The sequence below is a fragment of the Lycium ferocissimum genome, chromosome 5, assembly GCF_029784015.1.
Source record: "Lycium ferocissimum isolate CSIRO_LF1 chromosome 5, AGI_CSIRO_Lferr_CH_V1, whole genome shotgun sequence".
Classification (NCBI taxonomy): domain Eukaryota; kingdom Viridiplantae; phylum Streptophyta; class Magnoliopsida; order Solanales; family Solanaceae; genus Lycium; species Lycium ferocissimum.
Window position 1 is genome coordinate 61939925 of NC_081346.1, and position 72089 is coordinate 62012013.

At 37.4% G+C, this 72089-nt stretch overlaps 4 protein-coding genes and 1 long non-coding RNA gene across 7 annotated transcripts; 2 read left to right on the forward strand and 3 right to left on the reverse strand.

Annotated features, from left to right (window-relative positions):
• Window positions 1-24241: 24241 nt before the first annotated feature.
• On the reverse strand, window positions 24242-24705 carry LOC132057894 (uncharacterized). Its single transcript, XM_059450483.1, has 2 exons — window positions 24445-24705; window positions 24242-24379 (listed from the first exon to the last, which is right to left on the reverse strand). Exons 1-2 carry the CDS (start codon window positions 24703-24705, stop codon window positions 24242-24244), a joined length of 399 nt encoding a protein of 132 aa, XP_059306466.1.
• Window positions 24706-30670: 5965 nt separating this feature from the next.
• Window positions 30671-36842, forward strand: LOC132057008 (protein NRT1/ PTR FAMILY 8.1-like). 2 transcript variants are annotated; one of them, XM_059449439.1, is made up of 7 exons: window positions 30671-30855; window positions 32506-32573; window positions 32716-32867; window positions 32965-33182; window positions 34109-34659; window positions 35487-35812; window positions 36155-36842. In XM_059449439.1, exons 3-7 carry the CDS (start codon window positions 32747-32749, stop codon window positions 36661-36663), a joined length of 1725 nt encoding a protein of 574 aa, XP_059305422.1. In that variant the 5' UTR covers window positions 30671-30855; window positions 32506-32573; window positions 32716-32746; the 3' UTR covers window positions 36664-36842. The 2 variants fall into 2 exon arrangements, with proteins under 2 accessions (XP_059305422.1, XP_059305421.1); XM_059449438.1 differs by lacking the exon at window positions 32506-32573 and having other exon boundaries at window positions 30672-30855.
• A 4303-nt stretch (window positions 36843-41145) lies between these two features.
• Window positions 41146-42633, reverse strand: LOC132057011 (uncharacterized). Its single transcript, XR_009415053.1, has 2 exons — window positions 42494-42633; window positions 41146-41952 (listed from the first exon to the last, which is right to left on the reverse strand). It is a non-coding gene; the product is annotated as an uncharacterized LOC132057011 (long non-coding RNA).
• On the forward strand, window positions 41600-42782 carry LOC132057010 (uncharacterized). The gene is made up of 2 exons (XM_059449443.1): window positions 41600-41938; window positions 42236-42782. The coding sequence occupies exons 1-2, from the start codon at window positions 41600-41602 to the stop codon at window positions 42680-42682; spliced, it is 786 nt and encodes a 261-aa protein (XP_059305426.1). The 3' UTR covers window positions 42683-42782.
• Window positions 42783-44055: 1273 nt separating this feature from the next.
• LOC132057009 (pentatricopeptide repeat-containing protein At3g09060) lies at window positions 44056-46625 on the reverse strand. Of its 2 annotated transcripts, none has more exons than XM_059449440.1 (2): window positions 44227-46625; window positions 44056-44126 (listed from the first exon to the last, which is right to left on the reverse strand). In XM_059449440.1, the coding sequence occupies exon 1, from the start codon at window positions 46426-46428 to the stop codon at window positions 44374-44376; it is 2055 nt and encodes a 684-aa protein (XP_059305423.1). In that variant the 5' UTR covers window positions 46429-46625; the 3' UTR covers window positions 44056-44126; window positions 44227-44373. The 2 variants fall into 2 exon arrangements, with proteins under 2 accessions (XP_059305423.1, XP_059305425.1); XM_059449442.1 differs by having other exon boundaries at window positions 44056-44132.
• Between the last annotated feature and the right edge of the window lie 25464 nt (window positions 46626-72089).

Here is a 72089-nt window from a genome sequence, read left to right on the forward strand (position 1 = left end):
CCGCAAAGTAGCAAATCACCTCGAACATGAACATCCGCGGGTGGGTGACTAGAAGAAGCACCAACAGGATCAGGGTAATTCTCACGCAGAGAATTATGCACTACAATCTGGATCCCCTCATCCCCATGGAGGTGCAACTTTCTAGTCACCTCCGTTGGGTCCTCATCAGATGGGTCCACATCGTCCCATTTTCTCTTTCCTTTCTGTACCATGGACTCGTCTTCATCGTCCTTATCTAATAAATTTTCAACCTAGATCAGCTTGTCCAAGTCAATCTGTGTCGTTGGAATGGGATCTTCCAACACAACCTACTCTCGCGCCTTAAGTGCCTCAACTTTAGCTTTCAACTTAGTAAGCTCCTCCCGAAGTGATCCTAAATCACCTCCGGGAGCTCCTCTCTCTACAGTAGCCAATGACACCTCAAACCCAACAAGCCTAGTATGGAGAACTGAATGAGATTTCTTAGTTTTAGCCATTATCGATTGGGTGGCAACTTTGATCTGTTTTGCCACATATGACCTGAATTGCTCTATAATAATACTAACCTGCTTCTCGGCCTTTCTTGCTATGATGGATATGTCCCAGAAGTTGTCTCTGGTCAATGTGAAGAGATCAGCCCCTCGCTGTGCTGTCGGTGGGAGTACAATTGAAGAAGTGGCACCCGCTGAAGAAGCAGGTATGGCTGTATCGGTGATGCAATATCAGCAGTATCTGTAGCAAAAGTGAACACCGAAGCAGTGTCAGCTACCACCGGGGTAGTAATGGAAGGTGCCTCAGTGGTGGCATCCCCCGTGGCCCCAAGACTCGACTCAAACTGAGTCTTGTCATCATCAGCAGGTAGCTCTAGATCTTTGGCAAAGATCATTCTTTCTCTTTCTCGAGTCACTAATACGAATGGCCTTAACAGAGTGATCTCAGTCGGGAATGCCTGTCACAAGGGCTTTCCGACACAACTCCATAATAAGGCATAGAAATAATAGAGAGATGGACGGCTATGGTGCTCTCAGCCTAATCTCCTCACTAATCAGACGCCCCAAATTCATAGGATACCGGGACATCATTACTGTGATTGTCACAGCCTAGGCACTAGTAAGGGTGTTGTCATTTTGCATAGGTAGCACCCTGTATCTGACCAAATTCCACAAAAACTTGGCTTCAAAGGTGAGAGAACTCTTGTCAATCTTTTGATTCGGACTGGTCGTCCAAGCTGGAGTACCCCGTGCTATTACAGCAGCCACCCACTGTAGCATAGACCTGTCACCCTTCCTTTCTCTTTTGTCCATAAAGTCAGCCTCATTGATCGGATCCGCATAGTCATCACCAAAATAGACTCTGTTGAAGGCCTTGCTGGAAATGTCGACCTTGACGTTGCGGACCGTAATATTCTCAAGTAGTGGTACTTATGCATGGCACACTTAGTCGTTTCATCAAAAGTAACACAACCCTATAATTGGCATAGAACTCTTGCACAAGTACCGAACAATAGTCTCTAGGAAGATTACCAAATGCTGCGAGCCAATACAACTGGAGTGCCTCAACAAAGGTGAGGGTAGGCAGATAGGCCCTCGAACATCAATCGCCGCTCTTCCCAGATATTCCTTCGCGGCTTGCCCCCTCTCTTTGTCGGAGCTATTCGCGCTTCATACAGTTTTTTGGCTCCCTTAGACCCGAAACGCAAAGCCTCCTCATAAAGTCGTTTACTCTTTATTTCTAATTTTCGGACCTCTTCTTCATCACCTCGAACTGACAAACTAGGAGGAGGAGTCAAGGCTCGGAGAGCCACTCGCCTATTCAGCCATCTCAAACTCTGCATCCTCCAAAGCAGATGATGAAGATTCCCTCTATTCAGACTAGAAGGAATCAGAAGCTGATGGTGTCATGGTCGGGGGATCAGATGTTGTAGCCCCCCTGTTCTTCTTTTGCAGCATAACCTCCTCCTCCTCTTCAGACTAGGAGGGGGATTCATGCAATTTGTGTGTTACGTCAGCCCTATCTCGACCTCGGCCTCTTCTAGCTGGTTTGGGTCCACTACCTCTCCTTACGATGTGTTTTGCAGGCATATCTGTAAGAGAGGCATTGTTAGTACCAGGCCATAAAGAAACAATACAAAAGAAAGACAAAATATTTTTGTACATTTTTTTAGGTGGTCGTAAAAGAAATATACAGGTCGTATAAAACTATACGGTCCATGTAAGCTTGTCGTAATATTTCCATCTCAGACATACGTTCAGAGATATGGTCCATATTTAAGAATATATGTCTAAGAGAAAAATATCAATTTTTTATCTCAGAAATACGGTCTGTATTTAAGCATATATTTCTGGGAAAGAAACTGATCTTCTTGGCCAATTACAATACGGCCCAGGATACGGTCCATATAGTATTAGACATTCCATATCTTAGGTCATTTTTTCCTTATCGACCCCTGATTTTTTTATGTACAGTTTTGCTTTGGTTCAAAATCAAACACCACACACACATAATTTGTCATGGTTTCATTTCTTATGGGGGTTGGATTATTCAGACTTCGCCCATTTCATACAATTTAGGATCACTGGTATTTAATCGAACAATTAGCGGGCATAACAATTTCGAAATCTAAAGTCGAATTTGTCAATCGAAATGCCCTCAGACCCATTGGGGTTTCAATATACTCATCCCCAAGAGTCTTAAACCACATCAATTTGCTTATCCGCCACTAAAAAAAAATCATCAACCATGACTTTGACATTATTAAACCCTAGGTGTCAACATTACCCATCATCCCCACTAATTAAATCATACCATAATGTGCAAATAAAAGGGATTAGAGCATCAACATCCTGTGTGGCGATGAATTGTGGACAACACTTGATGAAAACTAAGAGAAAAGCAAAGAAAAATCCTAAGCTAGAGCAGAGGGTAGTCGGGTTTGGTAGAGATGGTTAGTATGGATTTAGGTGATGAATTGTGAGTGTATTATGGGAATTTAAAGGGAAGAATATGGTAGTAAAAGGTGGGTGATCATGGGTTAGAGCAGAGAATATGAGTGTTAATGTTTTACAAAATGGGGGAGGTGTAAGGCGTGATTGCCTTTTTGTTTAAAACCTTCTACTCTTTTTTTCGGCATAAGATACGGGCCGTATTTTGAAGTACGGTCCGCATTTTTACTCAGTTTTGCGTGTGACTTACTGCTTTATGTTATGCCTAAATACGGACCGTATGATCGGCTGTATTTATAAAAAAAGCCCATACTTTTGGTCGTATTTATGCATATCATAAAACAGTGTCCACTTATTTTTTTTTCTTACCTTTTACGCCTACAGAATACGGTTCGTATTATAGAATGCGGTACATCCTGACTGTATTTAAGCATATCACCAAAACAGTGAGTAACTTTTTTGTGCAACAGTATTACGGTCCAAAAGTACGGTCCGTATAAATAAATGCGGCCCGTTTTTCTACCTCTCACACTCAAGTTTTCCTACATTATCATCCTACACCAAATCAAACGTCAAACCACAAAAAGCTACTAAAACTACAAAATAACCAAATACAAGAATTAAAAACCTCGGGTTGCCTCCCAAGCATCGCTTAATTTAACGTCGCGGCACAACGGTGTTACCGTTTTACTCCAGGTCAAGAGTGTATCCATGCTTCAGCCTGTGTCTGTCAACGACCCTATCTCCATCAATGCACCAATAGTAGTGCTTCACCCTCTAGCCATTCACTTGAAATGTTCGAGTCCAATCCATGGTCTTCAATTCCATTTAGCCATTGGACGAAACACTTACCAATTCGAAGGGTCCGGACCATCTGGATTTCAATTTGCCCTGAAAGAGCTTCAGCCTTGAGTTATACAGCAGGACAGAATCACCCTTCTGAAAGTACCACTTGAGGATCTTGACATGATGATAGTATTTCATCTTCTCCTTGTAGAAGGCTGCACTTTCATAGGCATGATACCAGAATTCATCCATTTCATTCATCTGAAACAACCTCAGCTTGGTTGCTTCTTCCTATTCTATGTTCAACTTCTTCAAAGGCCCACAAGTCCTTGTGTTCAAGTTCGACTGGAAGATGGAATGCCTTGGCAAAAACCATCCTATAAGGAGAAGTCCCAATGGGCATTTTAAATGCCGTTCTAGACGCCCAAAGAGCATCATCAAGTTTTCGAGCCCAGTCAATTCTGTTTACATTGACCGTATTGTCCAAGATGCTCTTTATCTCCCGATTGGAGACTTCCACCTGGCCACTAGTTTGAGGGTGATATGGTGGCTACCTGATGATCAACACCATACTTTTCAAATAGTACTGCAAATGCCTTGTTATAGAAGTGTGTACCGCCATCACTAATAAGAGCCCGTGGGGTGCAGAATCGGGTGAAGATATTCTTCTTGAGAAATTGGATGACACTCTTCCCCTCATTATTGGGTAAAGCCACTACTTCTACCCACTTTGAAACATAATCAACAGCCACCAGAATGTATTTCATGCCACCGGAACTCACAAAGGGCCCCATGAAGTCAATACCCCAAACATCAAAGAGTTTAACTTCCATTACGAAATTCATAGGAATCTCATGCCTCTTAGCAATCGCCCCTTGACGTTGGCTTTGATCATAGGATTTCACCATTAAGTTCGCATCATGATAAAGCGTTGGCCAGTAATACCCACACTCAATCACTTTAGTTGCAGTCCGATTTCCACAAGGGAGTCATGGCAGTCCTTCAGAATAGCCATCACTTCCAACTCTGGGACACCGCGCCGAATGATATTGTCAGCGCATGTCCGAAACAAGTATGGCTCATCCCAATAGTACTGACAAGAGTCCCTCAAGAACTTCTTCTTCTGATATGTCTTGATTTCATCTGGAATAAGACCCGTCACTAAAAAGTTGGCGATATTTGCATACCATGGTGCCATCTCTGATGACACCGCTAGCACTCTCTCATCTAGAAATGCATCATCTATATCAAGCTCTTCTGACTGTCTCATAGCTTTTTCATGCCGTGAGAGATGATGCACGTAACTTGATTTTCAGGCCCTTTGCGATCTTTCACCTCGAAGTCAAATTCTTGTAGCAAGAGGACCCATCTAATCAATCATGGTTTTGCATATTTCTTCGCCATCGGATACCTAAATACTGCATGATCAGTGTATACAACCACCTTGGACCCTAACAGATAGGCCCTGAATTACTCTAACGCAAAGACTATAGCAAGCAGCTCCTACTAAGTAACAGTATAATTCATCTGCACCGCATTGAGCATTTTCCTGGCATAGTAAATTAGGTGCATGATCTTATTATGCCTTTGACTAAGGACAACACCAATAGCAAAATCGCTCGTAGCACATATCAACTTGAATGGCAGTGACCAATCTGGTTAAACAATAATAGGAGCAGAAGTAAGACGCTCCTTCAACTCATCAAACGCCTTGTGGCATTTCTCATCAAAGGCAAACTTAGCCTCTTTTTCAAACGCCTTGTGGCATTTCTCATCAAAGTCAAACTTAGCCTCATCAAACGGCATATGGCATATCATCAAAGGCCTTGTGGCATTTCTCATCAAAGTCAAACTTAGCCTCTTTTTCAAGAAGCTTGCACATAGGGCTAGCAATCTTGGAGAACTCCTTAATAAAGTGTCGATGGAAACCGGCATGCCCCAAGAAACTTCTAACTCCTTTCACAGAGATAGGTGGAGGAAGCTTAGCAATGACATCAATTTTATCTTGATCAACCTCAATCCCTTTCTCAGAGATTTTGTGACCGAGGACGGTCTCTTTTTTACTGTAAAATGGAATCTCTCCCAATTAAGCACAGATTAGTCTCCTCACATCTCTTCATCACTTGACCCAAGTGGTCAAGACATTTATCAAACGAATCACCCACAACTAAAGAATCATCCATAAAGACCTCCAAGAAGTCCTCAACCATATCTGAGAAAATAGACATCATACACTGCTGGAACGTAGCCGGTGCATTACAAAGACCAAACGGCATCCGGCTGAAAGAAAGCATCCCATAAGGACAACTGAAAGCAGTCTTCTCTTGGTCTTCAAGAGTAATATTAATTTGGTTATTGCCAGAATACCCATCTAGGAAGCAATAGTATGACCTTCCCGCCAGTCGATCAAGCATCTGATCAATAAAAGGCATGGGAAAATGGTCTTTGCACGTTGCAGAATTCAGCTTCCTATAATCCATAAATACACGCCACCGGGTAACAGTTTTAGTTGGAATTGACTCGTTCTTAATATTAGGTACCACTGTGATACCTCCCTTCTTCGGAACACATTGAACCGGGCACCCATTTACTATCTGCAATAGGATAAACATCGAACCGGGCTTACCCATTTACTAGCTGCAATAGGATAAACAACTTTAGCATCTAACCACTTAATAATCTCTTTCTTGACCACCTCTTGCATGAGTGGATTCAATCTCCTCTGATGTTCAACACTCTATGTGCTATCCTCCTCGAGCTGAATTTTGTGCTCACAAATACCAGAAGGAATACCCCAAATGTCAGTAATGGTCCACCCAATCGCATGTCTATACTCTCTCAAAATCTCCAACAACTTTTTCATCTACTCATCATTCAACAATGCAGACACAATCAATGGCAAAGTATTATCATGACCCAGAAATTCATACCTAGATGTGAAGGAAGCTGCTTAAGCTCAAGCTTAGGCGGCTCTACAATAGATGGCTTTGCTGGAGGAGTCTTTCGGTTCTCAAGATCAAGATCCAGCTTCTTTGGTTAGTAAGAGTATAAAATCAACCCCACAAGATAATTAACGATCTCCATGTAACCTTTCATATCATCAGCATTGAAGTTCACCAATAAGGTTTCTAGAGCCTCACCCAAACATTCTTCTTCCATTTTAAATTCAACAGCCTCATCTATCAAATCAATAACTGAAATGCTTTCGTAAGCACTTGGTAGCTTCATTCCCTTGCTAGCCTGGAAAGTCACCTCTTCATCATTGACACAGAACTTGATCTCATTATTCTCTGAATCCATAAGAGCCCTTCCCGCGGAGAGAACAGGTCCCCCCAAAAGTAATAGGAATATCTCGATCAACAGCACAATCAAGAATTACAAAATCTGCCGGCAGAAGGAATTCGCCAACCCGAACAAGCACATTATCAACAACCCCAACTGGCTTTTTTATAGATCCATCAGCCATATGTAGTATCATGGTAGTAGGTCTAGGCATTCCCAACCCGACTCCTTATAAATAGCAAGCGGAATGAGGTTAATGCTAGCCCATTATCACATAAAACATGAGCAAAATCATGGTGACCAATAGTTTATGGAACAGTAAAGGCCCCTGGATCCTCTTTCTTCCGAACACTGGTTGTAGAAATGATAGAACTAACACGATGAGTCAGATTCACAGTGTCATGCTAGATCGGTCTCTTCTTTGTCAACAGCTCCTTCAAATATTTTGCAAAACCCGACATCTCTTGGAAGGCATCAAGAAAAAGAATGTTCATTGATAGCTGCTTCAACTGATCATAGAACCTCTGACACTTAGCATTCTCAGTCTTCTTCACTACCCTCTGTAGAAAGGGAGGTATAGATTTAAATAGTTAGGTCAAAGGGCGAAGAGCCCCTTTAACTGTTGCTTTGCTAATGTCACTACTACCTTTATGCTTTTTAGAATTTTCCTGAATATCAGCAACCTACTTAGCAATAGAAACCTCTGTCTGGACCTCATCAACAATTGTTAGCACATCAGATTGTGCCTCTTCTTCTTTAGCAACTAGCTTGAGATTAGTCATCTTCTTCTCTTCACTTTGAAGTAGTTTCCTACTTTGATCGCTAATAAAAGCACACCTCACATAAGAATTACCTCCACCACACTTCGGATTTATAATAGTGTCGCTAGGAAGTCCTCCCTTTTGTGGAGGGTGTTGTTCTTTGGAAATATCTCGCTCTGCGACTCGAGATTCTGAATGGAAGCAATTTCAGATACCACAGTTTCAGTCAGCCCCTTCAATGTTCTATCTGCTTTGTCTTGGTTGGCTAGCATCTTCTCAAGCATTCTGTCTAACTTAGAACTCCCTTACTCATTCGACTGACCTTTTAGGGGAATATCGGGATTGTAACTCCTATTTCTAAAGTTATTGTTATTGTTGTAGTTCCCTTGGTTCAAGCCACCATAGTTGTTGTAATTACCTTGTCCCTGTTGAGTTCTCCATTGATTCTGAACATAGTTAGCATCTGCAGACTGCATAGGAGTCCTCTCTTGATATAGACCCTCTTGAACTTAGTACATGCCCTTGGGCATTCCCGGAACTTCTTTAACAACATTAACTTTCTTCGCTTCCTTTTCTTCAAGTCTCTTGGTCAGCAAAGAAATATTGGTTGCTATCTAAGCTAGAGTCTACTGAGTCTCTTGATTCTCCTTCTCAATGCTATGGATCATTAGAGCTCCATAGGCTACACTGTCTGTACCACCCAAATGCCATGCTTGATTGTGACTAGTAAGCTTATCAAGAAACTGAGTGATTCGGGCATATGTCTTGTCCATAAAGCACCCACCAGCTGCATTATTCGCCATTGCTTGTGTCAATGGATCTAGCCCTCTATAGACCTTCTCCATCAATATATGTTCTGGAAAACCCATGATTTGGAGACTTCTGCAAATATTTCTTGAATCTCTTGTAAACTTCAAATAGTTATTCCCTCGGAAGCTGTTGAAATCATATATCTTGTCACGAATTTCAGCTTTCTTGCTTGGCGAAAATCACTTCTTGAGAAAAACAAAGAATCAGCTCTCCCCACGTATGAATAGTGTTATGGGGCAGCTTCTCAAACTAAACTCTTGCTTCACCGGTTAAAGTGTATTTGAAAACTCTTCGCCGAATAGCATTATATGGGACACATTCTGCATATGTTAAGCACACACACCTACGAAATTCTTCAAATGTTGGTGAGGGTCATCATCAGTAGAGTTCCAAAAATATCCCTCAAATTTGAGCAGTTGGTAGATAGTGGAGTCAATCTTGCAGTTTGCAGCATTCACCCTAGGTGGAACAATAGCAATTGCATATTCCACCTCATCTAGCATATCCACAAAGACATTCTCAACCTCCGCATCTACTGGTGGGTCTTGCGCTTGGAAATTCCTATCACCACTTGCTCCACGTCCTCCTCTGTTGTTCATGATCACCTGGTTCACAGTAAACAACAAACAAGGTGTGATGGAATAGAAAAAGACTTTAAGTAAAGCACAAACTCTTTAGTAATTTCAAAACCGTATTCTCCCGAAATTTGAAACGCTCAAATTAAACCTATTAAATGACGTAAAGCGGACGATGTCAAATATAGTAATGCAACTAGGTTGGGATCGAATCCCACAGGGAATATGGTGTGAAAAGATTACTAAAGTAGTGGAGTACTTTCTTGCGGTTTAGTTTCGTATTCCGTTGAGTTGTAAAAGATTGTTTTTATTAACTAATTGCTTTGATTGTAATGAATATGATTAAAGAAACCAAGGTTGTGTCCCCGCTTTAGATAAAGTGTATGCTATGGGTATTGATCTTGATATACTTCTAATGGATCATTGTAAGAATGCACTTAACCTCTAACTGAATACCTAATATTTCCCAGTAGTTAAGGTCTATCTCTCATTATGATTTCCCAAATATAAAAGAGCTGGTATAAAGAACGGTTAATACGTATCAAGTAAATTCCTCTTATTCCTAAAAGAATCTATTAAACGAGGGTTAATGCCCCGAGTTCTTGTTACTTGTTCTTACCAAACCCTAGCTTATTTTCCCAAATAAATTAAGGTTTATGGCTTAAGTTAATGTTTGCAACCATCAACTAACAATGAATAATGAAGAATAAGTAAACCCTAACAATCCATTATGCATATATCAATCTCAATTCTCAATCACATAACACCCATCTTTGGGTGCACAACCTTAGTAGAGAAATTAGCTACTCATAATGAAGAAAGAATAACAAAATAATAAAGAATTCATATTGCTTACTATTGATTAAAATAAGATGAAAGTAAAAGTCTTGATCTCCAAAAGCTCCAAAAATAATGAAGTATTTAATGCTCTAGGTCAAAAGACAAGTCTAACAACTAATAATGAAATAAAACCCTACAAGGCACAATTTGTAAGGTCCCAAAAAACGTGAAATTACACTTGGAAAATTTGCCCCTGATGGCATCAAATATGGTATGTATAATAAGATATGGACCGTATCAAAATTATACTATCACTTGGTCTCTTTTCTTTACTTCAAATCACGAACACAGGATACGACCCGCATATAAATATACGGTCCGTAAAACTTGGCCGTATGTTAGCACCTCAAACTTGACATTCTGCCTCAACTTCATCCTCTAAATTCGAGCTGGAATACGGCCCGTATAACAAAACACGGTCCTTATTTCTTGTCCATAACTTAGCATCTCCAACTTCAATATTTTGTTGCCATTATCCTTAATCACCACCAGGAATACGGTCCGTATAAATTTATACGGTCTGTAATTCCTCACCATTTTGTGCGAGTTATGCAACTTCACTAGTTTTGTCCTTTAACTCATCGATTACCTGAAACACAATAAAAACACATCAAAACAACACAAACTTGCTTAAAAACAAGTAAAACTCATAGTTAAAAAGCATCATATGTGCCATAATTTCACGGCACATCACTTGCGTTGGGGCTCTCGATAACCGAGGGAGCCCCAAGAATTTGGCTCAAATGCCTTTGGAACTCCTTGGCATTCTTCTCGGCTTTCTTGGAAGTTTAATCTCTTGTCCTAGTGATTTCTCTCATAAAACTCTTGACTTCGGCTTGCAAGGAATCGTCGGGAATGGACTCACTGTCGGAGGCATCATAGTTCCTTCTTACGGTTTGACCGCTACCGACGGCGGCAGTGTTTCCACCAGTAGGAGTTGTGGGGACTCCGCTAGGAGCCGTGACTCTGACCTGTGGACCGGACGTGAGGGACGCAATGGTTTGTCTTATCTGATCCATCTCTTCCCTCAGCGAGTAATATCGCTCCCTTAGGATCTGCATTGATTCTCCATCAGTCCCGTCGGTAGGAATGTCGTCTTTGGTGGTGCGGCGGTCCTGCTCCTTTCCTGTTGCATCCCTGTTTTGATCTTGAGGGTGCAAACCATCCAATGGTACTTGGTGGGGCACGCCGTCCGGACCTAATGGAACATTGCCTGAATTGTTTCCAGTATTCGTGTTGTCGTTTGCTCCTATCATACCTGATACTTAGGAAAACACGAAACTCAAGAAAAGTTAGCAAGACAAACAATGGTCACAATGACAACCACAACTATCCTGGCCCCACGGTGGGCGCCAAACTATTTACCCAAAAATCAGTTCAATTGAATTTGTGTTCGTGGTTAAGGACACGTGCATAAAAGTGACCAGGAAATTAGTACAGTATGCAAATAGATTAGATTAAAATGAAATAAAGCAAAGCAAGATTAAGAATAGCCTGAGCCTCGATTGAACCCGGTATTAGTTCCTCCGACCAAGCTAATGATTAATAACTTAGTAAAATAGAAAAGAACTTTAAAATAGAGCAACTGTATATGGGAGTTACGTATTCCTCTTGAATTTCGTGTCCTTACAATGGGAATGATAATCCATATTTATACTAAAACCTAGGGGCACATATTTCATGTATTATGCCCCTGCCTATAATGAGCATTAATTGTGTAATAATATTAAGCGATAAAGAGGACCATTATGCCTAATAACACCAGAAGATAACATTCAACCCAATCCGTAATGGCCGCCCGTTGAGATCTCCTCCGTAGCTATTCCAACAGCCTTCCGGACCAAGCGGTACTTCTGGTGACACTAAGTGCTGACTCATCCTTGACTTATCCACTTAGCCACGTGGCTTAACAGTACCGGTCCAGCTAGGTTGTACAAATTTAGCCCAATACAATATGTCTTTTTTATCAGTACCGTTAATTCTAGAATGAGTTTTCTACTAAATGGAAAGTAATCTCTTGTGTATCTGCAGGAAATTCTTGGTCGGAAGATTGTTCAACTAGAATAGATTAACAATCCCCTAACTATTATCATTGCGAGTTTTACACCTAAAATGTTGGGTGTTTCTGTTACACCTCAGGACTATAACCCTTTTAGATTAAAAATTCGTAGTTAAATATGTGGCAAAATATTTGAGATAACTTGCTGAGAGACACGTGGGAGATGAAAAAAGTCTGAAATGAGTCCACCTGGCACATGGAGTTCATGGTAGTTCATGTGGTTCTGTAAACAACCAATAGTTTGGGTATGAAACTGGCAAAATAAAGATAGTTTAGGGAGTTCTTAACCTATTCACGCAAATTATTTTCCACGTGTATTGGCACTTGAAACTTTTTGTAGGAGCTTTTACGATGTGATGTTCACATAGCATATATCATATTCCTTCATAGTAGTTAAGGAGGTTATGTGAACACTCAATAGTTTAGGCATGAAACTCAAAAATCGTTGATTATTTAGGAAATTTTTAACCTATTCACTCTTTATGTTTTGGATGTGCCTTTGCACTGGTAACTGTCATTGTCAGCTAAAGAAGTAAAAGAATTGGATACTTTTGTTGATAAGAACTGCAATGATCCTTATTTGGTTGTTCTGATGGGGATTGATTTATTCCTCTGATCTGATCTCCCCACATTGACATAATTGGGAGAATCCTACGCATCATTCGCCTTTGCACCCAAAGGCAAGTAGCATATTAATGAGGAAATTAAGATGCATGATGGCTAACAATGTAGAGTGGATTTTGTTAGCGCTAATTCTGCTGAAAATGAGAAGCATCATTTTTAGCTAAATATATTGGTAGCCCTTTAAATTTACCAGGTAAATTGCATTTAGATACTCGAACTACAACTTCTTCCAATTGAGTAGCTAAACACATAATAAAGCCTTCCTATTAATACTTGTGGCTCATATTTTTGAACAATCTTCTAAGTGTGTTCTCAAGCGTCAATTAGGTAGTTAAGTTAACCACATAAAATATTTCATCTCCGTTAACTATACACATCAGCCTCAATTGAAACATACTTGAGGTTTTACGACTTATTGAGGCTTATGTGTATAATTAATAGAGGCAACATACTTTAAGTGGTTAACTTATCTATGTAATCAACACTTGAAAACGTGCGCAAAAGTTTTTTCAAACTTTGTACCAAAAATATTTAATAGGAATACTTTATCATGTGCTTAGTTGCTCAACTAGAATGAGTTGTAATTCGAGGGGTGTCTAAATGAAATTTATAAACAAATTTAAGCATTGTCGATCTATTAAGCCATTATTTTTCAAATAACTAGTACCCATTGTTGTAAGGAATATCAATGATTTAGTCTATTTCCACTAACTTAAAATTTGGATTTGGATATATATATCTACAAGTAAAATAAATGATAAATGTTCACACTCTTTCTTTCTGCCAATTGTAATTTAGTTAAGTACCATAAAAGACTAATGTTCACACTCTATATTTTTGCCAAATATAGTTAATTACAATAAATAAACAACAACAACATACTCAGTGAATCCCACAATGTGGGGTCTGGAGTTAAGTACAATAAATAAAGATATATAATTGTATAAATGCTCACACTACATTTCAACCAATTACGAGTCAAACACAAAGATTGTGAAGATAGACCAGAATTAAGTACACTATAATATAACGTGCTCTTCACTTCAAAGCTTCCCCTTGGGTAATTGTAAGACAGAGTGTTGAATACAAACTTCTCATAGCCAGTGGTGGAGCGACAACTAGTGAAGGGATCAACTGAATTCTCTCCATTGAAAAGTTGTACTGCATGCACGAATAAGGTAAAACTATTGTTTTCTTTATATAGAAGTTTTTGGATCCGCTTGACATAAGAATTTCTTTTAATTGTAGTTGTAAAGATAGTTCAAAAATTGCTTTAGCGAGTAGAATTGAAGTTTTTGAATCTTTTTATGTAATACTTTGGCTCAGCCACTACAATCATACTCTAATCGAGCAATGAATGTGAAAACCTCGCCGCAACCAACAAAAAGTATTTGGAGTATTTGCTAGGAGATGGATATAGAATTGGTTGAAGATCATAATCAGAGGCGAAACTAGGATTTTGAACTTAAGGGTTTTAGATTCTAGAAAAAAGAATTATTAGATTTTTGCCAAATTATTTATACTTATTAAGTAGATTTTTAACATAAAAACAATTTAAATTTGCGCCAAGGGATAAATTATGCCGAACCCCTAGACGGAAGGTTAGCTTCGCCCCTGATCATAATAGTTATCCCTCCTAAGATAGTAATGAACCTGTCTATCTTCTGGCAAAACCTCAAATAGGTTCTGCTGAGGTTTTTACCTTCATTGGACATTTGGAGTTCTTCTATGAGCAAGCACCTGATGCTATAACAAGTTTATGTTTGCTTATGAGTGGTAAAATTAGTCATGTGGGTCATTCCGGGCACATACTATTTAAAATTGAACATATTTGGATTAAATATGTAGCTCAAATTAATTCACAAAGAAAACAAACTTTTCTTTGTTTTATACGAAAAATAAAGCCATAAAAAATTATTAAGAGTTGTGGTGGGATGGGTATAGTTCCTCCATCCAAGTATGCAAAATATTGAAGAGAGTGCTTCCATCACAAATCATGATTAGTGCAGGCCTCAATATGAATATCACATCATGCGTAGGAAACAAAATAAGCCATAATCAAAAAAAAAAAAAAATTGTGCTAATTTTATTTGGTAATTAAACAAATTATAAGAAAACAATAAAATAAATTAAACTTGATTAGAGTTGGGCGGTTAGGTTATGATTCATTATTTAGCTCATGTTGACCCAGCTCGTCTCAACCGAAGTAACATTTGGATTAAGTTTGACTCAAGCGAGTGAGTGAAAAAGCGGCTAGAATGAACGATCAACAAGAGTAGGACCGAGTTAACCCGCCCATGTATTTATTTAACCTTATTTTAACCATTCAAATTTAGTCTGACCCGTCAATTTAATGCGGTTAGCTTGTTTTGCTCTTTCACTTTCAACAATTGAAGTTAGGAACTATTTGAGTACACTTTTGGTCAATATATAGTTATATGCTTTTTTTAAAAAAAAATTGTCCCAAAAACTTGCCTTTTTATATTTAAAAATAATTTTATTTTTTATTTTTTATTTTACGGTTAAGAGATGATTTATAGTCATACAAATATAAATGACTTATTTTAAACCACAAGTTTCAAAAGTTCTGTTTTTTTAATCTTCATACTCAAACAAATATAATATCATATAAAATGGGAAAGAAGGAGTATTACTTTTGACTCAAAAATGAAAATTAAATTTACAGGTAAAAATATATTACTACATCAAATTAGCAATTTCAGACTTTAGTTAAAATTCATCTTATCCTTCTCTCTCCTTCTTGTGATGGGAGGTGAGTGGGCGATTTCCATTGAGCTTACATTGTCTATCCTTAATGATTTTGATCGATTTAGTTAAAAAAAATTAAAAACAGCAATTGTTGGTTTTGGTTGAGCTTGAAAAAGCTTGTTGAAGAAGATGAGGTGGGCCAATTGATTTTTTAAGATTTACATTGAATCTTACCATGAAAAATTATTTAAACTGTTATTAGAAATCTATTTATTAAATTTGGAGTCATTTGAAGTTGATTTAGATCAATTTTAAGCAAAAATGTATTGGTAAAAATTTTACGCAACAAGTTACGGCGGCCGGTCAGGATTTTGTAGTCACTTTGAGCGAGTTTGGATTTATGGTCATAATTCTGACAATCTATCAGAATTTGTGGTCAAATTCTGATAATCCCTCAGAATTGTGACAAGATAAGTTTTGCCATCAATTTGAAATTTGCCAAGATATGTAGCCAAATATTTTACCATTCATCAAGGATTTAGCCAGAAATTCTAGCGGTTAGTTCACAAGACAAGTTTTATCCATCAATTTTGATGGAATACAGGCATAAACAACGGAAGCAAATAGCCAGGATCGAACTTGCATGTAATATAGACAACACATAATCAAAGATATTGATCAAACATAAAATTGATACTTATCTCTTGAAGCGTGAGCGCGACCAAGAATCGAATCTTCAACCACGAACACACACCATCCACGAGATCGTCATCCTTCAGTTCCACAGTCTTCAGCTGTGTAACCCGAATAATACCAGAATTTGTGAAATTTGTGTGGGCGAATTTCTATGGAAAAGTTGAAGAAACTTCTAAAAAACCCTTAGCCTCCTTATGGAATAAGACCCCTATTTTATAACTATAGGTTTTAGGGTTTTCCCATTTTTTCAAAACCTGTTGGGTCTTTATTTTCCACCAAGAAATAATATTCCATTTAATTCTTTATTTTTTGGACACAGCAGGGACCACAGAATTTAATTAACGAGGCTTCCTATTATGGAATTAATTCGAAATAACTGAATTAATCCTACCATAATAAATTACGAATTATTCCACTAAAAAATCGTAACTGCACTCCTCAGTTCAATTTCGAAATCATACATTAAAACTTATTTAACTCCCCATGTTAAGATTAATTACAGATACCAATCAATTAAATTAAATTACTGACAATTTAATTCATTGACTAATTGAATCCTTTATATTTCCGCTTAACTTATATCATGTGACGGATACAAAATCCACCTGCAGGATTTTCACACGAGACTTATAAGCATTCATAAAGGGGTATCATCAATCTCAAAGTCGAGACATGGATTCTATCAACTAATTATTATTTCACAAATGTAATTTGTCATTATCCAATTTACCAGGAATACATAGACCCGCAATTGAGTCGTACCTTTTAATAAATCAAAATAATGAACAAATCACATTGATCATAATAATTATATCGAGATTAAGAGTGTAAGTACATTTAATGAACTAGAGAATTTATTTTACATGTTCAGTACAAAAATATTTATCTCTACTTGGTCCGTTCAATACATACAAAATGTACTAGCACAAAAAGATGGAACTATACCATTCCCATAATGAAGATACATTATATTAATCTTGGGCTACAATCATACCGATGGCTTTGTCCAATTTCCATCTGAGATTGTGAACATAAATTTTATACTTATAAGAACCGACGATTTAATCTTCCGTGTATAAGCTAAACTCTATACACTAAATCATCTACTATATAAGTAAAGGACACACATACTAGTACATGATCTATTTAACTTTTTAATAAACAATGAATAAATAATTGTTCTATAATAAATACTATATCCAAACACATGGTTAATAGTATATATCCCAACAATCTCCCTCTTAGACTTTTAACCACGACAATTGTTAGAATATATCATATCTAAACTCATGGTTAATGGTATATACCCCAACAATCTCCCACTTAGACTTTTAACCATGCATCGACAACTTTCATATGTATTCTTTTTGCATGACTACCAAAAGTCTTAGTAGTACTTCGTCGTAACTGACCGGTTCTGTACTAAGATCTTCAGGGATCCTATCATGAAACTCTCCCAAAAAAATATATCTCTTTTCAGGATCCTATCATGAGACTCTCCCAAGAGTATACATCGAATCGATCTTGATTATGTTCTCCCACTACGACTAAGTACTATTACTATTATAGTCACACTATCATATTCCTGAGTCTTAATATTATCTTCATAGCCTTTCGGTATTGAAATATTAACGACTTCATATAGTGTTATTTGCTCAACATCACTCCCACTACTTATAGGTAGTGAATTTCCTTACGCCTATTAACGTTTCTCCCACTACTTAAATGTAATGGAACGTCAACCCTAACTTGTTGATTAAATGTTCTTGAACTTCTGAATTTTAGATGGCTCATTTGTTATTTCTTTGCTCAGTTCCTATAAAACAAGTTTACATCTAGGAACTTGGTTTATTAAATAGTCCTTTTCTAAAAATCTAGCAATTGTATTAACAATTACTTTATTTTCTTTTAGGACAATAAATAAACCTCCTTTTGTTCCCTTTGGATATCTAATAAACATGCGTACATCCGTTCTTGATTCCCACTTATCTGTTTTCCCTTTGAACACATGTGCTAGACAACCTCATATCCAAACATGTTGCAGATTTGGCTTACATCCAATCCACTGTTCTATGGGTATCAAAGGTGCAAACTTAGAGGAAATTAAATTTAGAATGTAATTCGCAGTTTCTAAGACATATTCCAAAATGAAAAAGCAAATATAAATAAGTCAATCATTAATCTTACCACCTTCAAAAGAGTCATATTTCTTTTCTCTTCCACACCTATCTATTGTAGAATACTTGGTGTAGACAATTGAAAATGCAATCCTCTATCTAATAAGTAACTAATGAACTCTACAAAGAGGTACTCGCCACTACGATCAAATCGTAGTGACTTAATGTATTTTCCCTGAAGCTTTTCATTTTCGCCTTAAATACCTTGAAATTTTCAAAGCATTCGGACCTACAGAGCATCAAATAAATATATTCATACCATGAGTAATCTTCTATGAATGTCACAGAATACTCAAAATCACCTCTTGCCTTGAAGTTCATTATACCACACAAATCAGAATGGATTGGCTTAACTTATCATTAACTTTATTTCCTTTTAAGAGAAAAGGTCTCTTAGTCATTTTGCCTTCTAAGTAGGACTCACAAGTTGGTAGTGCCTCCACTTTCAATGAACATTAAAAGTTCATCCTTTGACCAACTTCCAGATTAAAATGACCCGACGATGTTGTTATCATCCAGATTAAAATGAACTAGATACAAGTGCCAACAGATAAGCTCATTCGATTCCCGAAAGAAAAAAAATCTCTTATGGGACAGATTAACATTATTCAGTTCAGGGGAAATTACATAAACACCCCCCCCCCCCTAACGTATACTCGGATTAATTATGACGCACCCAACCTTTGCGGGCGACCTATTACCCCCCTGGCCTTATATTTTCTGTATTTTTGTACCATTTTTCGGCTGACGTGGCACAATCAAACTTTGATGCCCAGTTGCACAGTAGAGAGTGTGACTCTCCGCCACATTGGCGCCACATCAGTGCCACGTCACTGCCACGACTTCTTCTTCTTCTTCTTCTTCTTCTTCAGTTCAAGAAATCAATCAACCCATTTTCCTCCATTAACACACACACATTTAATTTCATCATCAATCATAAAAAGCTTATTTTCAAGAAATCAACCAACCCATATTCTTCCTCCATTAACACACACACATTCAATCCATTTTCTTCCTCCATTAACACACACACATTCAATTTCATCATCAATCATAAATATCTTTTCAAGAAATCAACCAACCCATTTTTTTTCCTTTCAATTAAAGCTTGATAATTTATCACTAATAGGATTAGCGATGAACTTTTTATATTTAACGACATACAAATTCTGTTATAAATTCCTTTTTCTTGTAGTGTTGTTCCATAACTGCCATACTTTTCCAGTCCATATTGATTGTATTATTGCACACCTTAAGAAAATACATTAATAGTCTCAATCACAAGAATATTTCTCTTAAATTTCATTTATTTGAGCAGTAAGGGAGATTTGAAAGAAATAAAATAACTTCTTCTCTTTCCAAATTGTTAATTATTTTATACTAAATTCAATTTAGCAAAAGAACTGCTCAATATTTAGGATAGGTTTCGCAATAAGACTTACACATCCATGGATTGAAATAAAAAATAAAAAATAAATACTCAGTTGAGAATTGTAATCCATATTATTAATATGTTATTATTAAAAGTTCTAAATGTGATTGCCACAGACAAAAACTAAACTTGTTCGATCTTCAACTCAAGTGCAATATTCAACCACCACGGGTCGTGATATTTAATTAGAGGTCCCGAATTCGAATTCTAAAAAGAAATTTAAAAAATCGCTTTTTTCTTCTACTCTTTTACTCTTGGGTTACAGAAAGAAAAAAAATGGAGAAAACAAAGGAACCATGCTGTATGGACCATCTATAATGCAAAATGTTACAATTGCCATGAGGCGCAAGATCGAAATTTAACTTTCAATTCTCTTATTCCTTCCACTACTTTATAATTGGGTCCAGAAACAAAACAAACCAAAAGAAATTGCACGAACTGCCCTTCAAATGGACTGGTTGCCCTTCAATGTGTGTGTGTTAATGGAGGAAAAAAATGGGTTGAATGTGTGTGTGTTAATGTAGGGAAAAAAAATGGGTTGGTTGATTTCTTGAAAAGATATTTATGACTGATGATGAAATTGAATGTGTGTGTGTTAATGGAGGAAGAAAATGGGTTGAATGTGTGTGTGTTAATGGAGGAAGAATGTGGGTTGATTGATTTCTTGAAAATAAACTTTTATGATTGATGATGAAATTGAATGTGTGTGTGTGTTAATGGAGGAAAATGGGTTGATTGATTTCTTGAAATGAAGAAGAAGACGTGGCACTGACGTGGCGCCGTGGCGGAGAGTGTGCAACACTCTCCACTGTGCAACTGGGCATCAAAGTTTGATTGTGCCACGTCATCCGAAAAAGGGTACAAAAATATAGAAAAAATAAGGCCAGGGGGTAATAGGTCGCCCGCAAAGGTTGGGTGCGTCATAATTAATCCGAGTATACGTTGGGGGGGGGGGGGGGGGGGGGGGGGGGTTATGTATTTTCCTTCAAGCCCGAGAGATATTAATTTAAAGTGTCCACACATCAATGGACCACAAGAGATAAAATGTTTATCAAACTCAATAACACAAGAGTTACAGGAAAAATAAACTAACTATCCATCTCTTGTTTGGTTAGAAACTGAAAATAAATCCTTTCTAACAGGAGTTACATATAATACATTCTTTAATTAACGTCTTATCTCTATCAAAAGAAATTCTTGACTAGTAATAAGTGGGCTGGATAAAGTCTATTGAGAATTTGAGATATAATCATTAAATAGATCATTAGTTATGTAGTAAGAATAGTAAAATTCAAAACACACATCACACATACAACCATGCATACTGAATAGCTAGATTCGATAGGGAAACTTAACTATTCATGCAAACTATATGAGTCATGCCAGATAATTCACCCCATAAATTAAACAGGACCAACTCAGATGGAGAGTAAACTGCTAATTTAAGTTAGGTAAATATCACTTTTAATAAACCCTAGTTCCATTGAACCAACGTGTAACTCAGTTAGAGAGTCAAGACAAGCTATCAATTAACTAGGGACTGAAGTACGGTAATTTACCATAGTGAATCTATCCGATGGGGAAGAACACCTACGTCAACATATAAACTCATTATATCACTGTTATATACGATGGAGACCATAGAAAATGAACCCTACCACCACTATTTGAAGAAATGAAATTTTTATTTAATAAAAAATTTCTAGTAAACAGGAAAACGACCAAAAAAACCCATCTAAACGACCCCGAATGGCCAAAAAGGGCCAAGTTCATGAGCAAAACTCGTGAGTATTTCTCAGTGGGTCGTTTCTGATGAACCTACCAAATTTCGAATCAATTGGAGTTCGTCAAAAATCAGAATTCCGAAATCATAACCAATTTGGAAAGAGATTTTTTTTTTTTTCCGGCCAAAACAGAATTAAAAAAACATATACATTTGTTCGGTAGTTCTCATCACATATCATCATTAGCCTACTAATATACATGAATCAAGAACAACGAATAAAATTTTAAAATATGTTTACATAATCTCAGTGTTGCTTTCTAAAAATTATCATGTTTATGTAATCATTGAATGTAACATTCAAAACACACCACATAGATATCCATGCATCTTGAACAACAAATTCAATATAAAAGAACAATTCATGCAACATATATATGTGATGCCAGATATTCACTCTATAAATTTAAAACCAGAGCTAACTCAAACGAAGAGTATGCTGCTAATTTAAGCTAAGTGAATACCATTATTATTATCTCTAGTTTCATTGACCCAACATGTAACTCAGATGAAAAGTTAATGCAAGTTATCAAAAACTAGTGAATATACCTAGTGACAACCCATAATAAATCTATCCGATGGGGAGGAAGACCTAAAGTCAACACATAAATTTATTATTTCACTAGTATTTAGTCATGAAAACCATAAGGAAGATTCTCTATCACCATTAAATCATAGCCAAGTAATTTTTCCTAAAAAATTAATTTTTCAGAAAGAAAAAAAATTGCCCAAAACACCATCTAAACAATCCCAAATCACCAAAAAATGACATGATTCACCGCAAAGCAGTGACTATTGCTTAGTGGGTTATTTGCGATAAACAGAATTCAGATAAATTAGAGTCCGTAGAATTACATATCTCTAAATCTATGACCAAATTCAAAAAATAACTTATTCAGTCGATTCAAGAAGGAAAAATATGATCTATATCCTTAATTATCACATATGAATTCATGTTAAACATCATGTGTAATCATGTTCCAGATTTAACATTAATAAAAACACATAAAGAGTAGTTTTTCATACTCGTTTTAATCCAAAAGAACAACATAAAACCCATCTAAACAGCCTCAAAGATGATTTCTTACTGGACGTTTCCAATGAACACACCAAATTTCAGGTCAATAAGAGTTCATGAAATTCTTGATCCCCACAACTAACCAAATTCGTCAAAATAACTGTTTTAGGCATAACTAAGGATTAAATAATCTGATTTAGGTTTCTATTCTCCTTTTATAATTATCCCATAAGCTCAAGGCATACATTGTGTCCCTTCTTCTGGGCAAGACACACAACACCTAATTACAACAAATTGTCCTCACAATTAATACACCTGAGAATCAAGATATTACGTTTCTGCCTTTCGGGTGAAAACCTCGATATCTCTTCTCATGAATTAATTAAGTGCTACTAGTAACAAAAGATAAATTTTGTATCGATAGATAAAACACCACAACTAGTATACACTTTTTTTTTTGGTAAATAAAGGAATTTTATTCAAACCAAATTGGGCATTACACAGCCAAACAGGGCCGACCTCCTGTTTCTCAAAATTAAAAGCAAGACTCTACTTATACAAAGGAGCCTAACTACATACTAAGCATATCTAAGCATATCGAACCACCAAAAAATAGAACAAATATGTCAAACTACATACTAAGCATATCTGACCTCAGAACTAACCCATAAATTTGACCAAAACCCATGAACCAGCCTCCCAGTAGCATCTAGCAGTAGAATAGGCACTGTCAAGGATTATTGAGAACCAGCAGCTCTTGTTGCCATTTCCTGTTGTGCTGCCCTTTGATGTGTATGTGGATGGCTATCTCTCTGCAGATTCTATCAGCGTGAAAGTAGCCATTTTGGAACCTCAAAAGGTTCCTTTCCCTCCAGATAGTAGCCACCAACATAGCGAAAATAACACTGATTATCGCACCTTTCCCGGTCCTTCGTTTTGCCCATGTACACACCCAATTCACCTCCTCTTGCCAAGTGCCAATTGTCCTCTGAATACCTACCCAGTGGAGCATTCTTATCCACAAACCTCTAGTGATGGTGCGGTTGAAGAGTAGGTGGTCCATAGTTTCCTCGGTGAGTCACAAAACACACACATGAAGGTGGAACTTGTATGCCAAACTTAAGCGACCTATCCACTGTCGCAAGTCTTCCCATGATAGCTAGCCACAATGTGAATTTGTGTCTAGGATGAACTGAAGGATTTAGGGACAAACTTTTCCAAGGGACTCGAGGATAGCATGGTAGCAAAGCAAGATACATTTGCTTGATGGAAAATTTTTTAGCATGAACCATTGACTGAAATCTTGTAATCAGGTCCCCTTGTAGTGTAGGTGCTTGTAGAATATACCTTCTAGCTTCCAATATTTTCCGTACAACCCATGTTGCATTGTTGGGAATGGTGCAGTTCTCAACTGTAGAGTTCTTCATATAATAGCTATTTACCCATTTAATCCATAGACAATCTTTCTTTTCAGCAATAGCCCATAATTGTTTCAACACTGGCCATTTCTTCCGGTGACCAAGTGCAATACATTCAAACCCCCTGCCGCCTTTGGTTGACAAACTTTTTCCCATGATACAAGGGCTCGTTTGGACAAGACAGCAGCACCAGTCCAGAGGAATGTTCTACAGACCCCATCTATCAACTTCATAATCCTCTTGGGAAGAATAAACACCTGAGCCCAGTAAGTTTGGACTCCAAATAAAACAGCTTTTATTAATTGAAGCCTCCCAAAGATAGGACAAGAGCTTAGCGGACATCAAAGACTTTACTTATCCGTAATTTTCTCCACAAGGGGCATACATTGAGCCACCGTTAGCTTCTTGGATGATAAAGGGACTCCTAAGTACTTGAATGGTAGAGCTCCTTCACAGTATCCAAGATGACTCAATATCTCCTGCTTTAACTGATCATTTACCCCAGACATGTATATTGAGCTTTTTTTAGTGTTGGCCTTGAGCCTAGACACACAGTGAGAATCTTAAGAAGGCTTCTTTGAAGAAGTTTAATTGAGTTCAACTCAGCTTTGCAAAACATTAACAGATCATCCGCGAAACAAATATGCATAACTTTAAGCTTTTTACATCTAGGATGGAATTGAAACTGCTTGTTTCCGGCTAGCACATTTAACTCTCTCTGAAGGTATTCCATAGCAATAACAAAAAGGTAAGGGGACATAGGATCCCCTTGCCTTATTCCCCTTTTCCCGGAAAGGTTTTGTAAGACCCCCATTGATGACAAGAGAGTATGAGACTGTGGATATGCATTCCATGATCCATTCTATAAACATATGTGGGAACCCCAAGTCGGCCAAAGATCCTTCTCAAAGAAACACCATTCTATAGAGTCATAGGCCTTCCTGAGGTCAACTTTCATTACACATCTTGCAGATAATCCTTTCCTAGAATACCATTTTAAAACTTCATGACTAAACAAAATGTTATCAATGATACTCCTACCCTCTATGAAAGCTGATTGGGCTGGGCTCACAATTGAATTGATTACACCTTTCATTCTATTAGTCAATATCTTGGTAATGATCTTGTACACTGTTGAGCAGCAAGCAATTGGTCTGTAATCCTTTACTTGGGTAGGGGCATTTATCTTTGGAACCAAAGTTACTGCAGTGCAACTAAAAGTTTTTAAGAGCTTACCAGAGAGGAAAAACTCCTTCACTGCCTGCACCACATCATGTTTGACCAGTCCCAATTCTGAGTAAAGAACTCCACTGGATAACCATCAACACACAGGGCTTTATCACTAGGCATGTCCTTCACAAGATTGAAGATTTCCAACTCTCGTGACAGTGTGCACTTTACACATAAACATGGCCCTCTTTTGATAATCTCTCTGAGTTTGGACATGGCAACTCCTCAGCCGTTGACCCCATAAGGTTGGAGAAAAAGGATATAAACTCAGCTTCAACAAGCTTTGGATCCGTGAGCTTATTCCCTGCAGTGTCATAGATGGAAGTTATAGAGTTCCTACTAGACCTAATCTTCCACTGAGCATGGAAGTATTTTGTATTAGCATCACCACAATTTATCCAGGTGGCTCTTGACTTTTGTCTAAGTACCTTCTCCTTAACATAACTCCACTTCTGTATGTCCCCTAAGAGCTTCTTCTCTTCATCTATCAAAACTTGCTGCCCTGGTAAGTTTGCCAATTGAGATTGTATCACATCTAAACTTTGCCTAGACTGTTGCAATTTCTGGCTATAAGAAGCCATATGAGTGTTCAGGTCCCTTAATGCAATTTTCAAATCCTTCAGCTTATGCCATAGCTGAAACAATCTAGTGCCATTGTACTGCCTTGACCATACAGACTCCAAATGTGCTCGAAATGGGTGTTCTAACACTATTTTAAAGAGTTTGAATGGTTTGGGGTGGATATTAACATGGGGTTTAAACTCAATGTATATGGGAGAATGATCTGAAGCCCCAGGATTGAGAAAATCTGCTTCCACATGCCCATATGATTGCAGCCATAGCAAGTTCCCCAATGCCCAATCAATTTTAGAGTACACCCTGTCCCCTTGTTGCTGTTTGTTACAAAAGGTGAAATGCCACCCTTTTGCCCTTAAGGTTGTTAACTGCAAGGCATCCACACAATCTCTGAAGTCTTTTGTCTCAGCATCAGTCACAGGGGAGCCCATCCTATCCTCTGTAGATAGCAAAGTGTTGAAATCACCAGACAGTAGCCAAGCTCCATTAATGTTATTTCCTAGTCGAGTTAAGTCACTCCATAAGCTTAGTCTCTCTTGAGCCGAATTCTTTGCATACACAATAGTTACAAAGGCAGAGAAAGCATCTGCCATATTGTCCACTTTGCAATGGATGAATTGTTCTTGGACCTGCAGCACCTGGACCTGTAGGTAAGGTTTCCAAAAGAGCCAGATCCTACCATTTGGGGCCATTGGATAATTGCACACAGTACTCCATCCACTACTAACTTTGCTCAGTATGTTCTGAGCTTTATTCTCTCGTACCCTTGTTTCTAAACAACCAAACAGTTCAATCTTATTCTTTTGCAAAAAGAGCTTGCCTCCTTTTGCTTCAGGGGTTGGTTGAGCCCCCTGATATTCCATGTTGATATAATCATGGAGGGTTCCTAACAGGTGCAGTTGCACCAGTCTGGCCAGTATCAGGGGCTTGTAGACCATCAAATCTATTTGCAATATTAATAGGAGTAGCAGCAAGCACATTTGAAGTCCCACCTGTAGCATCGACCACACTTATACTGGCCTGAGCTGTAGAATCATTAGCTCTTGGTGCAGCATTATGCACAACAGCAGCTTCATTTTCTTGGTTCTCCTTTGTCTGCCAGCCTTGTCTCCATTTCCTCCTTCTCCTTCTATTCCTTCTTCTCTTCTTAGGAATGTCCTCAAAAATCTCCTTCTCCTGGTCTTCCCCTCCATCAACCCAACAGTCATCTTTTAGGTGCCCAAATCTCAAACAAGTAGTGCAAAATTTTGGCTTCCCGTCATATTCTATTGGCTGATGAAAACTGCCAGTAGGAGTCTCCATTTCAAGGGAATCAAGCAATGGTTGTGAGACATCCACTTCAACAAGGACACGAGCATATGATATTCTCTCCATGTCTGCCGTAAATTTATCAGTGTACAATGGTCGACCCACAAAGACTAGCAACCTTGCTCAGAGCCTCACTAGACCAATATCCAACAGGCAACCCCGGAAAAATCACCCACAATGGAATCGAGGTCAAGACATCCGGGTTAAATTCATAGTTAATTGCCCAGTGTTGAAGAATAAGTGGCTTATTATGGAAGGTGTAAGGACCTCCCATCAGGACACTGTCACAATCCTCGGCACTTTCGAATCTATAGATGAAATACCCAGCATCATGTGCAAGGATTTGTGGTTTTGCGACAAATTTCCACGAGTGAGCCACATAATTATCCATCGATTTCATATACGGTATATCTCCCATTACAAATCCAATCAAAGCATTTTTCCAATATACCTCCTGAGATTTGACATCCTCTTCCACTATATTAACATAAACTTTTCCTTGCTTAGTGGTCGGAGGAACATAAGAGAGAGATTTACCTTTTTGGGCTAGTCGATTTTCACGAAAATCCGGTTTCTCCATTGGGGTGACTTGCGTTGAGGTACCAAAGATCGAAAAGTGCAGTCGCCTAGCCGCCGGAGTAGCATCAGAGTCTCCGTAGTCCTTTAAATGGATGGATTGTTGTGAATCCGAATCCGACCCATCGTGCTCAATTTCCTCGGGAATAGATTGAAATTGAGGGGGCAAATAACTACCAAAAGTAAGAGATGGTAAAGCCCTTCGTGTTCCATCAGCAGGGGTAACTAATTTTAGAGGAGATGGCAGGCTTTTTCCGGTGGCTTGCCGGTGGTTTGACATGTTTTTTCCTATTCGAGGTGCACAATAGCAGCCTTGCTAAAATGCGCCGAGAGCAAAGCACACGTCATTCCTCCGAGCCATCCACAACTAGTATACACTTATTCAAGAATAATTTTCACAATACATTGAGAATGTTTCAATGACTCAAATAAATAAACCATTTAAATGGTTCCTATTTATTAATCAAAAAAATCTCAATCCATGTATTGATATAATCTCACATGTATAAAACTTTAAGAATTTTCAATGATTTCATATAATTAGACCATTTCAATAAAAACTATTTATTAATCATAAAATTCTTAATTTATATAATATTATATACATGAACGGGAAAATAAGAAAAAAAAAATTGCTCGTCTAATTATAACCTGTTAAGACCATGGTCCAACTCTTAATCAAACAAAATTCAGTAAGACAAGGTCCATCAAATATTTCCAGTGATGATGCTAACCCAAAATAATACTCACTATCAACCAAAAGGAAATATGAAACACAAGGCTTAAGGATACCTTTTATTGAATACCAGTGAGCAAAATTCACTTGATCCACCTGTCAACCTACATATTCCCTCCTTGTTTTTATTTTGTTTCATCCCTTTCCTTTTAAAAAAAATTTAGGCTGGACCAATCATAGTCAAGCCATATCAAAAAGAATTACTAGGAAAGACGGCAGTGGGTTTTCCCAAGGACCTAGGTGTTAATCCACGCCTAAACCACGCCGCCGCCGACCTTAGTCTTCTTTTCGAACCCTTGATCCAATTTTACAGAATCATGAAGCATTAAAAATGGCTGTCACTCGTGACTTAAAACCCGATGCCAACAAAAACATCTTTTACAGAATTCCCTTGTCAAACATCAAATTCGCCCAAAACAGCTACGGCGAAATAGCTTCGAGGGCAAATTGATTCGTTTCACACCATGTGAATCACGACTCATACATATAATCGAACATATATATATTATTTAGATTATCTATTTGGATGTAAGCAAGCTCTTGATGCCAATTGATGGAATATAGGCATAAACAGTAAGCGAAAAATAGCGATCGAATCCGTATTTAATATAAACAACACATAATCAAAAAGATATTGATCAAACATAAAATTGATACTTATCTCTCCGGAAGCGTGGACACCGATAATCGAATCTTCAACCACGAACACACACCATCCACGAGATCGTCATCCTTCGCCCATAACAATACAGTAACCCGAATAATACTATAATTTGTGAAATTCGTAATGGGCGAATTTCTATGAAAAAATTGAAGAAATTTCTAAAACCATAAAATGCTCCTTGGAATAAGACCCCTATTTTATAACTATAAGTTTTAGGATTTTCCCCTTTTTTCAAAACCTGTTGGGTCTTTATTTTCCACCAAGAAATAATATTCCATTTAATTCTTTATTATCGAGCACAGCAGGGACTACGGAATTCAATTAACGAGGCTTCCTATTATGGAATTAATCCGAAATATCTGAACTAATCCTACCATAATAAATTACGAATTATTCCACTAAAAAATCGTAACTGCACTCCTCAGTTCAATTTCGAAATCATACATTAAAACTTATTTAACTCCTCATGTTAAGATTGATTACAGATACCAATCAATTAAATTAAATTACTGACAATTTAATTCATTGACTAATTGAATCCTTTATATTTCTATTAACTTATATCATATGATGTAGCGGATACAAAATCCACTCCGTTGGTTTTCACACGAGATTTATAAGCATTCATAAAGGGGTATCATCAATCTCAAAGTCGAGATACATGGATTCTATCAACTAATTATTATTTCACAAATGTAATTTGTCATTATCCAATTTACCAGGAAAGACAGACCCGCAATTGAGTCGTGTATCTTTAATAAATCAAAATAATGAACAAATCACATTGATCATAATAATTATATCAAGATTAAGAGTATAAGTACATTTAATGAAGAGAATTTGTTTTACATGTTCAGTACAAAAACACTTATCTCTACTTGATCCGTTCAATACATACAAAATGTCTTAAAGACAAGAATATTTTAACTATACTATTCCCATAATGAAGATACATTATATTAATCTTGGGCTACAATCATACCGATGGCTTTGTCCAATTTCCATCTTAGATTGTGAATATAAATTTTATACTTATAAGAACCGATTTAGTCTTTCCGTATAAATTAAACTCTATACACTAAATCATCTACTATATAAGTAAAGACATACATACTAGTACGATCTATTTAACTTTTTAATAAACAATGAATAAATAATTGTTCTATAATAAATATTATATCCAAACACATGGTTAATAGTATATATCCCAATAATCTCCCTCTTAGACTTTTAACCACGACAATTGTTAGAATATATCATATCTAAACGTATGGTTAATGGTATATACCCCCAACAAATTTGATATCCCCAAGATTTGTCAAAATTTTGCTACGTAATTCTAATCGTGAACTTCTTCTAGTAAAACTGTTCTTAGCGGAATTAAAACTTAAATGGTGACACTGAATTTTTTATTTTTGCAAATGTCCAGCGGCATAAAGGGATAATGATTCGGGCGATTTCACTGACTTAAGATCTTGATTTTGATTTATACATACATATATTACTAGAAAAATAATACAGTATAGTTAAGTACAATTTTGGATAGTAAATCCTTTTTGCTCCAACAATATTGAATAAATATTTATGGGTAGTTTGGTACACCGGATAAGGTGAATATTACAAGATTAAGCCTATTATTAAATTTATATTTTGTTGGCTGACGGTATAAATATATCTCAAGACAAATTTTACCGTCAACGAAACACAGTATATATTTAATCACGTATTTAATCTGATCTGTACCACCCTTATATTCTCTACTTCCTCAACTCTAGGAATTGCAACTGCCAAATTTTCATCTTTATTTTCCTCAGCCGCCTCTCTCAAACCCCACAACACAAAAGCTTCCAATTCCTTTTTCTCTCTTTATTGAGGTACTTTTCATCTTTAATATATCTATGATGACGATGATTGGAAAACTTTTTTTAATCTGTTTTTTGTTTCTGACATTGACATATGTAGTCGTTTTCTGTAGATGATATATAGAGTGTGCATGTAGCTTTCTTTGTTTTACTCCTTTACTTTCAATGTGTCTAATTTAACCGTGATTATATCTATATATATTTGCCATAACTTCTTTACTTTCGTAAAATTCTTGTCTGACCTTCTTTGTCTTGTTTTATCTTGAGTTGTTGGTAAGACAGATAGGAGTAGGAAATGACACTCCACCCTTCCTGCACCTCACATTGGACATTCATATTGAGTATGTTGTTGTTGTGTGTCTATATATATAGTCAAACCTCTATATAACAAAGATCATCGGGTCCGAAATTTTTTTGTTGTTAGAGAATGGATGTTATACACGTATAACAGCATTGCCATAAAAATAATATTTCATTGTTATACGAAAAAAAGATGCATACGATCAAAATTTTCTTTTTTATTTACCAAATTCTAAGCTTAATCACACTTTGTATAACGAAAAAAAATCTTTTAATGATGGAAAAAAATATATTCATATGATATTCTTTGTCATAAATAGTGTATTAAAGGATCAAATATTTGGTCAAATCTCAACACTTATTATTGGTAATCATGGATATTCTATTTTTATAAAGATGGTTAATTATTATATTACCAAAAAAAGAAGATAGTTGTTTTATGGGAGGTAATTTTACAAAGAGCGAACTGTTATAAAATTGGATGTTGCTGTTATAAAGAAGTAAAATATAACATAAAAAATTGATTCCAAAAAAACCTGACTGTTATAGAGAGGTGCTGTCATATACAGATGTTGTTATAGAAAGGTCTGACTGTATATGGTTTTTCCTGTTCTGGTTATCTCAATTTTGTTAATGGAGTTGCTTTAATGGATCTCCATTTCGTAAAATCAACCACTGATGCTTGAGTTAGAGTAGGTTGTCTACATCACACACCCTCCTTTCCCGGAATAGATTTAGAACTTATTTTTTGCTAAATTAATAATTAATTAAGAAATATTTTTCAAAGCGTACAACAGAATTAGGACGGTAAAAAGGAAACCAAAAGCTGCTTGTTTAAAGAATCAAACTATTCCTGTCTGCTTTATCATCCTGCGTGAACACGGGATGCTTCGTGCACCGGGTTGTCTTTTTTCTGTTCTAGACCCTCCATAGCAACTGTCCTTGTTCTGTATTATGACAATTCACAGTTTTCAGTGATTTTACCTTCCAAAAAAAAAAATTAAGATATGTACACCGACAACATAAAGGATTTTACAATTCACCGTATTAACATGTTGAAGCAGATAATCTGCCTTATTTCTCAAGTTACCGCCTTATCGGTATCACTTTTTATGGAGAATTACGCGTAGTTTTAGGTAACCCCATAGCTTAAAAGTTCTTTAACTGTCCGTGTATAGGAAGTTAATTTTTCTTTCTATTCTATTTTTGCTCCAACATCTAATGTGCTACAACAACATGATTCACTCACTCTGGATATTATGGGCATTAATCTTTTTCAGTTTCCTAAGTATTTTGCCTGCACGAATATCATTTTAGATGCAACAAACAATTGAGACTTAATTTTTTTTTTTTTTTGGCTAGTTTTGCTAGAGTTCTTCCTACAAGTGTTGTCAGTCCACTTTGGCCAATCGGTACCCTTTATTTATCTCGTACGTCTTGATCTTGGAATAATTTATCTACTAGCATGCCCTTTTTATAAATTTAAGCCCATAAATGTTGCTAGTGTTTAGATTTTAATATCCAATATGTAATAGAGGTGTCTTATGTGTTTGTCTGGTTGTTTGGCCTTAGGCTGTCACATTAATTTGGTCTGGTTAACATTATGGGAGAAGCTAGAATGGAAAGCGATGATGACTACACGAAGGATGGGACTATAGACATCTATAAAAAACCTGCGAACAAGAAGAAAACCGGAACCTGGAAGGCCTGCCCCTTCATCCTTGGTGCGATTTTTCACTTAATACACAAAAGTAGTTGTGTATAATTCACTTATAGTTATAATAGAATAATGTCCTTGACATGGTAAGGTTGAATTTACAGGGGATGAAGGATGTGAGCGATTGGCATACTATGGGATGAGTACAAATTTGGTGAACTATATGCAGCAAAGGCTCAATCTAGGCAATGCTGCTGCTGCAAGAAGTGTAACAAATTGGTCTGGTACTTGCTATGTCACACCATTGATTGGAGCATTCTTGGCTGATTCCTATCTAGGGCGATACTGGACAATTTCTAGTTTCTCACTCCTTTATATCATTGTAAGTAAGAAGTAGCTTTTTTATCTTATCGTGTTCTTTGAATATGGAAACCACACGTCGGTACTTAGAATGTTGTGGTTTCCCGTCGGCTTTCGGATTAGAATAACAACAATCTGCGTATCCTTTAGCTTCAGATTGCATTTTCTATATTGTTGAGATCAGTGTTGTCAAAGGTTGTTTAGTACTTTGCTTTCTTCAAACCTGTTCTGAAGACCATTTTTCTTGAGCCAAGGATCTATCAGAAACAACCTCTCTACCCCACAAAGGGATAAGGTCTGCGTACACCCTACCCTCCCCAAACCAAAGACTTGTGGGACCACACTGGCTATGTTGTCAAAGTCTCATTTAAGGCACGCTTAAGCCCTGGAGCAAGCTTAGGGAGGGTGCTTCACCTCACTTAAGCTACGCTTCAGTGTAGGCAAGGCACTAAGGCGTGTGCCTCATTGCCCATGAGTTCTATCTTGAATCTAGCGGTACTAAACAACAAACATAATCGTCAAATAAATTTAGTTGTTAAGTAAAACATTATGAATGAACTTTTTATCTTTTTCTTGATATATATATATATATGTGTGTGTGTGTGTGTGTGTGTTAATTTTTCCCTTCATTGCACCTTTTTTTACTAAAGCCCACACTAAAATTGCGCTTAAACCCCAATAGACCTGAATCGCTCTTTAGAGCTTCTCGCCTTTGACAACACTGGCTGAGATTATGTCTCGCTGTTCAGATTTTCAAAGACCTATCAGCTTTGGCTTTCTAGAATACACATAGTCCTAAAATTATAAAGCAATTAGTGGTTCGATAAACTTATTCAAAACATAACAAGTTCTAATGATGTTTTCTACTCAAGCACGTAACGTAAGTATCTCCAAGAACTCGTAGGCTGATTTTGGCAGAGGAATTGATGAACTTATTTCTTTATGTAGGGAATGACACTCTTGACAATGTCCGCTTCTGTAATTGGACTAAAGCCAGCCTGTATTAATGGTACTTGCCACCCGACATCATCACAGAAAACAGCATTCTTTGTTTCGATCTACTTGATTGCCTTTGGAACTGGTGGCATCAAACCTTGTGTCTCTTCCTTTGGGGCAGATCAATTTGATGAGAATGATGAAAACGAAAAGAAAAAGAAGAGCTCTTTCTTTAACTGGTTTTACCTCTCAATTAATGTCGGTGCTCTTATCGCTTCATCAGTTTTAGTGTGGATACAAACGAACGTGGGCTGGGGCTGGGGTTTCGGTGTTCCAGCTGTGGCTATGGCCATTGCACTAGTGTTTTTCTTTTCAGGTACCCATCTATACAGGCTCCAACCCCCAGGAGGGAGTCCGTTGACTCGCATATTGCAGGTATTTGTGGCATCTATCAGAAAATGTAATGTCAAACCTCCTCGTGACGAGTCTCTTCTTTATGAGACCGTTGATGTGGAATCCACCATCAAGGGAAGCCACAAGCTTGAGCACTCGGAAGAGTTCAGGTATCTGTGAATCCCATTGTAACCTTTCTGAAGTAAATTTTTTAACAAGTTAGTGATAACATAGTTCATGAACTATTACATTCATAATTGTGAAGGCTTGCAAGACTTCATCCTAAAAGAGTTTCATGCAAAGAGAAGGGAAGGACTTTGTATAATATTCTTTGGGATCTTTACACAAATAGCCAACCGGATTCACTGTTTACTTTTTCTACCTGGTTACATAGATTATACACTGATTGTACATGGCTATTTTTAGTTTAAGCGGTTAGATAGGTGGCTGTTTAGGTTAAAATTATTCAATTCTTCACCCGCATGCTATTCCATCCATTGGGTTTCAGTATTTTAATTTTTTTGCCCAACGGCAGTAGTATATAAAGTTCTACATCATAACTGTGAATGTTGCAACATTTTCATCCTCAAAAAAGTCCATACAAAAGAGAAGGATAGGGCTTTCTACAATTTTCTCTTATGCGTCGCTATTCTGTTCTATCCATCGTGTTTTGACATTTTAATATTCCACAATGGTAGTCGATTTTAGGTGATTAGAACTTGCTTGATCAAAAATACAATCGATGTTGTCTGGGGATCTTTGAAAATTTTCAGTTTTGATTACATATCGCGACACTTAAGTTTATTTCTGGATCATGTGCTCTTAGATATAGTGACATTACATTTTTCTTGGTCCTTTAATCTTCAAAACCGGGTTATTTGCCATTTCCTTGTGTATATTCTCGTTGCATTAAAATCTCAGTTTTATTCTCCATTGTTGCAACTCGATTGTATACTAATTTACAGCATGTATTGGCCACTTCAACAATGAAACTCAGGTTCTTTGACAAGGCTGCTGTGGAAACTGGATCTGATAAAGTCAATGGATCGGTGAATCCATGGAGGCTCTGCACTGTGACTCAAGTCGAGGAGGTCAAGTCCATCATTCGTCTACTCCCCGTGTGGGCTACTGGTATCGTGTTTTCGTGTGTCTACAGTCAGATGAGCACCATGTTTGTTCTACAAGGCAACCAAATGGACCAACACATTGGCCCTCACTTCACAATTCCATCAGCATGTCTATCCATATTCGACACGCTCAGCGTTATTTTCTGGGCACCTATTTATGACCTAGCCATCATTCCCTTGGCACGGAAGTTCACAGGTATGGGTGTCAAATGGGCGGGTCAAAAGTTATTTAGGCTGAAATGGGCTGACAAACGGGTCATAACTCGACCCATCCAATTTTTACTAAGTTTTAATTTCTTTATTTGTTTTTCTATAAGTTGTTAAAGTACCTAATAATTTCTTTATTGTGGCCATATGACACATATCAATAAACAAAAAGTCTTTTTATTAATATTTTGACAAGGTTTCTCATGGATCAATTTGGGCTACATATCAGCCCAGATTTTAAACAGGTTGAATTTGGGCGTGCCAAAATGGCTGACCTAACAAATGGGCGGGTCATATCTTCATGGAATAACTTTGTCACCCCTATTCACAGGCCACGAACGAGGATTCACTCAGCTGCAGAGGATGGGTATCGGTCTTGTTATTTCGATATTTGCCATGGCTGCTGCCGGGGTTCTGGAGGTCTATCGGCTTGACTATGTAAGGAGGAATAGCTATTATGACCTCAAGATCATTCCTATGTCGATTTTCTGGCAAGTGCCTCAATACTTCTTGATAGGATGCGCGGAAGTGTTCACATTCATCGGTCAGATGGAGTTCTTCTATGACCAGGCTCCTGATGCCATGAGAAGTTTGTGTTCAGCCCTGTGTCTTACTACGACCGCATTAGGTAATTACCTAAGTACACTCATCGTTACAATCGTGACCAACGTGACCACAAGGCATGGAAAGCTTGGATGGATTACGAATAACTTGAACAGAGGCCACCTTGACTACTTTTACTGGCTATTGGCAATCCTCAGCTTCATCAACTTTGTCGCCTATCTCTGGATTGCGAAATGGTACACTTACAAGAAGGTAACTGGGAAAGCCTTAACATGAATGCAAGTTAAATTTTGGAGACATGTTGATCGCCTCTCTGTAGGCGCTATTATTCTTCTGAAAACTCAAAAATTTCTGTAAATATGGATTAAAACTGCTGCTAGCTCCACGAGAATTATTCTATCCATGAATTTTATTTATAAACATCAGTTAAGTGGCCTGCTGGCTTTGGGACTAAACATCTTTATTTCCCTGTTGAGTAGTCTTAGTCTTCTTTGTGACTTGCCCGTTCCCCTTCTTCAGTGAGAAGCCACTATGATCGCATTTTTGACCTTAGTCCACGGCGTGGACCAGAACTCGCACACACTTGTAATAGCTTTGTTCAACTCGAGGTTTTCTTCCTCGAGTTCCAAATGGCACCTAGCATCTTCCATAGTTTTAATGCCAGTATTAGGGGTGTACAAAGCAAACCGATAAACTGCACCAAATCGATAATCCGAATCAAATCGAGATAAAAAGAAAAATCCGAACACTATTGGTTTGGTTTGGTTTTAACTAAAAAAAGTCGATCCGAATCAAACCATCCCGACATTACATTTATAAAATTTCAAACATAAAAATATTTATTTATAATGTAATTTATAAATATTTCTTAAACTTTTGTCATAGTTTTTTGTCTTGTAACATATTATTTCAACCTTGGAATTAAAAAATTTAATGGACCAATAAGTTTTATAGTCCAATGGTACTAGTAACTCAAATAAAACTCAACAAAAATCAAATCAATTCTAATGCTAACAAAAGTAATTCATATCTAACACTGAAATGACAATAATGTTGAAATATATTCTTTAGTATTATATTAGTTTAGAAACTGAAAATACATAACTTAATTTTATTTTTTCTTTAATATCTAGTTATGTAATTAATACTTATTAGTCGTACTTATTTTAGCATCAATTAGTCCTTTTAGATTATGATCATTTTCTACATGCCTTATGAATCAGCCGTATTTATTATAGCATAACTTAGTACTTTTACATTATGATCATTTTATTTTATGCAATTTCATTAATATTTTTCGTTAAATATTTTAGTACAATGTCATCTCTCATCTCACGTTTTGTGTTATTTTCTTAATAAATATCTTAATTAGATAGTCGTATCTTACTAAGACTACAGAAATATTTGAAGTACAAGTTATATATTTTGTATGAAGACTTTACCAGATAAAACCCAAAAAACCAGAGCAGCCCAAAAAAACCGAGAAAACCCAAGGTTGAAAAACCCGACTTTCGTTGATTTGATTTGGTTTATAAATTTAAAAACCTGATGCAATTGGTTTAATTTGGTCTTAAAAAAATCCGAACCAATCCGGTCCATGTACACCCCTAACTAGTATTACTGGTCAAATGCATCTTTATATGCTCCCAATTTGGGCTCAGAGGAACCAATTACGGCTTGGACTTGTTGCTCGTATGTTACTGTATGACCAACATTTTTTTAGTTCATTCACTGTATTCGACATGTGGTGGAGATGCATATGTATGGTGCTATCAGGGTGTTTATTTTTTGCTAAACTTATCGATAGACAACTGTGGTCATCCGGTTCTTTCACTCGAATACTTCAACTAAACCTTGTTTCATTTAGACACCTGAGGCAGGGCCTGGCTGTGCCATTTAAACACTTTTCGCTGAGTTGGCAACTTGCGTGATTTTTACACCTAACTGCCGCTTGAAGAGCCCAAAAAATAGTTTTTTATTTTTTTAATTCTTTTTATTTCCTTCTTCTTTATTCTTTTTCTCTTTCTTCTCCATTTAACAAACCTTCCACCATTGCTATCTTGTTCACCGGAAAAAGTCAAGACTGCCCCCAACCTCTCTCTCCCTAAGCATTTACGGAACAAGAAAGATGATTTTTCTTTAGATAAATCTATTTAATAAACAGAAGACAAAAAAAAATTCCCCCCCAAAAAAAAAAAAAAAAAAAAAACTTGTCATTAATGGAGTCTTTAGAAAGCTTGAAGGTTTAAAATGGGTTAATAGATTTGATGAAAATTTTGAGAAATTAATGTTGGATTGCCTTTGGGTCTTCGTCGGGAATCTTTAGCTGAAGTTATAACAAATTTGGAGGAGCTTCTCTTGCAAATTTGGATTAAAATCATGATTGTAACTAAAACAACATGAAGATGGTGAAGAACACCAAGAACAACTATTCATCTCAGAATTTTCAATGTGTCTTTTTTTTGTATTTCTTTTTGTTAATAATGTATCCTTTTCTGATTGGGTGTAAATAAAGTTTTTTTTCTTTTTTCTTTTTGAGAGTATTACTTTTAATTTGTTATTAAATATTTTAAAATATTATTTTTTTTAATTAAAAAAGACACATGTCCTCATTTTATTCGTCATTTGTCACGTCAGCAGCGAGTGTATTGCACACTTTATAAATTTAGTTGATTCAGCGAAAAATGTCTAAATGGCACCGTTGGACCCTCCCTCAGGGGTCTAAATGAAACAAGGTTTAGTTGAGGTGTTCAAGTGAAAGAACCGAACGGCCACAGGTGTCTATAGATGAATTTAGCCTTTATTTTTTAAGTGACAAACATAAAAGAAAGCGCCTTAATTTAGCAACAGAATTATTTCTTTGTTTGTACATGTCCATTGTATTTTCATTCTTTCGGAATTCTCTACAACATTGTTCGAGCTAGAAAAATCTTTCAAAAGAGATTTATTCAGCCAGCGTAATAACTTCAATCGATAGAAAAATCTTTCAAGACCTATTTTCCAAGCTTAGTACGCCTCAATGTCTTTCACAAATTTGTCTATCTCAAGGAAATATTGGATTTTCATGCTCCATACTTTTCAAATTGCTATATTTGAATTTTTCGCCTTTGTAAAACTCGGTGACAATATTCTTAGCATGGTTGACAAATTGATATAAACTAACATGAGACATTTATATATTTTTCTTATAGCCTCAAGTCATATATATACATACATACTGATCCTTAAAATCATTAAATATGTTAATATTTATTTCATATTAGATTTATAATAGTTAAAAATTCACTAAGTCCCGATCATCATCTGAATTCTAATACGTTGTGAATCTAACAATCAATCATCCGAAGAACGCCATCTCAAATCACATAATTTTAAAACTAAGCATAAGTTTGTAACACATAAAGAAATACTACCTATGTTTCAATTTATGTGAACCTATTTCCTTTTTAGTCCGTGCCCAAATGAATGACCTCTTCCCTAATTTGGAAACAAATTAACTTTATGAATGATTTGCAGCCACACAAACATTCAAGACTTATTTTGAACCACAAGTTTTAAAAGTCTTTCCTCTTTCTTAAATGTCGTGCCCAGTCAAATGGGTTCACATAAATTGAAACAGAGGAATTATTTGATAAGAAATAATAGCATAAATCACTAGATAGAGTTCATACAAGTACACATACTTGTACAAATATAAGTCACATAAGCAACAAATAAGTAAATGCACGGACATAATTTTTCGTGAGTGACAAACACATATAGACATAACTTTTCGTTAGTGAAAAACACATATAGACATAACTTTTCGTGAGTGACAAACAATTTGCTCAATGTTTTGTGCATCTAATTAAGTAGAGGGGTGATTTGCACTTCTGTCCCTATTTTGTGCTGGTATTTAATTTTTTTCACCTCATAACAAGTAACTTTTTCGCGGTGTATAAGTATATATTTTCGCATTGCAATATCCCAAAAATTATAACCCACATGACTTTTGCCCATAAAAAACTTATGCCCCATTAAACATAAGTTCAATTTTGCAGGGCAAATATGAAAGACCAGCCCGTTTGAAGGATAATTCGTGCAATTTCATCTAATTAGAGTACATGAACGTGAAAAAGGAGACTAGTGGCACTTTCGAGATGCCACCTTAAAATAAAAAATAAAAAAAATAAAGTATTTTAAATTTCATTTGACTCGGGGAGAGATCTCCAACAAAAACCTCATCTTTTTGGTCATGATAAGATCTCCGTCAATGCCCAAGAAATATTGATTTAAGAGAGACTAAGTTATGTTAAGGAAGAATATAAACCTATCAAGAGTTAAGGTCTAACAGAATAATAAATTAATGGAATAATTACTTGACATAGCTACTTTTAAGAGATAATTATGGATAATACTACCTTTCAATTTATTTATAATAAGTAGCTACAGTGATTTTGTAAATTACCATTTATAGCTATATAAAAATACATCAAGTTTCTGTGGCTGGAGTGGTTATTAGGTGTAGCTCTGCCCCTGCCTGCCCAGGTTCAAATCCAGCCAACCACATTACTTTAGCGAAAACACATGAGATACATATGAACCAAATACATATGAGATACATGCAAAGAAAGTTTAAATAAATATGAGCCACATTACTTTTCTTACGTATTTTTCCTTGCTTCTTCTCCTTGTATTTTGAGCATATCTGAGCGTATATGATGCCAAATAGATGTACAATTAAATATAGCGAAAACACTGTCAAGAAGCTCAAATACATATGAGCCAAATACAGCAAGCCATATGAGCCAAATACATATGAGATACATGCAAATAAAATTCAAATACATGTCACATCAGATACAACTAAACATGTGCAGTCAAATACAGCGAAAACACTATCAAATAGACGCGAATACACAAAAGGTAGCTAAAAATGGTAAAAGCGACAATAAGGTAATTATTCATGCAAGTTTACCTAAATTAACTAATTAATTTAAGTTTCGTCCAAGAAGAGGAAGCTAGTAAGACGTGACACACAATTGTAATGGCCCACCACGACTAACAGATAATGACCCATTCCCTTTTTTGTTTCTAAATTATCTGCAAATAAAATGGATAAGGTGCATTCAATCAGAGCTTCACAAAAACTTTCCATTCCCCCTTTTCATAGTTAACACTCACTACTTACCACTGGCTAGTCTCCCACCAAACTGGATCAAAAATTCAAAGAATGATTCATCTAAAAGCAATTCACTCCTCTTTGATACCAAAGCAATATGCTTTTCTAAACACAAGAGGCCGCTTCCAAAGGAAACACCCAATTCTCTGCCTCTCCAAACCGAATGATTCAGATTCAGATTCAGACGCTCCTCCACCTCCGCCTCAAGGAGACGCCCGTCAGCAAGAACTGCTTGCAAGGATTGCCCAGCTTCAAACACAGAAAGTTCGTCTTACCGATTATTTAGACGAAAGATCTTCTTATCTATCCCAATTTGCTGAAGATGCCAATGCTGAAATTGACCAAATTGGTGAAAATGCCCTCAAAGAGCTTGATGAAGCTGGTGCAAGGGTCTGTCAACTCAACTGCAAATCAAACAGAAAGTGCAATTTAGATTCATTAAAATACATAGCTTTTGATTTGTTATTTTTGGGGGATACTTGCATTTTTGATCGCTCAAAGAATAATAGCCAGCAACTGTATAGGTTTTGTATATTAAGTATAAATATACATATTGTATACACAAAATATACATATAATGTACATTATCAGCGTGTAGGTATAGGTTCTGTATAGCGCCTGTAATTAATTTTGGCTGACGGGCCAAAAAAGAAAAAGGCCCTTATTTTTTCTTTCTTTTTGGAGCAGATAATGGAAAACATAGAGAGCCGGATGCAAGCTTTCGAAGAATCAGTGGAGTTAAACAAACAGGAGATCGAAGAGAACGAAAAGAAGTTGGCGGACTTTGAAGGCCAAATTGAGGAGGAGAGAAATGAAGGGCTTTTCTTTAAGAACTTAGGGCAAAAACAACAACCGGTGGATAAAGCAAAAGCTAACGAGGAAATGGAAAAGATTAAGCAACTCAGTAAAGAAAATGCTGAGTCAAAGACTAGAAGGAGTATCTACCTTGGACTTATGGGCCTCGTGGTAGTTGGGATTACGAATGCCTTGATTTCTTCACCATCTGACTGGGGAAAGAGTGCAGTTCTTGGAGTGATCTTGGTGGGTTTGATTTCTCAAGTCATCTACGAGCAGAACGTGTTATCAGAAACAGAAAGAAAGCAAAAGCAGATATCTGAAGAAGAGAAAAAGTGAAATCCTCTCTTCCACAGATTGTATAGAACAGCAAAATGATAGCTATTAATGTAGCATGAGTTATAACCTCAAAATAAAATGTTATTATTAGAGGCTGATATATCATGCAAACTTTTCTCTTGCATCAGCATATCCAAGTTTTACGGCAACTGAAGCCACCAAAGTTGGATTATTGTAGGATGCTTTATATTGATCAACAAAACAGGACATGCCAACTTTTACTTTCTAGAGGAAGGGTGAGCATTGGTTAGTTCGGGATTTTTTCCGGTTTGAGTTATTTATTTTGAAAACATTCAATCTACTCCTATTTCGAAAATGAGTTGGGTCAAAAGGAAAGAAGGATGGGTAAAATCAAAAAATAATTTGTGCACGTAAGAGTAGCTTGGTGGGAGAATTTTCTTCTCATTTCCACTAATAAGTAATTTATTGAATAATTACAGTTATACACATTGTTTTTTAAAAAAAAAAAAAAAAAATTGTTTTCTATTACATAGGGGTAGGGGAAGGGGAAATGGGGGAGGAGATTACAACATGGGGATTCGAACCCTCACCAATAAGGTGAAAGTTCAGGTAGTTAACCAACTGAGCTACTAGATCCCTATAGATATACACATTTTTAACCTCTACTTTTTCATAATTTATAAAGAGGAGATAAAATATTTAGAAACCTTTGTTCAATTGGAATATAATCATCACTGGCTTATGTGCTTATTAACCGAAACATAGTCAGCTTTTGGCAGTGGGGGAAATATAAATAGGTAATAAGCTCGTTTCTCAATGAGATTCCTGTAGTCTGTTTGAACACAGATTTTGCTTGTTGTTTAATGATCATTCCTGCCGATTTTATCGAAATGAAGTGGTAACCTTATTATCTTAGTTCTAAAGAATTGTTAGTGGCTGAAAAGTAAAACTTTGTCTGCAGTCTAGATAGGTGTTTTCAAAATGGTGAGTACATCTGCTTTTATCTATTTCAATCATAAATAATCCCCACGCCCCCCTACCCAATCACCGCAGGCAATGGACTCGATTCTACAGTACCCATAATCAATTCTTTTGATGACATTTTTCTTGTTTTCCCAAATATGTAGTTTGCAAAAGAAATCCAAGGACAATAGCAATACCTTAACCTTAAGAATAACTCATCCAAATAAACAGCCAGATTTTGTTGCACAAAAATCTCTGTTGCCTCTACTGTCCCCTCATTTTTTCTGCACAATAAAAAATTTATGGAATAATGTTTAGCACTTCACTAAACAAAAGCATAATCAAGCGGCATAATTCTTTCAATATCCAGTGACTTAGAGAAATTTTCAAGCACATTTCAGTCACATGGAATACCATTCAACCTGTATGCGAGTAGAGAGATTACTTACAACTTAAAACAAGAATTACTGTATAAAGGTCCGACAAACTTGCCTTGATAGTGGGAACAATAATCTCATCCCTGCAACTATGAAGATAAGCTTCTTTTAGTACATCGCCTGACTGTATACAGGAAAGCAAATATCTAGGTTACTGAAGAGCAGCAGAAAGGAGATTGGGACCTGATAATTTAAAGTGGGTGATTGAAACCAATGAACTTAGAGATCAGATAAGTGTATTTTAACTAATTGGAGTTGAACTTCCTGCTCGCTGTAGAAATTGGTATCTGAAACCCACCGGGTGTGTACTTTATGAAACCGTGTTAGAGTTCAGCCATAAATAACTGCTCTGACAAGTATATTCCATGTAATTTTTGTTGGACAGATTTTTCTATTAAGGGCATCGTTAAAGAATAATATGGCATCTGACATTCTATGGCAAGAACAAAGCCCCTTAAGAGTAATATTATAAGAAATAATATCTGGTCGAAACCCGCATCTTAAAATCAGAGCCCAAACTGCTGAAGCATTTTTGCAGTCTCTAGCTTTATAAAATCCCTCCATAAGGGTGTTATACGTAACAAGATTCGGGCGACATTCCCATTGGCTCATGCTCAAAAAGAGCTGCAACGCATTCTCAAGGTTTCCAGCAGAGCAAAGGCCGTGAATTATAATGTTAACCATGGTCACATCAGGCTTGAATCCCTTATTAACAATTTGACTCAATAACTTCAGTGCCAGGTCAACCTTTTTGCTTTGGCAAAGGCCATCCATCAACAAGCTATACGTTATCATATCCGGCGTCCACCCTTTCTGCAGCATGTCCTCCACAAGCTTATACGCGTCACCAAATCTTTCAGCTTTGCATAACCCATCTATCAGGACATTATATGTTACTACTGTTGGCGAACAATTCCGACTACTCATTTCACCAAAAAATCTAAGCGCGTCCTGAATTTTAGATGCTTTGATAAATCCATTGATTAACGCATTGCAAACATGAGAACTTGGTTTACATCCCTGTTTAGCCATCAAACCAAAAATAGCAGTAGCTTCATCCAATCTTCCTTCTACGCACAACCCTTTAACAATAGATGAGTATGCATATGAATCCATTTCATTTTCTGCTTGCAAGACCTTCAAAGCCTTGTTCAGATACCCGTTCTTACACAACCCATGAATTAGAATTCCGTAAGACGTTGAATCAGCAACAACACCGTTCTCATTCATAAGTTTCCAAATAGAAATCGCTTCATCCACCATTCGATTCTCAAACAAACCTCTCATCAATATATTATAACTACTAACGCTTCGACAATCTTCCTTCCCCATCAACTCCCACAAGTCAAAACACTTTTTAATCTCACCAACCTTACAATAACCATTAAGCAAAGCACCATACACCACAACATCAGGCGATAGTCCAGTCTCAATCATTTCATTAAAAATTCTCTCAGCCCCGTTAACATTCCCCAATTCACACAAACCATGAATCAACATACTACACGTAAACAAGTCCATTTTTTGCGCATTTTTCTTCATCCTATCCCAAAGTTCCAATCCCTCATTAAACTTACCACACCTACACAATCCATCAATCATCACATTATAACTAACCACATTCGGATAAACACTCGACCCCTTTACCAACCTTTCCCAAATCTCCTTCCCTCTATCAAAATCACCGTTTCTCAAGAACCCATCGATTAAAATATTATAACACGTCACATCCGGACACAATCCTCTCTCAGACATTTCATCGAACACCTTTAACGCATCACCCAAACATCCGCTTTTCGCAAACCCATTAATCAAAGTTCCATAACTAAACACATCAGGCTTCAAATCACTCTCCCACATCCAATCCAACAACGCTTTCGCCTTATCGAACCGCCTTTTTTTACACTCAAATTTAATCAAAATATTCCAACTTTCCAAATTTGGAGACACACCCATTATCCTAAAATACTTAAAAAACAACTCAGCTTTGTTAAACTGACCAGAAACAACAAAAGCATTAAACAATGTATTAAATGACCTAACACCAGGTTTACAACCAAAAATTTCATTCATATTTTGAAAAACATACATAGCTTTATCAACCATTAAATACTTAGCATAACCTTTTATTACAGTTAATGCTACATCTTCAGTGCATATTGTTTTTTGGGTTTGAATCATATTTACAATTCGGGTCATGTGTGGGATGTATTTCGGGTCGGGTGATGACCCGAGTTTTTTGAGAATGTGATGGAATGTGATTGAGTCGTGTGTGTAATTTGGGTGTTGTGAAGCTATGTCGAATAAGGAAAGTGATGTGTTTGTGTTTTTTGAAGATTTGAGGAATTTTAAGAGGGATTTTGGGGTCAGTTTTTTGGGTAACATTTGGAGTAGTTTGATGATGGGTTGGATTTTGGGGTGTCATTGTTGTTGCATTTTGTTAGAAAGGATATGATATTTTGTGTGATTTGAAGGAAAGATTAAAGAAATGTTAGTGTAGTATGTGTAGATTTCTGGTTTTCACAACTTTCATTTCTCTTTGAGCTTCTGTCTCTGTCTGTGAATTTTAACTTTGCCGAAAGAGTAGCGGCGGCAACCTACAAATACAATGCGTATTGCCGAATTCTGGTTTTAATGTCTTTTCAATTGTCTGTGTCAGGTTGGCCAATGCATGGCCGGATCGGATTTAGCACATTTTTTATTATAATTTTGAATTTTGTAAAATGCAATCCGAATTTATTAATTTTTGATGTTTGGTTCTGATAAATATTTCGGATCGAATTGTAAGCCTTATTAAGACGCTTATAACACTGCTTCAGCACGATAATATCCCAACATCTAATTCATAATCTTCATCAATCAATGTCTAATAAAGTTTATTAGACATAACAGAGTAAACCGAAATTCTAAACAAATGTTTAATAACCTAAAATTAAAGTGTTACATTTTATATATATCCATGGATTTCGGGTCGGATTGGTTAAAAATTATACCAACCCGTATCTGATCCATATATCTGATTTACAAAAAAAAAAAAAAAAAAAAAAAAAAAAAACCATTCGAACCAAATATCCAAAATTCGCAATCTGACCATCCAAATAGCGTGGATTAATTTGAATTCTTGGATATATCGGAACTGTGCACAACCCTAATGTCAACTTGTACCTCACTAACGGCTCTGTCCATTAAAGGGTTGTTTGATAGCTGATTTGGAGGTGAGTTATGTAGGTATTAAATCCTGCATAAGTAATTAGTACCACATTTGGTAGATGATTAATATGTAAGTTATTCATGTATAAAATTAATACGGTGTTTCTTTTGCAATTTAAAACTAGCATAACTAACATGTTACACTTTAATAACATTATTTCACTTTAATAATTTTGACAAGTTTTATTTTAAATAATATTTTCCCTCGTCTACTTCGGACCAATTGTACAATGATTTGATGTTACAAAACACAAAAAATATTTCTTAAAATGTAACAAGAACATTCTAAATTTTCACTTACCAAAGAATTATCGATTCGATAAGGTACACTTTCGTTACTTTAAACGTTCAATAAGTTTTTGGACCAAAGATTTCTTCTGTAAAGATTATGGATCAAAGGTTTCTTCAATTTGATATTTCGTTTCTATCAACAAGTATTATTTTGTACAATTTCTTGAACAAGATATACAAGTATCCATTCTTTTAATATCTATGTAAGCAAGAAACAAACAGAAAAATATATTTAAGATGATATATATTGAGATTATTTATATTTTGTATATTGTCTGTATATTGTATATTGTTGTATTGCTGCACTAGTTTTGTGGTTAGTGAGTTAGTCAGACAGTTAGTTAGGTTAGTTGCCAGCTGTCAGGTTTGTGGCCAGCTGTCATCCAGCTGTTAGTGAAGTTAGTTAGTGGTAGATATTTTCCTTCTCTTTTTATTTTGTATATATAGTTCAATGATCAATCAATACAAGTTTGAGCTTTCAGTTTTATATTTTCCCAATCTGTGTTCATCATTTCTCTCTCATGGATTGAAAACTTCCAGTTGAATTCACCATTGAAGCTCTTAATTGAGCTCAAATCACACTTCAAATCTTGTCATGGTATTAGAGTCCAGCTCTAATTTGTATGCCGCATTTGATTTTGTTTAATTAATTCACAACCAATTACGAAATTGTTTTTTCTTCTGATTCATACATGCAATTACAGATTTGAGTATTTTTTGTTCAAATCGAGGTTTTAGCTTTCATCTCTCGATTTAGATTCTACTTTTCTACCTTGTTTTGAGATCGAAACTTTAGGTATCATTTCCCAAATTAGATCCAAAATTTCACTTTGAAATTAATTAATTTGCCCTAATTTTTCACTCGTGGTTGTTACTGATAAGGATGAACAAGTTGTTGACTCAAGTATTCCAATGTACATGCATCCATATAATGCAGGTGCATTGCTAGTACCGAGTATTTTTAATGGAATTGGTTATAGATCATGGAGGAGAGGAGTATAGCGATCCCTCTTGGTGAAAAATAAACTCGGTTTCATAAATGAAGACTGTAAAAAAACAGATTCTAATTTTCCACGGTATCGATTGTGGGAGAGATGTGATAATATGGTCACATCATGGATTATGAATTCCTTAGGGAAAGAGATAGTTGATAGTGTAGAGTATGTTAATGACTCTGTAGAATTGTAGAACGAACTAGAAGATCGATATGATCAGACTAGTGGTACAAGACTCTACAAATTTAGAGGGAAATCAATGATTTGTCACAAGGAAATATGGACATTACTGGTTACTACACTAGGATGAAGAAGTTGTGGGAAGAGTTGAATAATCTAAATGCTAAAACACAGTGTAGTTGTAATTGCACTTGTGGAGCTAACAAGAATATGCATAAAGCAGAACAAGATAGGAGATTAGTTCAGTTCCTGATGGGATTAAATGAAGTTTATACCATTGTTAGATGAAGCATCTTAACGATAAATCCATTTCCTTCCTTGGCACAAGCCTTCTCATTGTTAATCCAAGATGAGAAGCAAAGGGAAAGCAAGCCTAGTAACCAGTTGTATACTGGTTCAACATCTTTGAACGCAAGCACATCTGGATCAACATCCTTGAATGCAAGCACTTCAAACTCTGGTGGAGGAGGGAGTAGTAGGAATAATTTTAGAACCAACTACACTCCTCAAAACAACTACAATTCAAACACAAGCAGAATTAGAATAATTTGTGACCATTGTAAAAGACCTAGTCATACCAAGGATAAATGTTACAAGCTTCATGGATATCCTCCAAATAATCACAACAGTTCTCAGAATCACAGTAACTTTAACTCTCAGAACTATCATAATTCTTAGAATCAGAACTTCAGGTACAACAAAGAAAATCCTGATTGGAAAGCGAAAAGAGTAGCAAATAATGTACATGGATCACCAGCAGATATGCACGCTATATAATCTGCAAAAAGAGATGATACAGATCATAGGGAACCAACACAAAATATGACTCTTATCAAGGAAGAATATGGTTAACTGGTTAACCTACTACAACACTTTCATGCTCGCACTAAAGGAGAGTCCTCAAACAACAATATCATCAATGGAGTTGTGAACTTTGTAGGTATTGTGGTATGTTCAAGCAAGATTACTTCTATTGATTTTGGTAAATTTTGATGCACATGTTCAAGATCAATTAATGACACATGGATCAGAGACTCAGGTGAATCAAGACATTTAGTAAAACTCATTTATCTAATATCAGACCATTAGATCCTGTATTAATCACTCTTCCAAATGGTTGCAAGGTGAACGTGACAGAAATTGGGAATGTGCATTTGACTTCTGAGATTATCCTATATAGTGTCTTATTTGTTCCTTCTTTTAAGTATAACCTCGTCTCAGTACATTGCTTGACTTCAAGCCTCAAAGGCATAATTTCCTTCACAGATAATGTTTGTCTTCTGCAAGACCCTTCAATGAAGAGGCCTTTGGTAGTTGGTAGAGTAGAGGATGGATTATACCTCTTGTGCTCTCAATGTTAGAGGTCCTCTACTGCTGCACCAAAGAGTTTGAATTCTATTACTAATATTGCCAATTATGTATCTTGTCCTTGTCCCACTAAGTATGCAGATGCTAGTGGTTTTACCATTTTCAATAAAGTGCATTGCAACTCAAAATCTGTTGTAAATAATATGAATAAAGTGCTCCAGTTGTCTTCTGTTAATTGTAAAACCTCGAAAAACTTCTAACTTAGCCTTATTCATGGTTCAGGGACTTCGAGGCTAAGACAGGGGGTGTTGGGATTGAAAATTGGCCTCAGATCGGTAAATTGACGTTTTACGACATTTGTACGGGCTGTATATTTATTTACGGGCTGTACTTTGATTGTGTACCTCGTGAGGGAAAATTCAAGTTTCTGGAATTTGTCATCCCAGGTACGGCCCTAATGTATGGGCCGTACAGTATTGTACGAGACGTACCTCTCAGGTCGTACCTCACAGGCGAAAAATCATAGTTTCTGGAATTTGACATTCTAGGTACGGCCACAATGTACGGGCCTCACATTATTATACGGGCCGGACATAGTTCCCATACATTTCCCGACGCAGCAAAAAGTATAAATACGCAGGTTGAGTTCTAAATTCTATTTTTCATATTCCCAAGCCCTAGCCCGAAGGTTTTCTTCTCCCCCTATTGAAATACACCAAGGTAAGCCTATTCCAATTATTCCAAGTGAATTCTAACACATATCCATGAATTCTAAATAGAAAGTCATTGTTCATAAACCTAGGGTTTTCAAGAAAAACCATCACAAGGATTCAAGATTAAAGCTTTTGGATTTCTTTTCAAGTTCAGACCTTTTCTACAATTTTTGGAGCAATTAAGGTATGTGAGGGTTCTATCCATGTGTGGGAAAATCATTGATCTTCCCCACGCCACGTTCATCCATGAAAACATGAAGTTCCATAAACTTAGGGTTTCTATTTTAGTTCATGATGACCCTAAGTTACATATATCATGCTATACCATGTTTGTATTACTAGTTTGTTATTGTACTCTTGATAGTCCATTTTGGTTATTGGAATCCGTCCGTAATCCATGAACACCCATGCTTTACATTCCATGGGTTCTTAAATGGAAGATATGAACTATTATGCTTATTTCGATGAAATTCTACACGCTTCCATGCTTTTATACTAAGTTATACTATTATTACTCACAAATCATGTTTATGTAATTCACGGGCTTTCAAGCCAATTATATTCATGTTCATGTTTTGGGAGTTGCATAGATTACCGAGAAGCCTCACACAGCCTGAAGCTACGTATGCCAGTGTAGGATAAGGTTTGCTCCGCCCAATTAGGACGATTCCTTCATGTCTACCCATTGCGGGCTACTGGATCCATTTATGTCATGTTCATGTCTCGTACCCCGGCAAGGTATGAGATGGCTTAGATGATCGGGCAGAGATCAGACGCCACGTGCTCACGTGATGGTTACATATCGGTTATACGAAGGCTCTCCCACTTAAATGTTTTTTATCCATATATATATATAGTCATGTCAGATGATGCTCATGTTCTTGTTCAGCTTACAGTTTCAGTTTCATTTCTTGTTATTTCATGTGCCATGTTTATTTCATTCAGTTGCTTTACATACCAGTACAATTTAAATGTACTGACGTCCCATTTTATTTCCCAGGGGCTTGCATTTCATGACGCATGTATTGATTTACAGGACGATGAATCTGCTCTTTAAGACTATTCACGCATCAGCTGGTGGTGAGCCCCATTCCATTCGGGATGTTATCTTTACTTTATTTTCATGTTAGTTATGCAATCAAGGTATGCCGAGGGCCTTGTCCTGGTAAACAGTTTGGCAATCAGACTCATGTCAGAGGTTTCATAGACTAATCAGTTATGTCATGTCAGATGTTCAGTTGAGTTATCCTCGTTGGCTATATTACTATATTTCTACATTCATGATATAATAATATTTTCAGACTATGATTATTTAATCATATGGCTTACTCACACCATGCATGTTTACATTATATTCCATATCAGTTCGTGCTCCATGTTCATTCAGCAAGCCATGTGGTTCACCTGGTCATATGAAGCAAGGCACCGAGTGTCGTGTTATGCCAGGCCATGGTTCGAGGCGTGACAAAGCTTAGTATCAGAGCCTAGGTTCAAGTTTCTTAGGGAGTCTATGAAACCGTGTCCAGTGGGATCACTTTTATATGTGTGTGCGCGCCACACATATAAACAGTTGACCACCAAGATTTAGGATTGTCTCACTTCTTTCCTACTCTAGATCGTGCAGTGAGAACTATGCTTTCAGGAATTCTTTTAACTTGTGTAAATTACCTATTTTAAAAAATGCTTGCGAAAAGAAAGCACACTAAGAGAACTTCAGCTACTAGCCAGAGAGCTACTACTAATGCTACTCTAAAAGTGGAGCCTCAAACTCAGAGGGCTGCATCAGATTCTGCACCCCCACTTACCGAAAGCCATGCAGAGTTCCGTCCCACAGTTACTCCACAGCCCAATGCCTCAGACATGGATGTTAGGGGATCTATCCAGTTGCTCACCCAACTTGTTTCTTCCCAAGCACAATGTCAGGAAACGGCTCCTAGCACAGGTGCTAGTGGAGGGTCGAATAGTTCTAAGACTAAGGAATTTCTGCATATGAACCCTCTAGTGTTCACTGGAACTATTAAGGGGGAAGATCCTCAAAATTTCATTGATAAGCTTCAGAAGGTTTCTCGTGTCATGCATGCTTCAGAAAAGGAGACAGTAGAGTTGGGAGCTTATCAGTTGCAGGATGTTGCTCATACTTGGAATAAGACGTAGAAATAGTCTCGCGGGGAAGATGCGTCTCTAGCAACTTGGGATGAGTTTGTAGATGCCTTCATTGATCACTTCCAGCTGCTTGAGTTCAGGGAGGAAAAGGCCTACGAATTTGAGAGGCTCCGGAAGAATGATTATTACCTCAAGTTTATGCATACGGTCCCTGATATGAGGGCCAGAGTTAGGCAATTTGTGTTGGGCCTTATACCCGACTTGTATGGTGATGCAAATATTACTGCTCAGAATAGAGAAATGACCATCATCAAGATGGTTGCTTTCATTCAAGTTAATGAGGACAAATTGAAGGAAGAAGAGGCACTCCATAAAGAGAAGGACATGAAATTTAATAAAAAAAGCTAAGTCTGCAGGTAATTTCAGTCATGGGAGAGGTGGAGGAAGAAAATTCTTCAACAATAGGTGATTAGGACCCGCTCCATCTGCAGCCAGTGCCCTAGCCCCAAAGTTCAGAAATGATCAGAAGAGACAGAGTTTCAGGCCAGCAAGTTTCTATTCTCAGGCTAGTGTGGGTCATGAGAAGACTTATGATAATCCGGTCTGCAGCAAGTGTGGTAAGAGAAACCCAGGGGTAAAGGATCATAAATGTTCAAACTTTATGAGTCTAAGTATTGAAAGAAGAATGAAAAGAAGCAACTTGACTTTGATTTGCTCAAGTCCTGAACAATTTAGAGATTAAGGCTTTACCTTGGGACATGACTATTCTCTTTGTTCTCCTAAGTGTGTAAATAACTGATATAGTGATCACAATCTGCGTTGCAAGCTACCTAGGCTTAAAGATGGGCGCAAATAGAAATAAAAGCCTCATGATAATAATCTAAGTAAAAAAGGGAGTAGGAAGGAATGGAATAGAAGAAAGCAGTATTTGGGAACTAAAAAAGGAAAAGAATTTATATGTTGATTTGTAAACTGCGTAGTGTTATTTGGTGTGTGATTGGAAGAAGGAGTAATAAAAGGTAATAATTGTATGGGTGAGGTTAAAAACCACTTGGCTAGGTGGGGAAAGTCTTTTTAAAGACACCTTAGGAGAGGATTGAGAAAGGGTGAAGCATTGCGCTGACCATAGGTATCTTTTCTCCCCAAATGAAAGGTTGTCATGGCATCCTCTCAAAGTCTATGGGGTATAGCCTCTCACCCCTTTGCACTTTGGGATGATCTTGTCATCCTGTTAAGGTTGTTGAGTCTTAAAGGATAGAATTGTTTATACATTTGTAATGGACTGTTGGAACTGATTTGGCTTATTTGTTGTGTCCGTCTTAATATGCCTTAAGGAGATGTTTGGATTAGTTGGAAACTGTAATAAAACTGGAAAAGAAAGTTATTTTTTTTAGGGACACTGCTTTTTTTGTTATAAATAAAAATGGAGGAGCCCTTCCCCTTTGTGAAAAGAACATGATAGCATATGACAGAACCTTTAGCAACCACTTATGTTAGGTTTATGATTTGGATCCTATGTAGATTCTGTATGTATTTTTGTGATTTCAATCTGTGTTTTGAAAGGTGATCTGTTCCTCCCTTTCACCCTAAGTCCTAATAAGTGAATCTTTTAAAAGGTGAGAAGGTCCATGGTCCTGTTTTGGTCAGGATGGCAATGTGGGTTGATGGGGGCTATATTTGACCCTTTTTCTCTCTATGATTCTTTAAACAATAAATCATGATTTCTTTCCATTTCTTTCTTTGAACAAAGTCATGAGTCCATTAATACAAAAGCCCAGCAATAGATAAAGTTGGCCCTACTCTAGTCATGTTTGAATGAAGTTGTTTTCCTCCTGTGCAACATATAAAGTTAGAAATATGTGATAATTATGCAAGTTTTAAAGAAAAGATGAAGATCAGGAATAAGGTCATAGCTAAGATTAAGTGCATTCCTTAAGTCAATTTAAACTTTCCTGCAAATAAGATAGAATCAAGAGTAAAGGTTAGGACACCTAGAATAAGAAGAATGTGGGACCCCTGTGCATTTTGAAACTTTGATCTTTCTACTTGCTTAAGTCATGTATTGGGGTGAAACTGATTGTGTCCAAGATTCATATACTCCATATGGGAATATAATAGCTCAAAGGATCCTGGACAGTTGGATCTATAAACAATCCTAACCTAGTTTCTATTGTTGCTTGTGTGTTGAATTGGGTTCTGTGAAAATAATAACAGGATATCATACCAATAAAGGACTCTAGTTTGTGCCTGCTTGGCTTTGGCTGTGCTATGGCTGTTAAGATTAGAGTTTGTATCTACCTGTTTATTCTTTGCCTTTATAAGAGGAATCACTTAGACTTGGAATATAATGTCTTGAAGATAACAAAGTAATCACTTGAATTATCCATAGACCATTTGAGAGTTATGCTTAGATAGTTACAGGTATACTCTATGTATGCTAAACCTGTTATGATAACATTGTGCTCAGAGAATGATTTTGCCCTTTGTATTTTTATGCTTTATCATATCTGCCTGATTTCATGTTGTTTAGAACTGCATTTGACTGATCTGTTGTGGTTTGTTTGGTTAAAGTTTAGCTTAGGCTATGTTGTGTGTGTGTGTGAATCTGTGTCTTCCCTGTTTGCTGGTTGAGAGGCATGTTCGTTAAGGGAGGTCTAGTTTGAACCCTTCCCTGGTGACCAGCCATGCCGGAGGTTCATGAAACCTCTTAGAACTTGTGCGGCATCAAGATTAAAAGGGGAGGGGGGGTGATGACTTGGCCTCCCACCACCTAGTTTGGGATGTTGAGTTTGAGGACATGGAAACACATATGCTTCACGGTCCCCGGAATAAATATGATATACTGTTTACATATGTTGTATATTTACACATAGAATAGGATTTATAAAATAGTAGTATACTTTGTATTTATGTCTCCATATCATATGTATGATAGGAACAAAAAATATAAACTAACAGGTCTTTTGTTTTTCCACTCTCGCGTCCAAGGCCATCTTATTGGGCTAGAAACCCAATAAGGAAAATTTTCTTCAAACGTCTTTGGGTCCAAAAGGAAGAAAGGAAAGCTAATATATTGAAGGCCCAATCATGTGTAAAAATTATATGAAGGCTCAGCCATGGGTGAAAATGGTTGGGGTTTGGTACACCCCATCTTATTTTATTCAATTACATCGTATTTCTGTTATGTTTGGCTTGCTTGTATTGTGCTTGTTATTTGTAAACCCACAAATATTATTGGAACCTTTATTATGAATTAGGCATCTTAGGCAAACGGTGCATATGCTGTTTAGATTGACTTTAGCACCTGAATTTTTTTCAAAACCTTGAGAACGCATACTGATTTTGAAGATTTATGCAAGTAAGTTTTAAAGGAGCATATGCGAGATTTTAGACCATGGGTACAATTCATCTTTTTCCTAAAATACCAATCGCGTGAAATATATAAAGATTTCTTTTCTTTAAAAATCAAAACAGTCAGAATTATACTTAATTATAAAAGTTTAGGTAAGGATATTTTGAAAGTGTACTAAAAGGATTAACCCGGCCACGTGTGAGTAAAGCGTAGATAAAACTTGGTCATCATAAATCCGAAAATAACTGAACTTTCTATCTTTTCCTATAGGAAAAAACTACTATCCTTATATATAAAAGGAATTAATTATACCCGAATAGCATAAATTCGAACTTAAATACCCTATATATAAAGGGAATATATTCAACTCTTTTCAAAAATGATATGCAACATGACAAATCTTTTGTGGGAAATAAACACTAAATTAATAGTTCATGCAAATACTCACACATTGGAACTCGAAGGTCAACCGTATAGTATGGATCCTTAATACTAGGGTGCCTAACACCTTCCCTAGGAGATCACCAGAACCCTTACCTAGAACTTTGGATTAAGAAGGATTTTTCATGTTGTATGAATAAATCCTTCAAAATCGATTTTCCTAATTTCCTAAAAATTAGGTGGCAACTCTTTTAAAACAAAGTCTGAAAGAGCACCAATGAGTTTGAAGTAGCTTTTTCCGAGTGCTAACCCCGCCCGCGAAAATGCGAACCATAACAAGTGAAAAGTAACAATACAGTATAGTAGGCTAAAGCATGAAATCGAGACTCATACTCTGCAGCAGATAGCTCTCTCTGCTCCAAGGCGGAGAACTCATCCCTTATGTCTCTCAAGCTAATAGGGACATCCTTCTCTAGAAAGTCTTGATAGAATCGATCCATGTCAAAGGAGGTGACTAGGCTGGTCGACAATCAATGTAAGACCTCCACCACTGCTTGGCATCCCTAATCAACTGAAAAGAAATATAATCCACCCCGTGAAACTCCACTACATGGCAACTGACGATGAACTCATACGCATCCTCTTCAGGAGTACCATAAAACCAGGGAGGACTCGTTCTGGTGAACTGAGCAAACATCTTTTACTCATTGTGGGTAATAACTGGCCCAAGGACTGGTCGAGAAGAAAAATAAGGTGTTGGGATCTCATCAATACGGGGAGTCTAAAGCGATCGGGGAGTTCGACCTCGGCCTTATCCCGCGACCTGTCCCATGTAGCCTCAAATGTGCCAGCACAATGTCAAACCTCAAGAAGACTCAAGATGCATACCATGGCATCCTGTAGCACTGGCGTAACAATGATCTCAGGAAGTGCATAGGCTGGTCCCAGCTCTTCCTCCTCAAAAGTTTCATCCTGATGCTCTGCCTCTAGCTTAGGAGATAATGATCTAGCATGGGTCTGGAAGCCGTTGGTGCCCAGCCCCTAGTTAGTGCTGCTCTATGGGGTCAACCCCTACTACGGCCTCTGCCTACCCACATGCAACAGTCTCAGCCACAGACGTTGGTGCCTTATCCCTAGTTGTATTCACGCGTATCCTCACTATCTGTGAGAGAATAGAGCATGAAGTTAGATAACAATTTGAACAAAATAGCACGATAGGAATAAAAGAAGATAAGTTTCCTAAATGTCCTATAGCCTTTCGGGGATGGGCACGGACGTCTACGTATCCATCCACAAAATTTAATATACATTGCTCTTGTGCCTATGAGACCGGTGAACCTAGGGATCTGATACCAATTTGTCACAATCCAATTCACGGATCATGATGGCACCTACTCTATCCCCCTGGTAGGTGAACCATTCCCAAATCATCAATCATTTTAAAAAAAGACTAATATAGAAATTAAGTGCATCAATACAATTTAACAATCTTCATAGTATAAATAAGTGTGGAAAAGATAACTTAGTCTTTACAATCCCCAAAACCTGGTCTAAATCATACAAGAGCTTCTAAATACAGTGCAAGTATGAAATACAGAATAGAAAACTGTCTAAAATGATAATAACAAAATCATAAGATAGGAGGAGATCCAGGGCTGCAGAAGTGTCTGATGGCTCACCCTAAAATCTCAAAATGGACAACCTCGGGATCAGCCACGAGCCCTAGTGCTAGAACAAAGATCGGTATCTGTACCCAAAGAAAGTGCAGCAAGTGTAGTATGAGTACAACAACTAGTACTGGTAGCTATTATAGGCCGACAACGGATGGGAGAGATATATAGAATATAAAGATCGAAGTTAAACACTCAATCCATGATTTCAACTTAGCTTCATCAACTATGCCTAATTGAATCACATTTCACGCCAAAACAGACAAACACATATCACATAAGGAAAATAAGAGACAAATGGATATATGAGTATATGAATGCAATGCATTAGACAATACACGCTAGTGGTCATTCCATCTAGTCGCGACCCATGGGGGACTTGTGAGGTCTATGTACCTGTCACTATACTGCCTAAGGTCCTTTCCCTTCGGACTGTGACCCCTCATCGTATCTCTCGACTTTACTAGCAAACTGTGAGACACTTACTGTACCGTCGAGCTATGAGAACAATAACCTTGCCTCATTTCGATCCGTATACCATCTCGTATCCTTCCTTTGTCATAACTTTTTCGAATATGCATATGAATAGGAAACGAATGCAGCATTATAATATCTTATGTCAATAGCATTATGAATGTCATGTATGAATATCTGTCAAACTAGATACATATGTTAACTCATATATCCAGAAAAATTTCGTTTCGTAATTATGCAAGATATGGAGCAATGAGGTAATCAAAATCAATCATGAAAAGTATAAGTCAAACACGGCTATCATATCCCACGTAAACAACAATCATACCAACCTAAGTGGATTTATCACCACAATCACGCCCGAAGGCTCAACATGCTTTCCCCGTCATTCTAGCTACCCTACAACATACACCGGTACCCACCAATATGCTCATCGCAATCACTTACGTGGGATCCCCATCACATCCAATACCCTTTCAATATTTGTAAACTATATATCCCCTCTAATCGGAGTCTAAAAAATAAACCGTAGCCTATCTCGAGGCCGAACAGGAGCCACGAACTCTCAAGCCAACACCTTTCCTTTTCGGAGTTCTTCCACACCATCGAAGTCTATTAAATATGAAATCTTTGTTAAAATACGGTTCTACGAATATCCATATTGCTATAAGAAGGATTTGAGTCTGAAAAGTCAACCTAAAACCCCGAAGGTCAAAATTATAATTTTATTGTGAAATCAAGTTCAACATGATCAAAATAGTGTTCTGTGAGATCATACAAATTAACCAATACCCATATTGCAATACTTTGGTCTGAAACCCAAAAATGAACCCAAATAATCAAACCCCAACCCCAAGGGTAAAACTGGAATTTTAGTGTCACGACCCATTTTCACTAAGTCATGCAGACACCTACCTTTCCCACCTCATTAGGTGGACTCTTATCCTAACAATCATAAAACATAAGTAAAGCGAAAGAAAATAGAATAACGTAAGTCTCACAATAATGATATAAAGAAATGCTAAGTAATGAATCCAACCCCGATTCGGTCTAGTCACAAGAGCATCTAAACCAAAAATACTACCAAATCAATAAAGGATAATAATACATAAGTAGTCTAAAATCATGTCTCGGAATGACAAGTGCTACACCTCGAAATTTCGGGTTATTGTGCGATGAATAGACAAACGCAAGTCAAGGTGTATATGATGCCCTACAAGTAAGAAGGATACTTAATGATTCTAATTAAGATTCCAAAGACATTTGAGGCGAGAGAAGAAAGCTCGTTGGAGAAAGTTAAGGTAGAAAGTGCCTTACCCCGTGTACAAATGTACCAGCAGGTATTCCCAGTGATTTACGAGGTTAGAAGTTGAACGAATTGAATCGATGCAATAATCCGATTTAGGAAATTCTCGGACACCGACAATGTTGACGGCCATCGACATGTCGACGGACCGTCACTGTGCACCGTCGATATGTTTCTGTAACTTGAAATCTGCAGGCGCAAATCGACGGGACACGTCGATGGAACCGTTGACCCAGCCGTCGAACTGCCTCTCTGGAATTTTTTGGTTTCAGCTATAAATAAACGGCCCTTGTTCAAAATTTTCAGATTTCACTTTCTCTTCAACTCTTGAAACCTCTAAAATATTCCCCATATCATATTAATATATATCCAAGAGAAATCAAGGATTAATAACCTATAATCAAGGGAAATCAAGTGTATGGGTGCTCATTAGGGTTAATGGAAGCTAGAAATTCCTTAGGAAGTGAAGTTGAGGTTTTCTCCAAGTGGAGTATTTTCATCCAAAGACCATTCCTATGTGATCAAAGGTGAGTTTCACATTTAATTCATGTTACTAAGAATATTTAGTAGTTGAAAGACTAGGATTATGGAAGAAAGTAGAGTATGAAGTTCAAATATGGAAATAGTGGAATTCTTGAATGGTAACTTGACTTGAGTCATAGATCTTGACATACCATGAGTGTAATCTTGTTGTGAATGATGGAAATGATGTTAAAGGAGTGTAATATGATAATGAATATGAAGTTGTGTGGCAATTATGATTATGGGTGGCTTTGAAAGGGAATGTTGGGAATTGAATAATGTTTAACTTAATGAATTTTATCGATTGTAATATCGTGGATTTTATTATTGACGTTTGGGAGTTGTTTATTATATAGAGAAGGTTGTTGAAACAAAGGAAACGCTGCCCAATTTTCGTTAGCCCTTAGTTGTTTTAGTTGAGGCCTAAGTATGTTTCCAGTTGTCTAATCTTCATACGAGTTCTCTTGAATGTAGAATCGTCAGCTTGGAAGGAGAACTCTAGTTGTTGAGGAGACGTGAAGGTATGTAAGGCCAGCCCCTTCTTTTCTAAGGCATGATTCTTATAACATGATTTCCTCTATCTTTTCATGACTTTCTTACATTTCGAAAGTTACAAGTCTATGATCATTAAGAACTTCTCATGAGTTACGGATAAGAGATGTGTTATGATAATGTCAATGATAATGATAATTCTATGTCCCGAGATTCTAAAGCTTATGAAAGGATGCTATTATGAGATTAGTGATCTTGATGTGTGATTTCCTTGGTTGTTATTCATCATTGATAGTTTCACCTCATAATGCTAGTTCCTTCGAGGTGAGACATCATGATTATGACTGTTCCATAAGATAATCGGAGGTTACCGACCTTACGTCACTCTGATATTGTTATGACTTTTACTTGAGCTTTTATGCATGCTTCATGTTAAGTATATGATGATGATTACACCGTGCCTATATGGCTGGTCAGCACCGCTGAGGCGGGCGGCTTATTACACCGTGTCTATATGGCACGGGCATCAACACTATGGTGGGCGGCATATGGATGATGACAGCACCACTAGTGGGCGGCGTGAGATGATTACCCCGGAAGCGGGAGGCCCGGACGTGGGCTAATGATATTATTGATTCAGAAAGTTTATGCATATATGTGTGATATGCTTTAAAGGTAAAAGTGAGCATGCATGATTCCGCCTCAAGAGGCAAGTAGCTACAGTTATCCTTTCTTCTTATGCTTTCTATACTTCCTTATTATGTTATCATATGTGCCTTACATACTCTGTACATTGTTCGTATTGATGTCCTTTCTTTTATGGATGTTGTGTTCTTGCCCACAGGTAGATAGGGAGATGACCCGGACACCTAGGAGCCTTACCAGCAGCTGTACAGGAGCACTCCACTACTCCGGAGTCGCCGCTCATCGATATATTTTTTTGTGTACACATTGGGGCACGGCGGGTCCCGTCCCGTCCCTATGATCTCGCATTCTAGTGAGGCTCGTAGATACATATGCGTGGGTAGTAAAGCATGTGATCTTATTAGTGTATATTATGTATATCATTTTTGTAGCCTTGTGGGCCTATGTGTATTTATATGTATAATTTGGGAGATGTTGGTGATCATTTCATAGTAAGTTTACTTTGTGAGAATAGTTTGTTTGGGATAAGTATGAAGGCTAGAATGATATGCGGTGGTCGGTAGTAAGCTCTGGGTACCCGTCATGGCCCCTAGTCGGGTCGTGACAAAAGTGGTATCGTGAGCTCCGGCCCTAAGCGCGCGTCTACGAGTCGTTTCCGCAAGTCTTGTTTATGCGGGGCGCGGGCGCCACACTTATAAACAAGAGGTTGCGGGGCATTTAGGAATGATAACCATCTTTCTTCTTCATAGATCATGCGATAGAGCTATAATATAAGAATTCCCTTTCCCTAACCGTGCGTCATGTTTTTCAGTAAAGTTGATGAAAGGAAAAGCTACAGCAGCCCAGAAGGGCAAGATAGTGGTCGAAGAGAGGACTGAACGAGAGCCTCCTACGGATATGGAGGAGGGCGACCCCGAGAGTAAGGCCCTATTTCGGTTCTCTCATATTTTGGTTCTCTCATACTTCGCCCATTCCGGAGGAGCAGAGAGGAGCCTCAACTTTAGCTCCAGCACCCCTAGTTCCTCCACCAGATGCCTCAAGCCAGGAGATAAGGCAGGCCATCCTTTTGCTGATCCAGTTAGTAGCCGCTCAAGCTTAGCGGCGTGACGCGGCCACGTGGTAACAGGAGTTGGAGGAAGAGAGTCGGGTCTTCGTGGTTTGACTATGAGTCTAGGGGCGCTGCGAGGCGGAATTCTCTGCGCACTCACTGTTCAACATCTAGTGCGCCGCCGCTTTTCTAGAACCTGTGGTTGATAGATGCGTTGTGGGCCGGAGTTCGAGTTTTAGAGTTCCTAATTCCCAGAACATGGGTGATTCAAGCAAGATGAGATTACCTGTACCACGGTGTACTTGGCGTGGCAGGTTACATTCTGGACCATGTCGCTTGGGTTCGGGTGTTTGTTATGGCTGCACTTGGCCAGGCCATTTCAAGCGCGACTGTCCATCGCTACATGGTAGAGATAAGGTTCGGCCTATGGGATTAGCAGTTGGCTCGTCATAATCGGTGCGCCCTCTGAGGCAAAGCTTGCAGACACCCGGCCGCCCATGGCGAGAGGTAAGAAGAGTATCCTGGCTTCGAGTGTCCTCGGCACGCCTTTATGCATCAGCGGGACCACAGGATCTTGAGTCTTCCCCTGATGCTATCACAGGTATATTATCGGTATCCCCTTTATGATATATATGCATTGATTGATTTCGGCTTTACTTCGTTATATATATTACTTCTGATGTTGCCGACCATATTGGGGTAAAACCTGAGCCAATCAAAATTTTTGAGGTGTCTATACCTGTTGGTGACCCAGCGATAGCTAGAAGTATGATTTATGAGTAAGTAAACCTCCGCGAAGGGAGTTGATTGACATGATGCTTAGAAAAAAAAATGGAGTTCTGGAAAAAGTGTTCAGGTACAACTTATGAGACAAGCCTTATTATCTTACATTCTTTTATAGTAATCAGCCCTGGGCTGTTAAGTTGTATATCATATGTGTTTTTATAGGTGGCCTCTTAAGGTATGAGATGTGTTTTCTGGGCTGTGTGCAAGTTTGGGATTGTTATGTTTGCGAGGAAATCACGAGATTTTTCTAGAATCTGGGAAATTGGGAAACTTCAAAGTTGGATTATGGCGAGAAGAAAGAAAGGATGGTAAATGTAGTGGTTAGAGATGAAGTTAGTAGTCAAATGCGGGATAAATGTAGCAAGTATGTATTAAGTTAAAAGGAACGATGATTAGGTCACGAGAAGGGAAAATGACGTGCTTGGGGTAGGAAGAAGTTTTATACTAGGAAGAATTAAAGAGATAAGCATTCCAGAAGAAGTTGCAAGTTAGAAGAATTCGGCTAGTCCTTTTTATGGTTTGGAAGATTGAGTTATGAAATGAACTTGATATATACGTATATGCCGATGCATGGAACACCGATTCAGATTACTAAGTTAGACTTCACTCGATGATTATAGCAGGAGAAAAATTTTCATGCCACTATGAACCAGTCTTATTGACCTCGGTGATACCTCGAGGAAAAGGATCAAAAGAGATGTATTCACAAAAGCTCCTTGCCTGGCAATTGGTTGACATTATGACTGCAGTTGTATTATATGTTATAGTTCAGGTTATTTATTCAGGAATCTACTCGAACGGTTACATGACAAGAGCTTGTTATTATTGATATGAAGAGAAGCGAAATAAGATAAGATTGATCGGTGAAACAAAAGAATGACAAGTGATGAATGCTCGGTATACGTGATGTGCAGTGAAAGTGTTGGGAACAAAGAAGGAAGGGTAGGAGCGAGGCAAATAGGAGGGAAGTCCGCTAGAGCAGTAACTCGATAAACAAAGGGTGGAAGAGAATTAAACCCTGTGGATATTTTAACAATAAGTGGGAATGTAACCAGGAGTCGTGAAGTGATAGAAATTTTGAATCATGCTGTACTGACAGTGTGGCTAATTAAGTTATGACGGGAATTATGGAACCAAGTGTTGAGTAAGATATCCTATGTGAGAAGAGCGAGTTTACACAGCATCCACACAAAGAATTCTAAAAGGACCATGTGTTACCCCGTTATTAATATGTTGGGATAACGAGTACAATACTCCTATAGCAAAGAGTGGTACATCGGAGGAAAGGTGTAGAAGGATTGATGTTAGACCTTAAGTTACAGTTTTATCAAAAGATGGTGTTCTAAGAGAAAAGAGAAGCCAATGGTACTCTGAAATAGGTTTAGGGTTATTGTCCTATAAATGAAATCATTTGAGGAAAGGATGAGGGTTAAGACGAAAGGAGGAACAAGGTTTGGTTGTGAATGATCAATGGACTGACTTTATACATATGTCAGGATAATAACAAATGGAATTGCATCCTCGGTGGGTTATATGGTAAAGGTCCCAGGGAGAGGTTATTAAGGAAAGGTGAGCCAAGAGAGAGCGAGATTAGGAACGATTTGGCATAGGGAGTATAGGGCGGTTATAAGCTACATCGATGGAAATGGTGAACATACAGGACGGTCTATAGGTATTGATAGAAGTAATGAAAGAAACATTGAGGTAACGATAATTCCCTCATAGTTTAATAGCCATGGCAACAAAACGGTAACCAAAAAGAGACCATCAAGGAAGTAGTCTTCGATTTTTCGAGGGTAAGAATGAGATAATACAAGATATTGGCCGTAGAATGGAAGACGGGCGGATAATTCAACATGGCAACTGTACAACAATAAAGTGGGTTATGAGGTAGAGTTAAAGTATGGGCATATGACAGAAGAGCGGTATTAGCCTCAAGAAGATACATCACGTAAGCATTGCGACTTCAGTTCAAGCGTAAGAAAGACAAGGATAAAACGGTATTTTCATACAATAAGAGCTCATGCGAATGATTTCATAGTGAGGAGATACAGGCAATGAGAGTAAGATTTGGATTAGAGGGAGAAGTGAATGGTGGACTAAGACGGGAAGTCAAGTGGAATAGCCACCGCAAGCAAGACACATGGATGCGAAGTTTCAATGTTGCATAACTATTGGGGAAGGATTGTACAAAGAAAGCCTTGAAAAAAAAAATATATATAATTGACTCAGAATTTGGTAATGTCTTGCTAATGGCAGGATACAGAGTTAACAATAGAAGAGGATTGAAATGGAGACGAACTATTTGAAAGCATGTGAATACTTGATAGTAGCAACCCACAATAAAGAGAAAAAAATATGTATGATTTTATGATCGTTTAGAAGAGGAAGTGTGTGGGTGATACGAGAATTCCAAGCTTAGAGCACTCAAACACGAAGGAATTAAGGCCGCATCGCGAGGTAAATGCAGTAAGATGGATTTAAATGAGAGACTGAAAGCGAGAGGTGGTGGTGAAGAAATTTAATAGGGAGTAAACTTGTGTAAGACAGTTTCGTGGCACTAGTCAAGAATGAGGATGAACCTAAAGCTGAGATGGGTATTGCAATTATAAAGAATCATATAAACCATCTATGGAAAAAATTTCAGGCTAAAATGCTTGATTCTCTACCAGTATCTGAAGATCGATGCATTCCGAGAGATCTGGGAAAGATAGGTTATTCTAGTAAACCCCCCATCCTAAGATGGATAAGCGAATAGAGCTCGTTTTCTAACTTTCCAAGGCATGCTAGAAGCACGTACGTTAGACCTTTAAAGACCTGTCAAGATAATCTGAAAATGATAAATCCAGGTAGCCGTATGAAGCTTGCAAGAATGGGAGAGTATCAAATTAGTGGAATATGGAAATTTCATCTTGAAGCCAGATTTAGAATTATTATTAAAAGACTCTGAGAGGATTTCTTACTGCCCTCCCAAATAGTTCTGGGGTAGTGAAAGAAGAATTAAAAATATAAGCTTGGCGAAGGTATTATAAGGGGGCACAGAAGTAAAAGAGGTGCATTGGGAAGCGTAAGAAGATATGAAGTCCAGATATCCGCACTTATTTCCACCCCTAGAAGAGGCACAAGATGAAACGCCGCTGTTCCCGGGTATGCAATGCTTTTGGTCGTGTGTGGCCATGTTTTCTTGCTGTTGTTGTCGTAGCCCTGTGAGGTGATATTATTCTGCGTTGTTGTGACAGGATGGTATTGCCATATTACAGGGTAAACTCTAGCAAAATTCTTGTAGAATCCTCGAGAACTTAAGATTCGAGGACGAATGTTCCTAAGGGGGGGATGTTATAGCCCGTATTTTGTACGTTTGGAAATTTCAAAGTCGACGTGGAAAGTTAAGGGCGAGACCATTCTCCAAAATTTTTTCTAATGTACAAGTTGGTTATGAATAATATTTATGAATATTATTAGTATGGAAATATTGGGAAAGTTTAAGGGCAAAAAGGAAGATTCGCAAAATGGATCATGGTAATATTATGGAAGCCTAGGGGTAAAATGGTAATTTCGCAAGTATTCAAGAAAATTCAAGAAAGGGCCATTATGGCCGTATGGCATGTGTGGTGTGTGCTATATTTAAACTAATAGGGATTAAAGTGTACAAAAGAAGACATTTGGTCTTCTTTGACCATGTGAGAAAATTCAAAAGAAAGAAAAGAAAACTCTAGAAAAATAAAGAGGAGGGCATGTGGCTATTTTGTGATTGGAGGGACCTAATATATATATAGGAGAGAGTTCATCTTTTAGTTGAAGAAATTTGGGAGAGAAAGAAAGCAAGAAGAGGAATATAGTAGGCATTCGGCCATGGCTCTCAAAATTGAGCCATGGGAAAGTGACTTAGAAAAATTATTTTCTTCCGCTTTTCCTACCTAATGGAAGGCTCCCACAACATGGAGTAAGTGTTGAAGCAAGAAGAAGGCTTTTGGTGTCATGTACCAATCCTAAACCAAGTGGGAAGTTGAAGAGAAAGGTAAGGTTTCATCTCTTTTTGTGTGTTGTGGATGGTTCATATATGTGTAGGTTGAAGAAATGAATGAAGTAAATGAAAATATGTGTGTTGCATGTTGGTCGAATATATATATGTAGGGTTGGATCGAAATGATGAATTAATACTATTTGGTAATTTGATTGTTGTGTTGTGGAAGGTAGTTATAGCCATGTGTTGTGCTACGGAGTTGGCCGTGCATGTGTTGTGTTGCATGGAAAGAAATGGATAAATTTTACTTAGTCTTGTGTTGTTGTTGGAATGTATAGAGATGGAGGAAATGCATGAAAATACGTAAGAAGAAGTTGTGATAACCGAATAGTAGGTGGTTGGTAAGTTATGGTAAATTGACGAAATTTGACATTTTAGTTGTCGTTGTTATGGATCATGTAATGTAGAATGAGGGTCGTCGTTGAAATTAATATGGATAAATGATAATGAAATATATGGTTGTTGTCAAGTTAAAGGTTTCGGATAAAGTGGCATGTTAATTGAGTGATTGGAATGTTATATAAATTGAATTGAATTGGATATTGAAGTGTTGCTAGAATACTTGTTGGCATTGTTAATAGTTTGGCCGGGTTGGATTCCCGGATTGTTGTTGATTAAAATTGGCCGAGCTAGACTCTCGGGGACGGTGTATTTATAGGGGAGATGCGCGGGAAATTCCGTTACAGACATAAGTGAATGAACTTGAAAGGTTACAACAAGTATATGTCAATGAATCTAATGACAAGTCGATCTTCTTGAATGTAGACTAACAAGTTGGACGGATAAGCGTAGCTAATAAGGCGCGTAAGCATGTATGTTAAGGCTACGCCCTTTCTTTCCATGGCATGATTCATACGTGAGACGTGTTAAAAGCTTCCATAACGTTCTCATTTTCAAACGTTAGAAGTAATGGTTCTAAGGCATGATTTCCTTCTTAAAAGTTTGTAAATGTTTTCCAAAATATTCATTTTTCTCCAAAAACTAAGTTTGATGATTTTGAAAGCTTTTATGGCTAAAACGACGAACATGATTCTATGATGACAAGGGAGATGTCGAATATGAAAAAAATGTCTATGACGAATACGTCAAGGATATGTTCTTACCATGAAAATGACGATATGGAATGTTAAGCTATTTCTTGGATAATGACTATTTTTTTTAAAAGGTTCCAAAGTATATGAAACGATACGTTATGATCCTGTTTTATGTTTCCCGTGAAGTTACTCTTCATTGATAGTCTCGCCTTATTGTCCTAGTTCCTTCAAGGTGAGGCAAGCGCCCATGGTTATTCCATAATGTAATCGGAGGTTTCTGACCTTATGTCACTCCGATGGATACATGACTTTCTTTGGGCTCTCTTGCATGCTTATATGATATATGTATATGAGATATGTATATGCACATGTGGGTGGGGGAAGGATACACGGGGAATGGGAAGGGAAACATGTTTCATTGCCACTCGGTCACCGTGGCTTATCATCCGGACGCGGGATGCCCGACGGGGATTTATGGGCGAGCCGAATATTTCGGCGCAATGTGGGCGAGCCGACGCTGTTCGGTGCTATGATACTACATGATATACTATGACTTGATATGATATAACACGATATGATATGATATGATATGATATGATATGATATGATATGATATGATATGATATGATATGATATGATATGATATGATATGATATGATATGATATGATATGATATGATATGCCATGATATAACATGACACGATATAAGATTTACTTTCTATGTATATGGAAAAGAAATGCTTTCAAAGGAAAGATAAGCATGCATGGCATCCGCCCTCAGAGGCATTCACATGTACAGGTTACAGCTTTACATGATATGATCCATATGTACAGGTTACAGCTTTACATGATATGTTCCATACGTACAGGTTACAGCTTTACATGTGACATGTTCCATATGTACAGCTTACTCCCTTACACATGATATGTTCTATGTTTTATACGGATATCACTCATATGTATACTCCCTACTACGTTATTTGTTCATGCCTTACATACTCAGTACATTGCTCGTACTAACGCCCCTTTTTGTGGGCGCTGCGTTTCATGCCGCGCAGGTACAGCCAACGAGTAGAAGCCATCGTAGAAGATGACCCAGCGGTGTTGGCAAGCTCCATTTGCCCCGGAGAGTTGCGAGTCGGCGTGCATGTGCTATGATTTCGATCACGATAGAGACTTTGCAGACGAGTCGTGGGTCTAGAGTGTCGAGTTTTGAAAATGGCTCGCTAGCCGATGTGCTTTTATTGTACATTATGTTACGCAGTCCTTACTGTTTCCAGATTGTGTTTCGTTTGAGAAACGACAAAAGATTTTGGAAGTTCGACCATGTATTTTATTTGTGGTGATCGATCTAAGAACCCAGGAAAGTTTGTATGTAATAAGAGTCCGCGGGTTCGCTCGGCTCCGAATATGGGGTCGGGTGCCCATCACACCCTAGTAAGATCGGTGTGTGACAGGGGAGAATGTTACACCTCAGAATTTTGGGTTGTTGTACGGTGAATAGAATAATGCAAGTTAAGGTGCATATGATGCGCTACAAGTAAGAGGGGATACTTAATGATTCTGATTAAGATTTCAAAGACATTTGAGGCGAGAGAAGAAAGCTCGTTGGAGAAAGTTAAGGTAGAAAGTGCCTTACCCCGTGTACAAATGTACCAGCATGTATTCCCAGTGATTTACGGGGTTAGAAGTTGAATGAATTGAATCGACGCAATCTGAATAGATTCAGGAAATTCTGCAGACACCAGTCAGTGTTGACGGGCCGTCGACATGTCGACAGACCGTTACTGTGCACCGTTAATATGTTTCTGCAAACTGAAATCTGCAGGCGCAAATCGACGGGATACATCGACGGAACCGTCGACCCGGCCGTCGAACCACCTCCCTGGAATTTTTTGGTTTCAGCTATAAATAAACGGCCCTTGTTCATAATTTTCAGATTTCACTTTCTCTTCAACTCTTGAAACCTCTACAATATTCCCCATATTATATTAGTATATATCCAAGAGAAATCAAGGATTAATCACCAATAATCAAGGGAAATCAAGTGTATGGGTGCTCATTAGGGTTAATGGAAGCTAGAAATTCCTTAGGAAGTGAAGTTGAGCTTTTCTCCAAGTGGAGTATTTTCATCCAAAGACCAATCCTATGTGATCAAAGGTGAGTTTCACATTTAATTCATGTTACTAAGAATATTGAGTAGTTGAAAGACTTGGATTATGGAAGAAAGTAGAGTATGAAGTTCAAATATGGAAATAGTGGAATTCTTGAATGGTAACTTAACTTGAGTCATAGTTCTTGACATACCGTGAGTGTAATCTTTTTGTGAATGATGCAAGTGATGTTAAAGGAGTGTAATATGAGAATGAATATGAAGTTGTGTTGCAATTATGATTATGGGTGACTTTGAAAGGGAATATTGGGAATTGAATAATGTTTAACTTGATGAAGTTTATCGATTGTAATATCGTGGATGTTATTATTGACGTTTGGGAGTTGTTTTTTATATAGAGAAGGTTGTTGAAATAAAGGAAACACTGCCCAATTTTCGTTAGCCCTTAGTTGTTTTAGTTGAGGCCTAAGTATGTTTCCAGTTATCTAATCTTCGTACGAATTCTCTTGAATGTAGAATCGTCAGCTTGGAAGGAGAACGCTAGTTGTTGAGGACACGTGAAGGTATGTAAGACCAGCCCCTTCTTTTCTAAGGCATGATTCTTACAACATGATTTCCTCTATCTTTTCATGACTTTCTTGCATTTTGGAAGTTACAAGTCTATGATCATTAAGAACTTCTCATGAGTTACGGATAAGAGATGTGTTATGATAATGTCAATGATAATGATGATTCTATGTTCCGAGATTCTAAAGCTTATGAAAGGATGCTATTATGAGATTAGTGATCTTGATGTATGATTTCCTTGGTTGTTATTCATCATTGATAGTTTCACCTCATAATGCTACTTCCTTCGAGGTTAGACATGATGATTATAAGTGTTCCATAAGATAATCGGAGGTTACCGACCTTACGTCACTCCGATAGAGTTATGACTTTTACTTGAGATCTTATGCATGCTTCATGTAAAGTATATTATGATGATTACACCGTGCCTATATGGCCGGGTAGCACTGCTGAGGCGGGCGGCTTATTACACCCTGTCTATATGGCACGGGCATCACCACTACGGTGGGCGGCATATGGATGATGACAGCACCACTAGTGGGCGGCGTGAGATAATTACCCCGGACGTGGGCTAATGATGTTATTGATTCAGCCAGTTTATGCATATATGTGTGATATTCTTTAAAGGTAAAAGTGAGCATGCATGATTCCGCCTCAAGAGGCAAGTAGTTACAGTTATCCTTTCTTCTTATGCTTTCTATACTTCCTTATTATGTTATCATATGTGCCTTACATACTCAGTACATTGTTCGTACTGACGTCCTTTCTTTTATAGACGCTGTGTTCATGCCCACAGGTAGACAGAGAGACGACCCAGACACCTAGGAGCCTT

Excerpts from the sequence above, each read along its gene's own strand:
- LOC132057010 (XM_059449443.1), top strand. The coding sequence starts at position 41,600 with ATGATTCATCTAAAAGCAATTCACTCCTCTTTGATACCAAAGCAATAT. Across the intron at positions 41,939-42,235 it reads TTGATGAAGCTGGTGCAAGG|ATAATGGAAAACATAGAGAG; the intron begins GTCTGTCAACTC and ends TTTTTGGAGCAG.
- LOC132057009 (XM_059449440.1), bottom strand. The coding sequence starts at position 46,428 with ATGTTACCCAAAAAACTGACCCCAAAATCCCTCTTAAAATTCCTCAAA.
- LOC132057894 (XM_059450483.1), bottom strand. The coding sequence starts at position 24,705 with ATGGGGGTCTTACAAAACCTTTCCGGGAAAAGGGGAATAAGGCAAGGG. Across the intron at positions 24,380-24,444 it reads GCCTTCTTAAGATTCTCACT|TTAAAGCAGGAGATATTGAG; the intron begins GTGTGTCTAGGC and ends GTAAATGATCAG.
- LOC132057008 (XM_059449439.1), top strand. The coding sequence starts at position 32,747 with ATGGGAGAAGCTAGAATGGAAAGCGATGATGACTACACGAAGGATGGG. Across the intron at positions 33,183-34,108 it reads TCTCACTCCTTTATATCATT|GGAATGACACTCTTGACAAT; the intron begins GTAAGTAAGAAG and ends TTCTTTATGTAG. Across the intron at positions 35,813-36,154 it reads CTTGGCACGGAAGTTCACAG|GCCACGAACGAGGATTCACT; the intron begins GTATGGGTGTCA and ends CCCTATTCACAG.